The following is a 72,089-nucleotide window of genomic DNA, read 5'->3' as shown; positions in this document are numbered from 1 at the left end:
AGGTACATGCCTCGGAGCCCCGTCGTTTTCCCTACCACCCGGCCTTTACGTCCGCCGGTGTTGTCTGGTCCCTCGCTCACCAACCCTTGGAGGACGCTGGACAATCGCCCAATTTGCTTTGCCTGTGGGGCTCCTGAACACGTGGCACGCTATTGCCGCGGCGCCACGGTGACAGGACGCAAACCTGCCGCAGCTTCTGCCTACGCCCATTCCCCACTCATGCAGGAGGCCACCGCGTACTCGCCGATGACATTTATGCCGCCCTATAGTCGTGACTTCGGAAGCCGTCGGTCTTCATCACCGCGACGCCGCTCACTATCTCCCATGCGTCGTCGTCCTGTTCCAACGGAAGGGAAAACCTAGGCGCCGCAGTTCCGGAGGCAACAACTGCGCCGTCGTCGATCTGCCCAAGGCCTCCTCTCTCTCCCGCAAACGTCATTGGTATTACCATAGATGGCGCTTAAATCTTTGCCGTTGTCGATACTGGAGCCGCTGTTTCTGTCATGCACGCCAAACTTTGCCGCCGCTTGAAGAAGGTTAGGACGCCGCATCTTGGATTCTCATTACGGACTGCTATGGCTCACCCCATTGATTCAACTGGCGTGTGCACTGCCCGTGTGGTTATTCGGGACGTCATGTATGCTGTTCAGTTCGTTGTCCTGCCTTCCTGTTCCCACGATGTCATACTGGGGTGGGACTTCTTTTCTGAACATGGAGCTGTGATTGACTGTGGCCGTGCCGAAGTAGAGCTCTTCCCGTTCATGGATCATACCGCTGATGAACCGCCCGTTCCTTTTGCCATCAAACTGGTACTCACGGAAGAAGTTAGCATTCCTCCTCTTTCAGCTTCTTTATACTGCCCACTTTTGTCCAATGCGACAGTACTCTTTACGCCTTCTGACCTGTTTCACCAGCGACGTTGTCTTCAGCTTCCTTTCTCCCTGCTTCCCATCCGTAACAGCCAAACTACAGTTCTCCTTTCCAACTACGGCTCGTGCCCGTGCACCTTGTAACGCAGAGAGTGCATCGGCCATGTCGAGACCGTCTATTCTGTTATCGCTGTGGCTGTTCCCGACTATTCAACGCCGCTTGAAATCAGTAGACTGTGTGCTCCTTCAGCAGCAAAATCCCCCCGTCTGCAGACGTCTTCCTTCGCGCCATTGGTGCCGACCTTTCACCGTCCCAATGAGACCAGCTTCTCGCACTGCTGAACCGATTTCGGACGTCTTTTGATTCTGCCCAGACTGGTCTGGGACGTACCACTACAGTCGAACACACCATCGATACCGGTGGTCATGCACCCTTACGGCAACGTCCCTACCGTGTTTCCCCCACTGAACGCCGCGGAATCGATGAACAAGTCGAGGACATGCTCCAACGCGGTGTGATTCAACCCTCCACCAGTCCATGGGCATCGCCGGTAGTGCGTGTCAAGAAGGAGGGCTCTATTCGGTTTTGCGTCGATTAACGACGGCTCAACAAGATAACTTGCAAGGACGTATATCCTTTGCCGCGAATTGATGACGCTTTCGATTGTCTACAAGACGCAGAGTTCTTTTCCTGTATTTATTTACGCTGGGGTTATTGGCAGGTCCCCATGGCAGAGGCTGATCTTGCAAAAACGGCCTTTATTACTCCTGACGGCCTGTGCGAGTTTAACGTTATTCCGTTTGGCCTCTGCAATGCGCCTGCAACCTTCGAGCGGATGATGGATAATATTCTCCGTGGACTCAAATGGCAGACGTGCGTTTGTTACCTCGATGATATTGTGATCTTCTGTCCCGATTTTTCGACGCATCTGATTCGACTTGAGCAAATTTTGACGTGCTTGACGACCGAAGGCCTTAAGCTCAACCTGAAGAAGTGCCGTTTTGCTGCCCGAGAGCTTACTATCCTTGGCCACGTTGTCTCCAAAGCTGGTGTCCTGCCGGAGCCTGCCAAGTCACTTGCTGTGGCGGAATTCCCCAAGCCGACAACAGTGAAGGCCCTCCGCAGCTTCTTTGGGCTGTGTTCATACTTTCGCCGATTCGTTCGCAACTTTGCATCTCTCATGGCGCCTTTCTCAAAGCTTCTCAACAAAGAAGGCGGCATCTGTGAGTGGTCCACAGCCTGCGACGACGCATTTACTAAACTGCGCCATCTCCTCACATCTCCGCCAATCCTGCGCCATTTCGATCCTGAGGCCCCTACCGAGATTCACACGGACACGAGCGAAGTTGGTTTGGGGGCAGTTCTCGCTCAGCGCAAGGCAGGATATGACGGGTATGTCGTTGGTTATGCAAGTCGCACGCTAACAAAGGCCGAGACAAATTATTCTGTTACCGATAGAGAATGCCTGGCCGTTATTTGGGCGCTTGCGAAGTTTCGCCCGTACCTCTACGGGCGCCATGTCCATGTTGTCACAGATCACCACGCGCTTTGTTGGTTGTCCTCGCTCAAAGATCCTTCTGGTTGGCTAGCGCGCTGGGCTTTGCGGCTACAGGAGTATGACTTTCGCGTCACGTATTCCTCAGGTCGGCGGTACAATGATGCTGAAGCCCTTTCGCGCTCCCCGCTGCCTCAAGACAGCGACCGGGTCTCGAGCTCCGGCGGCTACGTGTCGCCATGGGAGATCCACTCTATGCCATCCGAGCAAAAGAAAGACCCTTGGATTTCCTCCATGTTGGACTTTCTGTCTGGCTCATCAACGAACGCTACATCTCGGACACTATGCCGGCAAGCGTCGCACTTTGCCCTTCGCGACGGACTGCTTTTCCGTCGCAACCACCAACCCCAAGGTCGCAAGTGGCTCTTAGTACTTCCGGGCCACCTACGCTCTGAAATGTGTGCCTATTTTCACGGAGAGCCACATTGCGCCCACGCGGGTGTCCCCAAAACATACCAGTGTTTGCTCTTGCAATACTACTGGCGAGGCATGTACCGCTTTGTTCGTCAATACGTCCGTTCGTGTGTTCGATGCCAACGCCGAAAATATCCTCCCCGCCAAGGAACTGGGCCTTTGCAGCCCTTACCGTGTCCAGCAAGACCATTAAACCGTGTAGGAATCGACCTTTATGGACCTCTTCCTTGCTCTGCAGATGGCTACCGATGGGTCATTGTTGCTGTCGACTACATGACCCGGTACGCCGAGGCTGCTGCTACCTGCTGCTACCGAACGCGAAGTAGCCTCCTTCCTACTTCGGCACTTCATTTTACGGCATGGGGCGCCCCGTGAACTCCTCAGTGATCGAGGAAGGGTTGTTTTATCTGAAGATATTGAGGCCCTTCTTAAATCCGGCCGCACGATCCATCGCACCACCACGGCGTATCACCCTCAGACCAATGGACTCACCGAACGTTTCAACCGCACTCTGAGTGACATGCTTGCTATGTACGTCGCGGCGGACCATTCTGACTGGGACGCAGTACTACCATTCGTGACCTACGCATACAACACCGCCACCCAGGCCACGACCGGATTGTCTCCGTTTTTTCTTTTGTATGGACGTGAGCCTTCATGCACACTGGACACCATACTTCACTATCGGCCCGATGAGTCAGAGTGCACGCCCATATCCCACGTTGCCAAGCACGCCGAAGAGTGTCGTCAGTTGGCCCGATCGTTAACTACGGAAGATCAGCAGCGTCAGAAGTGGCACCATGACCAAACGACTGCCGCTCTACCTACTCACCAGGGTCGCTTGTCTGGCTGTGGGTCCCAGTGTCTTCGCGAGGCTTGAGCAGTAAAGTGCTTTCGCGCTACCAGGCTACTACCGCATCGTCACGCGGAAGTCTCCCGTAAATTATGTGGTTGAGCCTCTCACTCCTTCACCCGATCAGCGTTGCCGCGGCAAAGATATAATCCATGTTCAGCTCCTCAAGCCTTACATTGACCCCGTCGTAGTTTCATCTCCCTGAGTCGCCAGGATGGCTCTTTCGTTCCCGGGGGCAATTGTAAGGAAGACCGTCGCCAACACCATACTCGTTTAAATAATGTAGGAGCGTGGACAGCACTGGTCATTCGCAATGAGTGGGTATGTGACACAGAAGCCACACAGGGAAGAGGAACGAACTCGTGGATGTCGCATCGCCATCGCTGGGACGAAGAAGAAGTCTCGCCTCGTTGGCTCTCCGTATCGACTTGCTGGACAGCGCGACTTGGTGCTTCGGTGCTACTGCTGCTGCTGGTGTGGCGGAAGAATAGAGCCTGAAAACCCTCTTATAATATATATATTTAGGACAGATAATAAGGGTTGGCAGTCAAGAAAACCTCGGAAAGCAAAGGGGATGATATGCTAGGTCATTGAAACAGATAAAATTTTAGAAAGAAAGAAAGTGGAGAAAAAATGTCCTCCAGGTGGAACCCGAACCCACAAACTTGAGAATACCGGTCCGGTGCGATAACCACTACTCTACCAGCGGGGCTATTTTTCCCTTCCACTTTCTGGGGTATATATGTCAATGTAATTTTTCCTGTGCTTGGGAGTGGTAGCCAGCGCCAGTCCAACTTTTCGGGGTGAAGGGGACCTTCTTTTTACCCCCGGGCCATGACTCGAGTGTCTATGAAATGTCGAAAGTGGTCGACCAGCGGTGAACCCTCTTATGCTCCCTATGGTACCAAGACTGCCAGAACAGAGGCCCTCGCTAGGCATGTAGCGAATTAGAATAGGAAATGAGGGGCTCGTTGAAATAACACAGAAAATAATTGTGGGCAGTCAAGAAAATCTCGGAAAGCAAAGGGGGGGATATTGTAGGTCATTGAAACCGATAAACAATTTAGAGAGACAGAAAGTGGAGAAAAAATGCCGGCGAGGTGGGATCCGAACCCACGACCTTCAGAATACCGATCTGGTGCGATAGCCACTACGCTACCGGTGGGGCTATTTTTCCCCTCCACTTTTTGGGGTATATATGTGAATGGAATTTTTTGCTGTGCTTGGGGGGTGGTAGCCAGCGCCTTTACAACTTCTCGGGGTGAAGGGGACCTTCTTTTTAACCCCCGGGCCATATGTATGTATATATATATATACATATATATATATATAGGTCAAAACTTGGGTGCGCACGCTTGGAAAACACTGAACAAGGGTTTTATTGTTCCCAACAGTTTCGAAAGGAGAACGTTTCTTCTTCAGGGGTTATTTTAGAATAGACAGAAAAACGCTTATACACACTTTGCCTCCGCGGGCTTCCATTTCTCCTCACCGTCGTCAATGAGAGCTCTCGGGGAGAGTAAAAAAGAGGGAGAGTAAGAATAACATGTTGTAACTATACTACAGAAGGTGGGAAAAAGCAAGAAGATTGGAAGGCAAAGAGGAAAGTTGTAACCGGGAAGGAGGCACAGGTGCGGCATTGATAGAAAACAGACGCACAAAGTTCAACCAATGTGTGTCTACAGAGAAAACGGCGTGCTGCGTAGGCGTGCGGAAAGATAGAGAGAGAGATACATCAAATTTGGAGAGTCGAAGTTCGAAAGCCTGAACGAAAAGTCTGTGGATAGCAGAGAAGCATGCTAACCTCTGCCTACCGGTGATCAATGGTAAAAAAGAACGAAAAAGAGGAATTTGTTAACGGCGGTGTGAGACCGTCGTTAGACAGAGACAAGAACAACATGGCCACAGGTGCCTGTAGGAAGCTGATCGGGAAACGAAACATTCGTGTACAGCCTTGAAAAAAAGCATCAGTGAGTCCTCAATGAGCGGGGGCTCGTACGGGTCCGTCTGAGTGAACTGGTCCGGAAAATTTGCGTAGAAAACGATTCACGCCTTGGAAAGAACCACAAACGGAGAAGTATTTATCACCTCAACTCCACCGGAGGGTCAGTCGGCACGCCAACCGTCCCGCACCGCCACACGCCCTTCTAGCCCCCCCCCCCCTCCCACCGACCCCCACGTCTCACAGATGCCGGCACAACGCGGTTCCCCTCAGGGGCGAAGGATGTGCTCTACGAACTTAAAGGGGAAAAAAGGGGAAGAACAAGAAAAAGACTATGGAATGATTATTCGTTTGGCCTTCCCTCAAAACATCTCAGAGTGGTTACGTCAGTTTCGAAAGCAACTCAATCTCCCTTTGGTCTCATTTATTCCTTGCGCAAACCTCCGAAATTTATATATACGCAAGGATTTTCTTTGTTCCCGCTCGTATGTAATGCGGAAGCCGGACTGAATTAAGACGGCCTGTATTTTTGCAAACGAGTGACCCGGGAGTCGGAGATGCCTGGACAGCGGAAGGTCTTGGAGGCCCTTCACGTGTTACTTCTGAATATTTAACCTTTTGCGGAAAGATGTTTTTGTTTGGCCGATATATTCCTCCTTACAGACAAGGCAGCGGAGTTTGTACATTACATTAGGGGTGTAATAGTTGAGGTTGTCTTTGATTTCATATTTAAATGTTGACCTGGTGGCCTGGGCCATGTTAGTGGTGTCCACGTAGGGACAAAGTATACAGCGCGGTTTGCCGCATGGCCGGCAGCCTAGAGTTCGCTCAGGTACTTCTGTTTTTGCCCTGACCAAAAGGACCTTCAAGTTTCTGGCCCGTCTTTACACAGCACGGGAGGGGCCGCTGAAAAACAGCCGACAAGCGCTCAATCTGCCTTATGATAATAAAATGTCTTCTCAGGATGTTGTTTACTTGGGAAGTTTTGGACGAGTACTTAAGGACTAAGTTAGTCTCATGGTGGGTGTCTTTTACGATTTCAGTCAGAATGTCTTCTCTTTGTAAATTGCGTGCTCGGCTAATCACATCGTCAATAATGTCTTCTGGATATTTTTGACCAATCAGGGCGGTCTTTAGTTCCTCAGCATGTTTTTCGAAATCGTCCCGTCCAGAGCATATCCTGCGGTACCGGTGTGCTTGTGAGTAGGGTATACTTGTTTTATGGCTTTTGTAGAAGGCTGGGATGGCTTTTGTAGAAGTGAAGATATCGTTGGCGGTCAGTGGGTTTCCTGTAAAATGTTGTTGAGACTCTCCCTTAGTCCAATATGAGCGTGACATCCAAAAAATGTATGGTTTCAGTTGATATCTGATAGACCAGTTTGATTAATGGATGCATAGGGTTGATTTCTGAGATAAATTCCGTGAGGCTTGTCTCATTATTATTCCAAATGAAGAAGATGTCATCGAGGAATCGTTTATAAATTATAGGTTCTGGACAGCATTTTGTAATGAACTCTGTTTTTAATGACGCCATAAAGATATTGGCGTATGTAGGTGCCATTTTGGTACCCATGGCTGTGCCGTTAATTTGTAGGTAGCGGCTATTGTCGAATTCAACGTCATTGTACTCAAGGACGAGGTAGAGGAGGGTTTTCAGTGTTCCAGGGGTTACGTCCAACCAAAAACTAGAGCCACGGTACCATGAGACTGCGGCCCGGACGCCATCAGAGTGAGGAATGTTAGTGTACGGGGACGTAACATTCATGGTGACGAGAAAACTGCCGGTTGGGACCACGAGGCCAGAAACCTCGTGGAGAAAGGGACCTGTATCCTTTACGTATGAGGGAAAAGTCTGCGGGATGTCTTTAATTAGTGGTCAATGAAACTGGATCATTTTTTCCGTAACCGTTCTATTGTTGGGTACAATTGGGCGACCAGGATTGTTTTCTTTGTGTATTTTAGGTAGGAGATAGAAACGTCCAGGCTTAGAATTTTGGGGTAGCATCACTTCATACATCGGATCGGTTATTTTCTCATCACGCAGCAAGCACTTTAGTGCATCTACAATTTCTGCTTCAAATCGCAATGTTGGGTCGTGTGTGAGCTTGCGGTGGAATGTTTCTTCGGCTAGCTGTCGCTGTCCCTCGTTTAAATAGTCAGTCTTGTTCATAATTACCACAGCCCCCCCTTTGTCTGCAGGTTTTATTACAATGGCAGTGTCCTCACTTAGGCACTTCAGTGCTTCAGGCTCGTCCCTAGCGAGGTTGCTGCGGATGGGCAACCGTTTTTCGAACTCTTTGAATATTTCTTTTTGCACGGCAGAAATGTATAGATTCAAGTGCTTATCCCGTTGCTCAATTGGTGTCCCCATTTTGTCTGAAGGGGCAGGAAGCAGTTTTTTGCTTCTGAAGGCCGGTCTGAGGCCGGTGGACGATCACTGCATGCAACGCAAGCAGATGACTCAATCGCGCTGTGCAGCAGCACAAACCCAGCATTTTGGGTCCACTGCACCCACATCAAAGTTAGCACGCGCGCAACCAGCAGCCGTCCAACCTTCAGCGCAGGCTGGCCTAATTATCAGCGTCAGTTTACACCAAAATTACTTTATTCAACAGTGCTCACAAATGGTCGTTCCTTTAATTGCTGTGCCTCTTTTACAGTCGAATACAGAAAATATTCACTTCTTAGCAGAGCTGGAATAGATGTATCGTCCAGGTCCTGATAAAATTTGTGGGGCGGCTTACCCGTAATAAAGAAGGAAGGAGGGGGGGGGGTACGGAAGGCACATACATAAGTGGGTTGAATTTCACGAAGATGAAAGTGCCGCTTAAAGACAATTTCTTTTAAGACAATGCTTTCATTATCTGACTAAATCAACTATTTTTGCAACAGCTGGTTGACCAGTTTTTTGTATATAAAACCGGTGCGACTGCCTTTACGAAGCGGTTCGGTACTCCGCAAAACACTCAGCAGCATTCAATATAATTTTCTTCACACAAAAAGTATGTCCAGTATTTCCCCATTTTTTTGCAAATAAATTTTCTACTCGATCAACTTTTCTGACGATCTTTCACCGGCCTGATCCTAGGAGAGATCGAAGAAGTACTTTCATTTTCAATATATTTTTATATTGTTTTCATGAGTTACGTGCACTCCCCTTAATAGTCCAAAAAAACTTAATTTTCCTCTAAAGTCGTACTACGTTAACAAAATCCTAGACGTGTTGCGAACGACGCCCTGCTTCAGGTGGCTGCAGTGGTATCCCTCTGTGTTCACGCAAGGAAAGGCGTTTCATATTTTGTCTCAAACAAATAACTTAGCATTGGTAGTATTCATTCAGCAAACCTTGCATACTGCAACGAATAAAGAAATAAATAATTTATTGGTTAAGTTTGAATCCGCAGGGTTCTCAATACGTCGGAGGCGAGCTTGCGGCTCCCGAAGCCTATTTATTCATTAATTTATTTATTTTTTGACACCTTCTTGCCTTTGCATACGATACATAATAGGGAGATACATAATCAGAATCAGAATCAGAAATGTTTTTTTTATTTTCGTCAGTGGAAAAACGGACTAAAGCTGCTCATTCAGCAGCTTGACGAGGCCTGAGGCCCTACACACCAGGTGGCAGTGGCAGCACACCGGACACTTGCAGGCTCGAAAAAATACGAAAGGAGTTAGGCAGAAGAAAAAAAAATGTTTCCGAAAACGGTGTGATCAAGAACAACAACAAACTAACAGAAATAATTTCATACGCACAAACGTAAATATAACACCACAGTACACTTACATAGTATAAACACATGTACACGCGAAAAAATTTCAAACCGTTATCATCTACACACCGGCATAAACGCGGATACAGGTGTATGACATGTGCACAAAAGTCCAATGCACGCATGCATACCTGCAGAGAAAACGACTATTTATTACAACTTACTTTCGGGGAAAACAAATGACAAAAAGCTTGGTACGCTTTGTAAAGAACTAATAACAACAAAGAAAACCCGAAACATCTAGACGTTCACGCAACGATGTGAACAGCGTAAAAAAAGAAAAAAAAAGTGCACGCACATATATGGAACTCAAAGGAAAATCCTACAGGTCTTTTTGGACAAATAAAAGTAAAGCGGTGTAGCACGCCACGTGAGAACTCGCTGCTATCTTCAACCCTTCAGGAATTATGCTTAAAAATTGTTCAATTAGATCAAGCCTATTTATTTTGGGACCGTCAAAAAAAGCTATATTACTGTTCAGGGTGTGGGTAGTAAATATTTTCAATTTGTTGGCCGTAGTTTGTGCGCGTTCTGGGAGCAAGCCACTTTTCTGTATTTCGAGTGTTCGCGGCCGGTATGCGTTCTTGCAATGCTGACATTTTCATTAGGAAAGTGGTGCGGAGTGAGGCATTAAAAGTGAACAATGAAACAATCATGTACTCCAGCATCATGTGAACGGGTAGACATTTGAAGCGAATGAGGAGTGGTTTAGTATGAGCACAGTACTCTTCGCCCGCAACGATGCGAATCGCTTTCTTTTGTAGGCCTACAATGCTATTCATGTTAGTGTGTGAGGCTGTACCCCAAACAAGATGACAATATGTAATATTAGATAGAAATAATGAATCGTATATCTGCTTTTTTATGTTTACCGGGAGAATACCATGACACCGAAAAAGGGCTCCTACAGCTTTTGACAAACTTATGGCTAAGTAATTAGTGTGTAGAATCCATCGAAGGTGCTCCTCAAATATAACGCCCAGTGTTTTATGGTGCCTAACCACCTCAATTTTATTGTTACCAAGGTTAATAAATAAATTTGTTTCTACTCGCCGATTTATTGGGCGGAAAAGGACAGCTTTCGACTTAATCGTATTTATTTTTAGATTGTTCATGTTAGACCAATTTAAAAGGCATTTTGGGATTTCATTTGCTTTCTTAAATATTTCTGAAGTTGTAGAACCAGAGATAAATAGAGAGGTGTCGTCAGCGTAAATTACAAATTGAGTTTCTTTAGAAATAATTACCAGGTTCTAATGTAAACATTAAAAAGAAAAGGTCCCAATATACTGCCCTGAGGAACACCGCATTTTAGGTAACGTCTGAATGAAGAAAAACCATCGATATGCACTATTTGTTGGCGATCTTTAAGGTATGAACTGAAAATTTGGAGTTTTGTGCCTCTCACTCCGTACTTGTTTATTTTATCTAAGAGAATATCATGGTTTAAACAATCAAATGCCTTACTGAAGCCCACAAAGACTCCTAATGTTCAATGTTTGTTTTCTATGTTCTGTATTAAAATTTCTTTTTGGTATAATACAGCCGATTCTGTAGAGAAACCTTTACGGAAGCCGAATTGAGATTGTGAAATTAACTGATTCGCATAAAAGAAGTTTTGGAAACGTGCAAGTACGATTTTTTCTAACACTTTAGAAAAAAGAGGCAGAATAGAGATTGGGCGGTAATTGCTCATGACGTCTTTTGAGCCTGACTTGAAAAGGACTGTAACTTTTGCTAGTTTCATTCGTGCAGGAAACACCGACGATTGTAGGGAAAGGTTAAGGGTATGACAAAGTGGCAATGACACTAGGTCTGCAACAAATTTTACGGGCTTAATTGTAACGCCTTCAACGTCAGTGCTGGAATTACTTATTAATTACATGGTGACAACGAAAACGTCCTGTGAATCGGTGGGGCCTAGGAATATTGAGCCTGTTGTTTTATTTTAAATCCTAGAACATGAATTTTGTTATAGTTTGTTCTTTTACTCTCAGTAAAAAAAGTGATTAAAGCAATCAGCCAATGGCACGCCTGATGTTCGTGACCCATCAATAATTAGTTCTTCAATATCACTTCTTACGTTGCTTTTGTTGATCACCTCATTTATTGAACGCCAAACTAGCTTAGGGTCCTTCCTACTTACTGTGAAAATGTCAGTGTAGTAATCACGCTTCGCCTTCCGAAATTTAATATTTAATTTATTCCTAAACTTCTTAAACACAACGTAGTCACTAGTATCTCTGCTTATTAGAAAGCTATGGTATACTATAGCTATACATAACAATACATAGCTATACATAACACTAAGCATCAAATATGAGACAAAATAACAAAATAATTCTACAAAGCGTGGTGAAAATCGTCATTATAAACAGTAGATACAATCATATGTGGAAGATAATTACACTCTCACATTGATCTGAAATAAAATGAATCGTGCAAGGCGTCACCTTTAAGAGAAAGTTAATATATTTGCTTCAAGCTAGCGGTCCCACTTTGGGATATGTAGAATGGCGCTCGGATATACTTCTCCCCTTCTGTTCGAGTTTTTGAATGATAGATATTACGAAAATATTTCAACCTCAGGTTTCGTCTATGACCTTTGCCGTCGTACCATTTAAGTTTACTTTTACTTTCCCTCATCCTAAGCTGACAGTGCCAATACCTAATACGAATCGCACTGCCCTATTCTGTATGTTTTCAAACGTATCCACCCGCTCTTTGCTGTAGGGATCCGAGAAAAGACACGTTGACTGCAACATTAGGCGCACATGAGTGAAATACGGTTCTTCTTTTAAGTTAATGGAGGGTTCGCTGAAATTTTATCTCGGAAAGCCAAAAACACGTGCACCGGTAACTTTTTTGTTGTGAACGTGCTTATTTCTCTAAAAAACTCGTTAAACAAACCCCTAGTTATTTATATTTCCCTGCCGTTCTTAAAGCAGTGTAATTTACTGTATACGTATTCAATTGAAATGAAGGTTTTCTTGTAAAGTTGACGTTAACACACTTTTTAAGATTCAACGAATTTTCTAAATCAGCACTCCACGATATTATTAAATTTGAATCATGCTTCAGGTATTCGGAATCATGTTCATTCGCTATAGTCCTGTAAATTGCACAGTCATTCGCAAACATTCAAACAAAAATTTGAGGCCGCTAGTAAAACTTTTATATATAACAGAAACAAAAGAGTTCCCGCAACTGAGCCTTGGGGAATTGCTGAGGTCGAGGGAATATATCCGGACGAAGCGCCATTCACAGCGACCAACTGCTGTCTTAGAGAGATATACTCGGCTATCCATGCAATAACCGATTCGTTCAATGTACTAACAAGAAGGTGATATGAAACTCCGTCAAATGCTTTTTAGCCGTACAAGAAAATAGTCAGCTACTTTGAGCTTGCTGAAGCCAAATCGTGCGTGAACTCAACAAGCTGCATTGAGCAAGAAAAACCTGACGAAAACCGTGTTTGCTAGGATGCTGGTGATTATGTTTAACCAAACGAGTCATATCGCAAGTGTAGCTAATCTCAATTTCAAACACCGCAACTAAATTAATATCCAGGCTTCGTCATTCACAAAGCTCTGTTGTTATGGCAAATTCAAAATAACACTTGTTTTTTATTAGGCAGTCATAAAATCCCATGAAGTAACACAGTGCAGGGCACGACGTTGAGCCTACCAATGCACGAGCTTACACTCTTCTACGTTTATCACCAACAATATAGTGCAACATTTTTTTTCGCAGTATTAGTGTAAGAAGAATATCCCGAAACTTGCGCTTTTGCGCGCCCTGGCCTTTCTTTGGTGGGGAGTCCTTGACATGGCGCCGGTTGAGCTCCTGCGGGGGGGCCGCTTGCTATACTCCCTTTAAGGCCACTTATTTTGGTGAACCACCGCCATCTCGGGTCGGAAATTGCTCCAGGGTCGATGTCTCCAATGGTATCCATTTCTTGAGTGGGCGAATAGCCTCCAGCTGATGCGTCGACGAAGCTGACGGGTGAGGCGTTGTAGCGGCTATGACTGGCGAGGCTTAGCTCACCCATCCGCGTGCCATAGTCTTCTTGTGGCAATAAATGGCATTTCGATGACCTAAAACTTTCCCTGGTAATGTCCAGTGAGTCCTTGCAATTTCCCGTTCACCTAGAACACTCATTACTGTTTGACAAACGTAGTTCGTTCATTGAAAACATAGAAACACCGAGCGGATGAAAAATGTGTCTGCGCCATTCGGCACTAACAGCTTTTTCTTTACCCAGGGAAATACCGGTTCTACATCGGTGAATCTTCTTCCAAGCACGTCTGTGCATGAATTCTCGGCGCCCAGACGCGCGCCGTTGTTCGCATAATGACGTATAACCTGATACCTTACGAAGGCCGGTCTCCTCTTGAACACCGGTTGCCGAAAATTCTGAGGCCGTTCGCTTGCCGTAATTCGGCTGAGGACCGCTAACCGAATGAAAAACGTACATTCTGGGGCCGTAAGTCGGCCGGTCTCCAGTATAACACCGGCGGCCGGAAGAAAACGAATATTCTGCCGCCGGACGCACGGTTCACCGTTGAAAGCGCGAATGCGTGGCAGCCGCGCTCCGGCCGGTCTCCTTTCGAACACCAACTGCCACAAGAATACGGATATTTTGTGGCCGGTCGATTGCCGTGCTTCGGCGGAACACCGCTTCCTAAAGAAAAAACGGATGTCCTAAAGCCGTACTTCGTCTGTTTTCTTTCTCAACATGGGCAGCCGAAAGGGAACTGAATATCTGCCAGCCGCGTAGGTGCCAGATATTCTGAACACAGGCTGTCGGAGAAATACCGAAGCGCTGGTTGCCGAATTTCGGCCGTTCTTCGTATGATCAGTGGCTGCCAGAATCTGGATGCTAGCCGAACATGCGAGAAAGCGGCCATAGACGGGCTGGTCTTAGGACACACTTTCTGTTCCGCCTGGGATGCCTATAACAAAAGCGAGTCATCTTTAAAAGTAGAAATTAGCCTGTCTCATTTGTCTTCTCGCCGCCACATTGCTACCCTTTGCTTGTTGCATAAATTTATTCACAGTCCACTTGCAATCGAGCCTCACATCTCCCCCCCATTTCCCAGATCACATCGCATTGGCCATGTTTCAAGTTACCCGTCAACGTTCTCGCACGGTTACTTTTGCGGCCTTATTTTTTCTTCGGGCAGCAAAAAATTGGAATGACCTCCCCACCATATTGCAGCGATCACCTGTCCATCAGCATTTATGCATAGCACCACAAGCCATTTTTCAAATTACTTCATGGCTTTTTTGTACGTTTTTTTTGTAACCTCACACCTTCACATTAAACTTGATAACACCCTTTAAGGTGCTAAAAGGGTGCACTCAACATTTTGCACCCTTTTTGCACATTTTAGGGATCAAAACATTGCTCCGGCACCTAATCATGAGGGTGCCACAAATTAAGGGGTGTAAATCCTAACATTTTTACACCCTTTAAGGTGCTAGAGGGGTGTACTGAACATTTCGCACCCTTTTTGCACCTTTCAAGCGCCCAAATATTGGTAGGGCACCCCACCTCGAGGGTGCCAAAATTCAAGGGTGTAATCAACAGTTTCAAAGGGTGCTATGACCGTTAAAGGGGTGCTAAAAAGTATTTCTTCTCGATTGGGGTGTTACCAAGGCACCCTATCGTTGTGTGAATGCAAGCATGCAAAATTGCACAAAAACAGGCTGAATGTTTAAACCGCACATTGCACTATTTCACCTCCCGTTGAGAGGTTTAAATAAGAACTCTCCACATAGACCAGTGGAAATGCTATAAAATTGCTGTTCGTAAGTTGAACAAAACGTGCTGAATGATTAAACTCCACTCTGCACTAATCTACTTCTTCGAGTGTATCACAAGCTTCGTTTCGATGTCTGGGTGCACGGGAAGGGAAGGCTACTAATGTCTCTTGTAGTCCTATAAATAAAACGTTTACGCAAGGCATCCGTGTCCTCAACGAAATCGAATTTGCCTAAGAATTTGTTCCCGTATTATTATGCCCCGGGCAAAAAGTCCAACAAGACTTTCTTGTTGGGCTCACAGCACGCCTGTGGGGCTAATACGAAGTTCTGTCGGCACTCTATCGTTCTAATAGCCTAGTCTTCCAACAGGGAGTTTAACCTTGATGGCGTTTGTGGGGCCAATAAGAAGCTATATCGGCACTCTATCGTCCAAACAGCGTAGTCTTCCAACAGGGAGTTTAACCGTGATGGCGTGTACTCGCTCGCCAACACGATCAGTGAACGCCAACAGACGCCTTGTTCGTAATCAGCGGCGCGAGCGCGCCATCAGACAGAACTGACAGACGCCCTGAAGGTGGTTTTTAGGGCCCAAACAGCAGCGTCTATGTCTGGCATAGACGCTAGACGTCAACGTTTGTGTTCTGAATTTTCCCTTCAATAAGTAACAGTCAGATGGACGATAACATAACGATGTGAAGATATGCTTTGGCTCATACCACGGCAAGCACAGTCGTTTGTGGCTGCAGCCTCGGTTGCTCTTCGTCCACAACAAACTGAATCGGCTGTACAGCTTTCTTCGAGGGCGTGTATGCAGGGGTTCTATCTTCCTTTTTTGCGCAGGCCGACGGGGGCGGTCGTGTAAAATCATTTTCGCTCGTCGCTGCCGTAGGGTTGCCACCTTCCCGGTTTTGGACCGGCCCGACCGGTTTTTTAAACAGCGGGCCGGTTGCCGGTCCATATTTAAAACTCGCCGTCATCAGCCGGTTTTTTGGCTTTTGTGACGTGATTATGTCCGTTTTGGCGTTTTATAAGCGTTATTTGAACAACTAAGACGATAAATACGTGTCGACAAACTGCGCAAAGACACGCGAGCAGAGAAAATACGCGGGCGAGCGCGCTGCCTCAGATGGAGGAAGAAGAACAAAAGGGAAGAACAAAATAACGAAATTCTACCGCCGCGGTCAGCAATTGCGGTTACTTTTCAGTGAAGCACGAGCGATTAACCAAGCTCTTAATCACTTTCGGTACAAACGTTATGTTGATTTCTCTCTAAGAAAACACTACAATAAATGGCACTTCATGTTAAAAAACATGGCGTCTTTTTCAACACATATCCCCCCTTGCCCCCCTCCCCCGGAAGGCCCGTTTTTTTTTTTTTCGGGGAAAGGTGGTAACCCTACGCTGCTGTTCTGCCTACCTGCTTGCTGTACCTATTACGTCGCCGCGAGCGCATGCTTCGGTCGCTTTCCAATAACCCCCACTTGTTACAAACTCACAGGTTTTCGCACTGTTAGCAGTCGTTTTACACGATGGGTTTGATGTGCCTGACATGCCAGGAGTGACATAGCTTGTAGTATTAGAGCGACGTTGTTTGTCTGCAAGACGGTGCCGGTCAAATAAGCGTTATCAACGCCATAATTCTAACGGCACATTCCATTTATTTCGTGGCTACCGTGGCTTGTGCAGAAAAGGTCGGGTTGACTGCGATAGCTTTTCTTGAGTCAAATAATGGAGCTTTGGCTCAATCGCTTGCAGCGCTAGTCATGCGGCCTCGTCTGCAAGACCGGTGCGTGAGAAACAAGCGTTAGGACAGCCAGAATTTCAAAAATGCAGCATAAACTAGACACAAGCTACAATATTCGTTGACAACTTGCGTAAGTATAGAGTTGTTTTAGGCGCCCCGCACACGGCCCGCCGCGATAGCTGATTGTTAAAGCGTCCGTTAACTGCTTTGTAGGTCAATGGTTCGATTCCTCGTTGAACGTGTTTTTTTTTAGGTGAGGGTTTTATTAGCTCATTTTTTTACGAGCAGGGTAAGCGCCTGTTCCTTGCTTTCTATCACGCCGACATTTACCGCCCTCTTCCTAAGCCCAAAGTAGCTCGTTTTCTCGCACGTTCTCTCTTGAGAAGCCCGCCGTGAAAACAAAACCAAAACAAACGGCAAAACCTCTTCACAATATCAGTATATATGTCAATTACTTTCTGTGTATTCACTTTTTGTGTTTATAAACCTTAAATTTAGGTTACAAACACATTTCAGACTTTGAAAGCAGAAAGATAATTACCAACATTACAGTACTAACACAATTTTTGTCAAACATAGAGGTGCTGCATTTGAAGTCTGGCAACTATCTCTCACTTTTAGTGTGTTTTTTCATGGCGTTTTGTGCCGAGTGGTTGGTGGCGTGATTTAATCTGTTTTATCTATTTCAAGCTTAAATCATAGTTATAAAAGCTTTATGGGTGATCTCTACCCTCCCAACCTACGCGTGTGTTGAACATGGGGACCCCGGAAGAACGATCATCGCCGGATAAAATACTGCGCGTCAAAAGTGGATGACATTGCATCAGAACAAAGCGTGTTCGTGTGTCCGCGAGATGAAGACGACAGTGAAGGAGAATTGTACGTTGCAAACATCGTTTTTGCTCGGGTGAGTACCCATTTTTTTATTATACTGTATTTGGTTGGAACGAGTTCTGGTGTTTATGGGTCAGTAAGTCGCTAGACCCCCATCTCGTTTGCTCTGAGAGCATACGTGAGTTAGTATACTTGTTTGGCGCCCAGTCCACCGTTTCCGCAGAAGTCAGCATCAATTTACGCTGAAGCTAGACCTTGGCTACGATGCTCGCGCTGTGGTACACGGCTGCTAATAATTTCACATCACGCAAGGCTCTTTAACACCGGGGCGTTTGTTTATGTGTCTCTCAAACAGTGCCTTTGCGGTTGCAGATCGCAGTCGCAATTTCGCATAAGTGGCACAACGCGGTGGTTAGTCCTCCCTCGTGAATACCCGCGGTATATCAAGAAAAAATTCCCCGCATTTCCCCGAGGGGAAGAATGTGAAAGTGCGAATGCACGAGTTGAATTTGCGCGGTTCGGTAATGTTCGCGAAAGAGAGATCACACACACACACACAACTACAAAAAAGAAAGATGCATTTATTCACAGACACCTATTTGTGTTGTCGTTGTACTTGATTGCTAGAGCGAATCTCAGCTTTGAAATTTCGTGTCAGTACTCCTTTAAGCAGGTGCATTAGCCCTTCTCACGCCCGATTCTTGGCCAATCCCCCACGTGGGTATGTGCCATGTCAGCGGCCAGGCAGCGCGCGCCCATCTCCCCCCGTTGCCAAGGAAGACGAGGAGATTCCTGGCCAATCCCCCACGTGGGTATGTGGCATGCATTCGCACGAGCGCGGACATAGCCGGTGGACGCAGGTTCAGGGTCGCTTATGAAGTGCATTCGCACTTAATAACATGAACAGGAGGTTCCCTGGAAGTGCATGTGAAAAAGCGCGCACTTGATTCCATGGCTGGCGTCTCGTAGGTGTTGTGAAATCTCTCCCCCCCACCTTTACACGAATTCCGTGCAGTGCGCTTCGGAGCTATTGCGCTCGCGAGACCGGCGACCGTACGCCTCGCGGTCTTCGGGCCGCGATATGTGTCCTTTTCTCATGAAGCTCGACAACAGCGTCGTGAAATTGCCGTACTCGCTCGCCAACGCGCCCCGACAGCATACGCGTCGACCGGGTGCTGACGGAGTTGTGCTGGAAGAAAAGCAGGCAAGAGATGAGGGCGCACGAGGTGTAGTTAAACAGATGAGAATTTACAAAGTGCAAGGTGGAGAAAATAGTGTGCAAGGGCCGGAAACGGTGAGAGAGTTAAGGGCCGCGTTAAACAGATGAGAATTTACAAAGTGCAAGGGGGAGAAAATAGTATGCTAGGGCAGGAAACGGTGAGAGGGTTCGGGCCGCGCGCCAGCGAGCGAGTACGGTAATTTACGTTGCCGAGCTTCACGAGTCTGGCACGAATATGCCGACGCCCGTCTGAGAGTTCATAGAGGTATAGAATTCACATACGTGCAAATTGAAGGTGAAATGCGCGCATGTGGCCTCGCAGGGAGTTAGCATAGTCTCGGGGTAGTGGGGGAGATTTCACAACGCCTACGAGGCGCCTGCCGATTCCGTCAGAGTAGCTCTCGGGAAGTCTGGGGCTTGATATCAGAGGCATTTGTATTGTTTAAATTAGTGCAGAAAATTGAGCCAATTCGCAAGTTCTCATTTTCGCAAAATCGCAGGCCATACAGAGACTAACAAAAAAGCTGTAGGCACTCACTCAACTCGATTTATATTGGAGAATTGAACGTGCAGATACAAGTCAGACATTGAAATGGAGGAGCCTCAACACACCAGTTCCGATTGAAAGCAAGGGATACAGATGAGCTGCCAGTATGCCTTCTATAAAAATTAGCTCAGTAGCTAGCTTTGCATATATCATGCATACCCCACTTACAGTACCTGCGGGTGTAATAAATACTTTCTTACTGTGACCTAAATTTCACTTGGGGTGTTCCGGGAATGTTCTTATTAGTGCCTTGGAGGTTACTGTCTTTAAGCGATTAAAAATCTACTTGATGTAAGCATTCGTGCTTTGTGTGTGCTCTTCTTGTATTTCAACAAGTGTCAGCACACTCAGAGATTATGCACCTGCAGGTGCTGCTGCTGGCTGTCCTGGGTCAGCTGCCTTCCAGTCCAGTTTCAAAGGCTTTGCCAGGGCCTCCCTTGGCCAACCGACACTGCACCGGCTGTACCCAAGTACTGCCTGGCCTTTCGTTGATGCTCCGTACGCTTTGCCGCCAGGAATGGTCATTCATCCATTAACTGGCCGTTTGGACCACCCGTTCAGAATTCAGCGCATTTGCTCGACACATCGGTCCAGGCACTGATGCCATATCGGTGCACCCACCGATTATGTACTTTCAGGTTAGTTATTGCATGTTGTGGAACCTGCCATGATGTATACCTGTTAGCAGTGCTGTGGCCTCTGATTATTTGAAACATTTTCATGAAGCAGTGCTGTGCGTATGGAGCGTGTCACTGCTTAGCAGAGATATTGAAGAGAATCTGGGGCCGACGACTAAAGGGCAAGAAGAGAAATTGAACCGACTTTGAAGCAAGTATTCGTATGTAATCAAGCCAAGCAAACATTTAGGATCTTTCGATATGGTTTTAAACTTGGAATAAAAACTGGTGTACTTCAGATCATACTGGTATTAATCATACTATACCGGAAAGTACATCCCGCATTCTGTAGAATTCTGACAGCGCTTTTTTCGCAGTCTCTCGTGACAGGCACTATTCTCAATGGTTGGAAGATAGCCGAGGTAGCACCAATCAGGAGACGGTACTTCACCATTAAATTTCCCTAACAAGCACCATATGCAAGGTCGGGAAACATTTCATCCACTCTCAGGTCGCTAATTATTTATAAAATGACAATATCACATTCGAGTATCACCACGGTTTTCACAAGGGTTACTTGAGAAACAAAACTTTCAGGATTTGTTCACGATCTACATTGATCCATTGACGCAGGCTTACAAACTGCGGTAGTTTTTCTCGATTTTTCCAAAGCATTCAATCGCATTGCACACCACAGACTACTTCTCAGACTTCACCCTAATGTCCTCACTTGAGCGAAAGATTTTCATTCTTCTCAAATGCAGTTTACTTCAAATAACTATATACTTGTTTTGCTCGTGCCACTTTGTTGTCCCCCCAGGCAGGTTGCTTGGTCTATCTTCCATGTTGCATATCCTGCCATGTAGGTCTATTTGCAGATGATGTTGTAATTTATCACACAATTTCTTTCAACTACTACCGTCAATGCTTTCAATCTGATCTTAACACAATTAACTCCTGGTGCTGGAAATGGCTAATGTCGCTTATCTCTAAAACAAAGTGCATGACTTTAGCGGTGGCAAGTGTCGAATTGTAAATACTTACTTCATTAACAACAGCCTGATTACCTCTTGAGACAAAGGTGTTTTGGCAGGCCGGTAGGGGAGGGGGGATTGCAGGGTGGATTTCAAAAGGTACTTCGATTGGGGAAAATAAAACGTGTGATTATTATTTTCATTTGCACTCCAAAACTCGCTCTACTCGCTCTTTTCAGATGGAGGCAACACGTAAAGACGCCCGTGTTTTGAGATTTCGATGCGCACAAAAATACCCAGGTGGTCAAAATTAATGCGAAGCCTTCCCCTTCAGTGCTCCCCATATCCCAAGTGTAGCTTTGGCGTTTTAAACCACCGTTTTTTTCATGTGTCTGGTATATTAGCAGCTGCTGTAGCAGGTGCAACTTAAACGTAAAATTATACATAATGTTTCCAAGAGCTAAATATAAAGGCCATATTGAAGTGCGTTTATGGGTCTATCTCATAGCAGTAGTGAAAGGTTATATACTCTGGTGCAGGTTAAGAACGGCAATGGTTCATGTGGTGTAGTCCAGTGTTTGACGGAATGCCGTGTAGGCAGGTAAAAGCATTTTTGCAGTGATGAAACGTAGGTCACTGACCAAGTCAAGAAAGCCATTTAACGGTTTGTTGCTTGTTCACGGTGAGCATGTGTCGTGGAAAACGAAGCTATATATTGGGCATTACGCGGCGCAATGAGTTTGCATAGATATGGTGCAGATTGCCATCCATTATGATGATAATATTGGGCGCCGTCTGAACGATGAGGGACTCGAACAGTAATCGAGAAGATAGATTGCACTCAGTTGTCAGTAATTTTGTCTTGTTCCAGTCGACCACGTGTCCCGTCCGGTCACGGTGCTCTGCCAGTGGACTTGTTTTTGCATGGCCCTTGTTCACTTCGTTCCAGTGCTGCATCTTCTGTGCAGATTGCCCGTTTCGCCAATGTACACTGATTTGCATTCAGCGCATGGAATCTAATAAACAATACCCGGAAGCTTGGAGCGTGAGAGGGGGTCTTTCACGCTGACAATGTCAGAACATAGCTTGCTATTGTGCACATGCACGATGTATGCACTGCGTTTCTTGAAAATGTGTGCGAGAGTTTCACCGATGTGTGGGACGTAGGTAATTGCTGCACATTTTGATGCAGTCCTTGTGGCTGCCTAAAGCATTATATTCAAAAGAAGCGAAGAGGGCGACTAGCAGGAATCCGCATTGACATTAGCAGGCAGAAGCGTCTACAAGGCCTGTGTCAAAACTTGCTGCAATTCTCGTCCTACACATCAATCAAGCTTTTGCACGCATTTTCAAGAAACACATTGTGCACATCATCCACGTGCCCACTAGCAAGCTATGTTCTGACATTGTCAGCGTGAAAGACCCCCTCTCATGCTTCAAGCTTCCAGGTGTTATTTATGTTTTGAATGAAAAAAGGGGCATTTAAAGGTGACACCTCCTTCCTTGCCGATTTATGATGCCCGATTGTTCAGTTTGTGGGGATAAGTTTAGCAGATTGCTCACATGTCTAACCTGTATTTGTGCTTGAGCAGTCAAACGCTGATGTTAGCAGTGAAGTAGGTGAAAATTGTACTTTCATTGTAGTTGTGTGCAGATTACTTACATTGTGTTAATTCGTAGAAAAGCAAAATTGAGGTAACCCTGCTAACTGTTCCACATTGCAGCATTTTATTATGCAAACGTTAAGGAGTTCAGCTGCTTGTTAAAGGTGAAATAAACAGTGGTACAAAAAGAAGAGCATCTACTAAACATAAATATCTTCACAATCGCAGGATGCCAACGGTCCGCCTACCAACATGTGCCCTGCATCGTTTCTTCTGGCTGGAGCGGCTCATGGAACATTTTCCAGCTTCTCAAAGTTTGTGGTCAAGCTTTCCTCCAAGTGAAAGATGCCGCAGAGGGATCTTTTGTTTTAATGCCACAATTTCATGTGCTCAGCAGCTAATTTACTCGTCAGGCTTTTTATATATTCATCACCCAAGAGGGCATGTTACCTTCGTCTTCGGTAGAATGTGTCTGCACTGGGGTTATTTGTGACAGAAACAAGTGAACCGCGTCGTGAGAGTCATTGAGGCCTTGTTGATTGTGCATGCTTCTGAAATGACATTTTCATTCGGATAATACTTTCCAAATATTACGATTTGTGAACAAATTATGGTAAAAGTCATGATTAGTTGTACTACAGTGCAGGAAGGAAATGCCAACATACGTTTTAAGCGCCTCTGATATTTCAGATCGTTGGCTGGTGAGCAATAAAACAAAAATGAAATTTTAAAGTAAAATCAAATATTTGTTGTCACCAGTGCATGACCATAGTAAAAGCTATCTAGTCACCAAATTTAGAATTAGACACGAAATGCCAAGAAAAAAAGGGAAATAAACTAGACAGCTCGCTACAATAAACCAATTCGTAAAATTCCTCAATGTCTATAAAGTGATGATTGAGGTTAGTTGAGGTGTCAGTGGGTTTACACACCCAACTTGCAGGGAAGCACATGCACTCTCAATATTAGCATGTTTTTAGTAAAGACCGTCTTCCTTCATTAAGCTGCTTTGCACATTGATTCCAGTCTGATAAATGTAGTCCTGAATTTTTGTTATGATGAATCTTTGTATGTGAACCATATATTTTATATGATGTTGCTGTGTCTTTCCGAAACTGTATCTAGTCACGAATTCCAATTTGTTGTGGTCAGGTTTTTTCAACTAATTCGTAGCTTTTTTAACAAATATGGTATATTTTGTGTGCCTAAAGGAATGCCTCATTGCATGTTTAGCCTATGTAGTGTTGAAAGCGGACATTTTGCTTCAAAGTGGAATGTCGGGCTACCAACATGGTACTTTGCATGCTGCTCACTTTCATTCATGCCATTATTTTTTATATTATCATTTAAAATTAAAAGCCAACCATTTTGCTGTCGTTTTAATTTTGTCACCTACTTTATACTTTTTTTAAGAGAACGACGGGACAAACTTGTGCCGTCATTTTGTTTTAACTGTTTCCTGTGTTTATCACTGGTTTTTTATGCATTCAAACATTTTTTATGAGTTTGTTGAACAGTGATTAGTTCAGGTGCTCAAACAATTTTTGGCTGCGAAGGCTCCCTGTAGCACTTATATAAGTGCTCTCTGCTCTATTTTTGAGCCAATACGCCATCACCAGTCTTCATGAGGTGGTCTTGTAGAAATGAAGTTGAAATAAATATTTGTTTGCATTGCTTTACATGTTTTGAAAGAATTTCTTGTTCATTCTTGTTTTTTTTTCAACCTTTTTTCAGAATCCTGCTTAAGGAATTTCCTCTGTTATTTTTTTTCAGAACCAGGAAGGGTGCTCATCCTCGGTTTTTGCTGAAGCAGCAGTATCCATACTTCACACGTGAGCTCTGAACACACAGTAATTATGGTATGAAACATAATACCAGCATAAGCTTGCTTTGTAGAGGTAATTGTACATGTCAAAGCTCTTGATAGTGTAGCCCAATGTCTGGTGTAACGCGCAATGTCTACAACTTGTAAAAATTAATTTTGTGGCTATAATGTTTGAGATTATTTTACAATGCACGTCAACTACTATTAAGAATCACTGTCTAAATTGGCAGCCATTTTCCTGGTGCATACAGAAAGTGAAAAAGCGCATGTGTAGAGATTTCAGTGCACCTTAAATGTCCCAAATTTGCTAAAGCTAATCCAGAGCCCTCCCTGTGGTGCACTTCATATCTCATGTACAGTTTTGCGTAAAAACAGCTAAAAATTTATGATCAATTTAAACTTATTTTAATGTTTTTAAATGCAAATATCCCCAGTTTAAGCTGCCATATTTAGAGTAAAATATTTTGTAACAATTATATGGCTACGAAAGGTTTAGAGAAAAGCTTTTTGCTTTTGTTTATGCACCTTCTTATCAAAAGAAAAATGTTGTAAAGAAAGGCAGAAGATACCCAAATATGGAAATTAGCAAACCCTAAAGCTGCGGATAGACTGAATGTTTTGTAGGGAATCTTTTGCTGATTTCAGTTCTAGTCAACTCTAAAAAAGTCTATAGACGTAGAATGCTTGCCGTAATACTAGCCAAAACTAATGGGCCCTGGGTGTTGGCTTTTCATTTGCAACAGTGACAAATGACCCCACATCCACCGGCAGGGACATAATGCAAGGCACCATGTACAAGCTAGCCTCATAATAAAATAATGTTTTATGAACCAGGACATTACATTTCAACCATGGGCTTCACCAGGGAACTTGTATGCATTGTTCTGTGATGTTTGCAGTTCTTGTTATTGCTATGTGGGGTCATTTAGTCTAACTGTATGGTTATAAAACTCCATATACCACCAAACCTTGCACATGCTGTACCATATGAATATTTTTTCGTAAAGCAAAAAGAATAATGCAAACGAAAATAAATGGTTTGGGTACCCAACTTTTATAAGTAGATTATAAGCCGCAGTAAGGAGGGAACTATATTATGAGCCACAGTAAGAAAGGAAACAATACATTTTGCATTTGGTCTTCCTTCATATTGAACCTTCCTGCTCAGCTCAAGAATAAGCCACTAAACATTGCAGGTAGCTACCATGATTGGAAGTTTGATGCAATACTAAGAAACCAAGGGTTTTAAGGTTCAACGAAGTTTTGTGTGGTTGAAGTGTTGCACACCAAATTGCTTTCACTGCATAGCATGGTTATGCTGTGCATTGAAGCTCGAAGGATGTGTACTGCAGTTGCATGTGTTCTGCAAAGTGTACTGCAAAGTGTGCTCCAAAGAACGATGTGTACTGCAAAGTGAACATACAATTTGTTTTTTACGAAGTTTTGGATAAGTAACTACCTCTAAAGTTATAACTCTGTACTGAGATGTGGCTCCTGACTCTTTAAATATATGTTTTAACAACCGGTGACACAAGTTCAAGGAAATTATCAGGTGACGTTGAGCTTCAATAGAATGTCTCACACAGAACCGAGCTTGGAAAGCACGAATGTTTCATACCATAATCGTGTGTCATATTGTGCAATATGTGGTCTCACACCTGCTGCACCATTTGTGAACCGAGGATGACGCACCCTTTTTGTACCCCTTTAGGTGGGTGCTTTTGCAGAAGATGCTCCTACAGATTGGGGTGCTATGTAGCACCCTAGGATACTTTTAGGTTGAAAAGGGTGTTATAAGGCACCTGTCTTCTGGGGTGCTTCACAAAGGGTGCTCCTGCGGCGACAGAATGCAAGCACCCTAAAGGGTGCAAAATTCTCAGTTTTTAGGGTGCTCCTGCGGCGACAAGCTGAAGCACCCTTTTGGGCGTAAAAATTTTAGTGTGTTGTGTATGTCACCCAGGGGATCTTTAAGGTAATACAATAAAATTAAATGAAATGGAACATGGGTATTCAGGAAACTACACAGATGACACCGTTCGAGCTTGCCTACGGAAGACGGCCACTACGATGCTTACTGTCATTTTTTCGCATGTTGAAGATGACTACCTCCTCGCCGATGTTCAAAGATACCTTCAGCGTGCGGAGGAGGCTCGGCAGCTCGACCGAGTTCTTAAAATAGACCAGCAGTTCGTGGTTGCTGGACGAAACAAACTCCGACTCCTAGACGCCGAGTACTACCCCGTGGGACCATGTGTGGTTTGGACTACCATGCAACAACGCAGACTGAGTGAGAAGCTTCTGCAGTGGTATTTGGGACACTACCAGATTTTTCGACGTGTCGGCCTAGTTACCTATGAGGAGATAGCCGACAGTGATTCTGAAACGTCAGGACGACGCACGTGGCCCGACTTCGTCCACTTGGATTGCTAAAACCTTAGTACGCAAGATGCTGGACTTTTCTTTTTTTTGTTCAGACTGTCATTTTATTTTAGCATCGGATCGATGCACTCCTATACAGGTGGGTAGTGTCACGTACCATGCATTGGTTTTTTGTGTTGTTTTATGGCCCGTCGGCGGAGGTCGGCGTTGTCTGTGCGCAAAGTAAAGCGCGTGTCTCCTTTTAAATGGAGCGCCTCTCGAACTAAAGGCACTAGCCCTGAATATTCTTCTTGGATCTACACTGTTCCGGATGTAATTTTACTGTTCGAGAAACACTCGCGTCGAAAAATAAATGCCCAGATTGAAGCCCCGCGGAATTCGTTTAACTGACACTCGCCTGCGCACGTCACTTGGTTGGCTGCTGCTTCACCCCCTCTGTATTTTTAGGCTTTTGGGAGATCGCATGTTTGCTTCCTTATTCCTTTTTTTCTTTCAAAGCAACTGGGTCATCTTTGGCTTTGTGAAAATATCACAGCGAGAGTGCTGGATTTGGGCACAGCTCAAAACTGCAGTGACGCATCTTAATTTTACCAGTGTAAAATTGGACCATTTTTGCGTTTTTAGGAGTCGTTTTTCTGAGACATTTTATACGGTTTGCGGGTAAACGTAATTGCTTTGAACCTTGCAGTTAGAAAATTTATTACATCTGCCCAAATAAACTGCTTTTCTGAGACCATTAAGCTTTATGCTTACGCAACGATACACTTGTAGAACGCAGCCTTTGCAAATGCTTTAAACTACCGCGCGTGCTCCTTCCCTTGAAGTCTTACACTGGCAGCAAGAATTCGCAACGAAAGAAAACCGTAGCAAAAACTTTAAAAAAAGACACTGTCGGAAAGTACGTAAAAACGACCTGTTCAGTTTGAACACCGGCCACAGCGTGCATAAATCTGTACACAGTAAGGAACAGTTTTTGAAACTTAGCATCACGATAAAAAAGACAGCACAAAAACAAGATAGTGCATAAGTTTCTTCAGGCCATTTCACTCTGCAAATTTGGTTCACAAGCCAAACTCTAATGCCGACAAAACAGCATGATTGAATTTACATCATATTTTATAGCAATGTTTCTAGCGCCATCATTGTCGATGTCTCTACGTCGTCACTAAAGTCCGGGTCATGAACCCTCTCTTTCTCTGCAGCCATGGGTGCAGCCAGGTGAGTACGGGTAAAATTTGCAGCGGGGTCGGATGATGGACTGCAACGGTCCCCTCCTGCTTTTTAATACTCAGCAACTACGGAAGAAACACGTGGACAAGGCAGATGTTACTAAGAGGCACCCGTAGGTTCACGTTGTCTTTGTAGCTTGGTCCTCCTGACACTCCGGTTTTTCACGCACAAGCACACCTTGGTTCGGAGGTTTTTCTTGTATTAGTTCCTATTAGGGCCCAGAAGTATATACCTCATTCTGCACGACATTTGTTTTCGCCTTAAAGTGCATGGCTTGCTCTCTAATGAAAACTGAGTGGTTGTTACATTCTCTATTACACCATGGAAACCGTCCTTGTAATGTCTTCGCAATGGCCACGTTGGTTCCTTTTCGCTATTTCCAGCTACACTGGTGAGAGCACGCGGGATTTTCTTGAGACTGAAGGCATGATCAGCAAACCTGCGCTCCCAACGGAGGCGGCTAGCGGCATGCCATGTATGGACTAAGAGAGCAAATTTGGTTGATGTTGCTATGCTCGGAAGGCTGGTACGGGGCCCGTAAGTAATTTTTGCGTATTAAGCCTTCTCACACCAGACAGTACCCCTATAGTAATGGTATCAAATAATCAAAAGTCAAACTATAATCGCTAGCATATTTATTTGGGGCTGCCGAAAGTTTCTGGAAAACAATTTGTAGTATTTCTTCATCAATCAGTGGAAAACCTTCATACCAAAAAAGGTAGAGGTCAGACAGGTGCTGCAAAAAGGCAGAAACGATGTATTCATCACGGCCATACAACATAGCGTTGGGGAGACCATTGCCTAGGGTAAAGTGCCCTTCCGCCAATCCCGAGGCGGAAGGGCTGTGCCAAAATTTGGACCTTCCAGGGGAATGACATCTTTAAAAGCGTTTCTATGGTTTGCGTGTTTATTAAAAAAAGAGTTAGCGGCTGAACTCAAACCTCGCAACATAACTATGCATAATGGGCTTCATGAGGATAGCTAGTCCCAGCGAAAAAAGTGAACAGCGGGAGATCAAGAATTGGATAGCGCCGAATACATTTGTCTGGCAGTAATAAGTTGGAAATAAGCTTCTACGAAATATTTGAGCATTTATGCCAATAGTGAGGGGAGCTTGGGCCTAGCTGCATTTCGAAATGTTTCTGCAGAACGAGACGTCCGGAGAAACAAAGACAGAGCTACGGTGTGTAATTAAAGGAGGATGGGGCTTCCGTGCATGTCGTGCACGCTGATGTGGAGGGTGAGTGTACGCAGAGACGCGCGAAGCGTGTTTATTCAGTGTAAGGATTACAGGAATCCAAATGCGTGCGGAATTACCAGCAACCTGCTTGCGCAGACCGGGTACGTACGACAAGGCACACATGCAAATTAGGTATTGGCTTGATTTACCGCAAGAATAATTGCAGTGTGTGCGTTAGCTGAAGGGCTTCGCAGCCCTTGTAGGTAGTTACTTTATACGCGAGAATAAGAATGCGTAGATGCGGAAGGTTGGTGATTTGAGAACAATTTGTGAGGGCTGGAAGGATGCGGAGGCACTCTGCTAACAGGAAACACTCTTTAAAAGCTTTAGAGGGAAAGGGCCGTCTTGGTCCAGTGGACAGGATTATTTTAATATTAATAATTTTATTAGTATTCTACCAATACCATTAATATTTAAATATAATACATTAGAATATAATAACAATTTTATATATAGTAATATTGTTATGGTGATGGTGAGACGTTCTGGGGTGAGCTGCCCGCGATGAACCACGAATGCTTCCAGCAGCCTCCATCGTCGGCACCAACCGTCACCTGCTCGGCAGCACTACGCCAGCCGGATCCACCCAAGTTCAACTGCACCGAAGAAAATGATGCACCAAATAAAATGAAAATAAAATAGAAATGATGCACCGAATAATATGATTCCATGTGTGAACGTGTCAGTAACCACAAGCAAAGGGATGACAAGCACAAAAAGCTCAATGTTCCCTTCTCTCGCACCGGCCTCGCGGGGTACAATATTAACCAATCCCGCCATAAGACGTGCTATTTCTTCCGCTAAAACTGATTCGAAGCCTTCGGGCGCCCAACGGTGAAGAATCTTCGTGCCGAGCAGTGCTTACGTGTGCGAGGACAGCAGGCTTGGGAGACGTTCACTAGCTACATAGAGGACGTCATCGACCTGTGCATGTGCTTCGACTCCTCCATGATAGAAACACAGAAGGTCCGACACAACTTGTAGGGAGTTGATGACGACGCTTTCCAGCTGTTACTAGCCAAGGACCCCCGAACTTTCGCTGACGTCATCCACCTTTGCGAGAGCTTCGGCGAGCAGGGCAAGCAGCAAGACATCACTCGGCAAACTTGTGTTCGGGAGCAGCCCTTGTCAAGTGTGGGGGCAGTGTATGAAGGAGACCCTACGCTGTTTGCGCAAGTCGAAGATTTCATTCGCGAAGAGGTGGCCCGCCAAATCTGCATGGTCCCTTGCATCTCAGACCCTCCTTCCATGCTGGCGCCTTCGCTTGAGAATGAGATCAAGGAAGAGGTCACTTAGGCACTACCATCGTCTCAGCATAACCCACCCGTAGCTGCGCCCCTCACTGCGTTCGCCAAAAGGACATCTATGGCGCAAACCTGCTTCCTTCGCTCGCCGAACTTTTGTATGCCCAAGGGCTGTGTCCTTTCCTCCAGTGCCCCTTTCCCCGGCCTCGTTACCAGCTCGACCGCATTAGTTCGGTGAGCAGTCCACAGAAAACGGGTGCGTAGCTTACGGTAGACACTATTCTGATTTGTTTTGCTCGTGGAACGCGAGGACATGTCACTCGCGACTGTCTCCGACACATATTTCCGCAGGCCGCCAACTATCACCAGGTGCCTTTTTACGCTACCCCATACTTTACGCCGTATGGCCCTCCATTAGTGCCGTACAATTTGCCCTCTGCGCCGACTCACCATCGAACTTTCACTGGCATCCGTTCAGCTTCTCCACGTTGGCGTTTGGTGGCACCCATATGTCAATGCCAAAGACAAAAACTGAAAGGCGCAGTTCCGCAGGCAAGAACAACGTCACCATCGAATACTAGAAGTCCTGTTTCCTCGACTAAAAATGTAATCGACGAAATCGTCAGATGTGTCCCTACAATTGCTCTCATCGACACTGGAGCCGCTCTTTCTGTCATCCACGCCGACGTCGGCCGTTCTCTTTGAAGTCATGACGCCCCTTTCTAGACTCTTGTCACGCACTTCCAGTTCACAGCCTATTAAGCCGATAGCCACCTGCACTGCTCGTGTCGTTATCCAGAACAATTCGTCTTGCTCTGTCATCTTGCTCTCACAATTCATGCTCGGGTGGAACTTTTTTTCAAACAATAATGCAATCAATAATTGTTCACGTGCTTAAGTCGAGCCTTGTTCTGTTCTTTTCGACGATTTCTGCAATGCCCCTACGAAAGTACTCGTCACTGCAGAAACCGACGTCCCTCCGAGCTCTTTCGTGATTGTTCCCCTTTCCTGTGCCCCTGTCTCTGGCGCCACTGTTTTGTTTACGCTTTCTAAATTTTTCTTCCACCGCAAATGCCTTCCGTTCCTTTTGCCGCTGAAACTGTTCGTGATGGCGCCATTATTATGTCGGTGACCAAGCTGTCACCGACCCTGTGCGCTCTTCTACAGAAAGAAACACTTCGTTCACAAAGCTTGTAGACAGAGCCTAGTTGTTGACGTACCAGGTGATCTTTCCTAGCTTGCGACACAGTGATCTCAGTGCTTCTCCATGTTCCCTCGGGCTATTGCCATCTGATGCCTTTGCCCACTACATCGAAGCCGATCTCGATGGAACCAAACGAGAACGTATTACTTTATTGCTTTCGAAGTTTCGTTTTTGCTTTGGTTGCACGCAAACATCGCTGGGCCTTACGTGTACTGTTACGCACTTAGTCGACACCGGGTCGCATGCTCTACTTCATTTCATTTATTTACTCTCAATGCACAAGTCGTTACAGGGAGCAGTGGGGGAAAAACAAATAACAATCTGTACAAACAAACGAAGCATGTTTAAAAAGGGTATGCGTTTATGGTGCAATCGCTGTGGGTTGAAATTTAGACGGCGGCAAAAAAAAGCGAGTTACTCTGTGAGTGCATGGTATGGTAAAAGTTGTGGAAGAGGCACAGGAGCGAGCTTTTGCGGCGAAGTGATAGGCTAGGTAGATTTAAAGTTGACTTTATATGAGTTACGCGTGCTGTACGGGAATCGGTGGACAAAATGAAGCGAGCTGCGCGATTTTGAATTGCTTCGAGCCTACTGATATGAAGTTTACGCGTGGATCCCATACAGATGATGAATATTCGAGCTTAGGTCGCGCTAATGTTTTATAGAGAAGAAGTTTCAGTTGCATCGGGGCAAGGGAGAAGTTACGGCGAAAATAACCAAGAGTGCGGTTAGCATTGTTTTTAATAAGGTCAATGTGAATCTGCCAGGAAAGGTTGTCAGAAATTGTAACGCCAAGGTACTGGTAAGAGCTAACTTTAGTAAGCGAAGAAATATTAGGTACGTAGTTAGTAGAAATATTACATGTTCGATGGGAAACTCTCATTATCTTGCATTTAGTAACAATAAGCTTTATTAGCCAAGTATCAGACCAAGGTGAAACATTGTCTAAGTCACACTAAAGGGCAAGGTGGTCAGAAGGGGTTTTAATTTCGCGGTAAATAACACAATCATCGGCGAAAAGCTTTATGGAAGAAGAGGTGTTATGTGGCAAGTCGTTAATGTAAATTAGGAAGAGTTGTGGGCCAAGAACGGATCCTTGGGGGACGCCAGAGGTTACGGATGAGAGGGGGAGTTTGATTCATTAGCAGTTACAAATTTGGAGCGGTATGTTAGAAAGCATTCCATTCATTTTATTATGTTAGCATCAATATTAACTTTGCTTAGTTTTAGCAGTAGCAGTTTATAACATACAGTGTCCAAAGCTTTAGCAAACTCGACGAAAATACAGTCACCCAAGGAAAGAAGGATCAATGGCAAGAAATAGGTCATTAGTAAAGCAGAGAAGTTGGGTTTCACACGAGTACTTTTTCCAGAATCCATGCTGGTAATTCATAAAGAAGGAGTTGTTTTCTAAAAAAGGAGATTATGTGGGAATAGATGACGTGTTCCATGAGCTTACACAGTATACTTGTTAACAATATGGGCCCGTAATTGCGGGGGTTATGAACGTCACCCGATTTCTGAAGAGGAACCATCTTTCCCGCTTTCCAGTGGCCCGGAAGGCAATGACATTCCAAAGACTACGTGAAAACCTTACATAAAATACAGATGAGTAAACAGAGGTATTAAAATTTCCCCGCATTTCCCCGAGGGGAAGAATGTGAAAGTCGAATGCACGAGTTGAATTTGCGCGGTTCGGTAATGTTCGCGAAAGAGATATCACACATACACACACAACTACAAAGAAAGAAAGATGCATTTATTCACAGACACCTATTTGTGTTGTCGTTGTACTTGATTGCTAGAGCGGATCTCAGCTTTGAAATTTCGTGTCAGTACTCCTTTAAGCGGGTGCATTAGCCCTTCTCACGCCCGATTCCTGGCCAATCCCCCACGTGGGTATGTGCCATGCACAGACACCTATTTGTTTTGTCGTTGTACTTGATTGCTAGAGCGGATCTCAGCTTTGAAATTTCGTGTCAGTACTCTAGCCCTTCTCACGCCCGATTCCTGGCCAATCCCCCACGTGGGTATGCGCCATGTCAGCGGCCAGGCAGCGCGCGCCCATCTCCCCCCGTTGCCAAGGAAGACGAGGAGATTCCTGGCCAATCCCCCACGTGGGTATGTGCCATGTCAGCGGCCAAGCAGCGCGCGCCCATCTCCCCCCGTTGCCAAGGAAGACGAGGAGCGCGCGCACCCGCAGCTGTTGCTATGTGGACGGACGGCGGTCGCCGGAATTCGGGGTCGCTTATAAAGTGCATTCGCACTTAATAGAAAAACTTTGCACAGATGCCGTCTTCACCTGGAGCAGTGGCTAATTTCATGTTTAGATCAATTTTTGTAGGCCAACAGTCAAATATAAGTGGTTCCATCGAAACAAAGTTGTGGGTGGGGGTGTCGGGAAAAGAAAGTGCTGCAGATTTAACAAAGCACGACGAAAACACACAGATTAAAATGACACAACACGCATCTTTTGGTACACGGCTGTTATCATCATGGATTAATTCTATCGCCTTTTTTTTCATTTCCATAAATCATCTGCCAAAATGTCTGTGGGTTAGTTGGAAGCAGGTAGGGAAACGTTTGTTGATAATAATTTTTTTCTCCAACGGATAATGCACGAGCGCACTCGTCAGCTGCGTGAAGATAAGCGGACCACCTTTCCGCGTTGTTACTTACCTTTCCCCTTCGAAAAATTTGTTTCTTTTTATGCAGGAGCCATTTTAGTGTAAGCATGAACCGAGGAAACTTTGCGTTTTGCCTAATTCTGCGGAGTGGAATATATCGATTCGTAAGTTCTGCAACCTTCTGCTTAAACAAATTCCAGTTGTTTTGAACGGATCTTTTCAGAATAATGTGAAAGGATCGTTTAGGAAAACCTGAAGGTCATTATTAATTGAAACATAGTCGGCTCTCTTGTAGTCCCTAAAAACGTTTGAGCTCTCACTTCTTCTAGTTGTTTTAGTCATGGTAAAATGAATAGCTAGATGATCGCTTACACCCGGAATAACTGATAGGGATTTAATTAGGTCGGGATGCGTGCTCAGCACAGTCTAGAACTGTGGAGGTAGACAAGGTAATGCAGGTCGGAGCATTAACCAGCTGGGTAAGGTTAAAGTCTGAACACACGTCAAGAAAGGCAGCACTGTCAGCAGAAGATGGCGATATTGTTGGGAAATGGGGAGACCACGAAACATTAGGGTAGTTAAAATCACCTAGGAGAAACATAGGTGCAGCCGTAAACCTTACTCGCAACTTATTTAGGACATCGTGTAATTCATTTGCGAAGCCGGTAGTTAGGTTAGGAGGCCGGTAACAGCCACAAACAATGATGTCTTTGTGGTTAATGCGAACACACGCGACAACAATTTCAAGCGGTGAAACAACAGGCACATTGAACGAGCTGATCTCGTCGCTAATAGCAATCAATACGCCGCCACCGCACCTCGTACCCCGGTCACAGCGGTAGAACCTAAACTTTTTTGAACAGTTAAATAATTCGTGATTTTCTGTTTTCGCGGACAGCTAGGTTTCAGTTACTATGACGACATCAGCTAGACATGTATCTATTAGTGCAGATAGGGCATCACGCTTATTAGTAACACTTCGAGAATTACCTAGAAAAAAAGAAAATTCATGCGCTCGAAAATGCTTATCTAGATATCGTGGTGAAGGAGGAGCACTGGCCCCTGCGCTTTCGGCATTGATTGCTTGGGGGGCAACGTTTAGGGGGTTATCGTAAATAGGCCAAGAATCAGAATCAGAAACAGAAAAGGATTTGATTAGGCAATAGATAGAGTACAAAATTTTTCTATACAGAGGGAGGTCCCATAGTCAGGGACTGAAACGGGCCGCCTATATTAGTGAACATAATAAATATATTTGAAGCAGCAATCAGTAGTAGCGAAAAAAAATAAAATACATCCCAGGCAACACAAGATATTCCACAACAGAAAAGCAAAAAAAAGAAAAAAAAGCAAGCATTATGCCCGAAAAAAAAACAGGGTAAATAAACATTTCTAATTGTGAGATCGATACACACAATAGAACAGAAAAAAAAGAAAAGAAAGAAATAAAAAATTATACAGCTAAGAAAACAAGAGTAATTCTACATTCCTTTTTGGGAGAGCGACATAAGTTGGAAAATAGCAAAAATGATAGCGCAAAAAGAAACCACATTTATTCGCAGCGATATACAACAACCACCAATGAGGTGATTCATCGGCAGAAGGTTATTGACAGGCTGCCATCAAAAAGAGAGATACATTAAGTAGAAAGGTAAAGAAAACGAAGAAAATAAAAACAATTTAAAATTATGTTGACTGTGGCGTGGACGTGAGGAATGGTTTAAAATATTTTTTGAATTTTTCAATTGATAGGGAAATTTTATTTGTAGTGGTATGGTGTTCCATAGCCGGATACCGGTGAAAAGAGCTGTTTGTTTGCCATAGTTGAAATGAACCAGAGGTAAAATGAAATTGTGATTACGTGCAAACCTTGTGAAGTTAGTATTTAATAGATTGCAATCGGGGATTATGAACAAATGAAGCTGATTGTTGATTTGTTTAAACAATAAGATACCTAGCTTGTATTTGAAACTGTTTTCTACATTTAGAATGTTGTTCTCAAGAAGGAGTGTTTTGGCGTCACTGCGGTAAGGACTGCGGGTAAGTATTCTAATACATTGGTTGTGCGTTGTTTGTAGGTAGGAAAGGTGGGTGCTGTAGGTATTGGCCCAAGGTGAAATAAAGTAATTAATATGGGAATGAACAAAAGCGTAGTATAATGAAAGTAATGTAGGCTGAGAGAATACATCATGGGCCTTAATCAAAACACGTATGCCGTACGCTATCTTCCTTCTCAGATAACAAACGTGAGAGTGAAATTTTAAGTTACGGTTCAACTGAACCCCTAACAAAACGGCCTATTCTTCTGCTTTAAGTGCGAATATATCCAGAAATACTCGTCGGATATAATTTATTACACGTTGGTGAGAGTGAAAGACAACGAACCGGGTTTTAGAAGGATTGATCTGTAGTTTATTATTAGAGCACCAAGCTGCCACGCTTGCCAGGTCATTGTTTAGTTTTTCTCTAAGGGATTGGAGGCATTTATCAGTGTTAACAATTGTTGTGTCATCTGCATAAAGTAAGCAATCTGGAGTATTAAGATAGTTCGCTAGATCATTTATGTAAATTAAGAAAAGAAGAGGGCCGAGAATAGAACCTTTAGGTACGCCTATATTTGTTATTTTGGGCCTAGAGGTAATTCCTGACACACTAGCAACCTGACTTCTGCTGAGTAAGTAATTTTTAATTATAATAGTGTGGGACCAGTTACTCCTACTACTTCAATCTTCATAAAATGAATGTGGTGGTTGATAGAGTCGAACGCTTTGTTGAAGTCTAAAAATACAGAGCCTGCGTAGTACCCTCCATCAATTGCTTTCTTCAGCCTATCGGTTGGAGATAACAAAGCGAGGTCAGTGGAATATGCCACGCGAAAACCAAATTGAGAAGGTATTAGAATCCTAAAGTTATTGATGTATTTCGCGAGGTTAATTTCGCGAGGTTAATTTCAAGTAATTTTTCAAGCACTTTACTAAGAAATGGTAGTATGCATATGGGGCGATAGTTAGATATTATTGCACAGTACCCGTTTTTAAGCACGGGAACGATTTTACCCCTTTTCAGTTCAATAGGAAAGCCGACAGTTTTGAAAGAGAGGTTGATTTTGTTTGTCAAAATATCTGAAACAGCGTGCGCAATCATGTTTATGTAGGTGGGGTGAATACCATCGAGACCAGGACTTGTTGTTTTGAGTCTACGGATGACATCATGCACTTCGTGAGATGTGGTCGACAATAAAAAGAAAAACTGGGGCAGCCGAGGTAGGGATAGATTGTAATTAGTACTGTGGATGTCCTCAGTATAAAAAAATAATTGCTGAAGGCCTCAGCAGTTTCTAGTGGGCTGTCATACGTGTCGTTATTATACTGAACAGTAGTTATTCCAGAGTGCCTTTCATTCCTGTTCAAGAAAGAGTGTACTGTGTACTAGCTCCTATTTCTTCTTTACATTAGACCCAGCATCTTCCATTTTCCGTTCATAATACAGCCTTTTTGGATTTTTGAGCCGTATTCTAAGAGCATTACAGGATCTTCTGTATCGGTCAAGTAACTTCAGATTAAAAGGCTTACGTTTTGTTTTTTATAAAGGTTCTCTTTTGCTCTTAGTTCTTTCAATAATTTTTCAGTTATCCAACGGCTCTGAGGACTTGCGTATATTTTTTTTACATTTACGGTTTTGTGTATGAAATTGAATATTAGAAAAGCAAATAGAAGAAATCTCTGAAAATGAAATTTGGGGATCGTCTAAGGGTATCATTGAGGGCCAATCAGTGCGCTCAACAGCATCAATGAACGATTCCTTGCCGAAAACATCTCGGATGAAGGATTTGCTGATTGGAATGGTGTTGCTCGTGAAGCGCAGGAAAATCGAGTAATGATCAGTAATGTCGACATTAAGAACGCCTCCTACGGGTGCAGGAGACAGATTGGAAAGAGCATGATCAATAAGTGTGCTTAAACCACTAATGCACCGAGTGGGAAGGGAAATAAACATTCATATCCAAAACTCCAAAAAGCGCTGGAGTAATTTAAAGAGCTAGGAGAACAAAGATCAAGTAGGTTTATATTGAAATGGCCCATAATCACTACATTTGTGTCATCAAGAGATAATGTATGGAAAACTTCATGAAGGGGTTCACAGAAAATATTGACTGACGAGGACAGAAATCGGTAGACACATCCAAAGATTAAATTCTTATTGTCAAGTTTGAGGAAATTATGGTTTAGTTGCACCCAGACACTTTCGCAGTCCGTTACATTTACCTCTAAGTCATGTCGACGTTTATACTTATTGGCAGAGTTGATGTACACGGCTGCACCTCCATGATTACTATGTGCACGATTCGAGTACTCTGATTTGTAATAAGGAAACAGAAGAGCTTTTTGTCATTGTCGGAAAGCCAGGTTTCAGAGATACTGATAAGAGAAAAAGGATTTTCAAAAGAGGAAAGAAGATACTGTATGTCGTCAAAATGTTTACGGATGCTTCTTGCATTTATGTGAATGGCAGAGGAGAAGATAGGCGAGAGCAAGCAATTGAGTTGGTTAGTTGAGAAATAAATAGCCATTGATGTATATAAGTCCAAAAGGAAGAATTTCGGATTAGATGAGGTTCCCTAGCAGATTTTAGATAGGTCAGCTTCACAAGTGATTCGGAGTACCTTGCTTTCTGTGGTTTTCCTGGCTTTAATTTGACAGTTTTCTGTCCATAGGAACTTCGAGCTATTTGCCTTTTTCAGAGAAAGCGCCTGATAAAAGAGTGCCTTGTTTTCGGGGGTCATGTGGTCGTTTATATAGACAGGGCTCAGTATATACGCCTCGAGCTTTGCGATCGCTGCGCCGCCTGCCGCCGCTTCTCCGCGGAGTTGACGCGATTAGCGCTGCGCGGCCCATAGGGGTTCGTGCAGTGTTTTGGTTCTCTTTCGCTTCTTTCTGCCCTTCTAAGTGGTAAAAAATTTGTTATGGTGACGTCTGTAAGTAAACAGTACGTTTAGGTCACTTCAAAAGCCGCTGCGTCTTGGTAGGGTTCTCAAACCCCTACAATAGCTATCCGGAACGCGGCTCTGCGTCCTTCTCGGCTGCTGTTACGGGCGTAGGCGACGGCAGCAGCATACCATCACTGTCATCTCCGAATACGTCTGGCACAAGTGAATTTTATTGTCGCCTCGTTTAAACCTGATACTGGCACAGTGAGAGGTGTGTTTTGTTTTGTAGCGCGGACAACGAATGCGGCCTCATTACGAATATATGCGTCGTAGCAAAATATATTTCGGGGATGCGATTACCCAATACCTGATAATAACTTGTGCCCTTTATAAGAATATAAGCCAGGCGAAAATGTTAAGTATATTCCAAGGCTCTGCGTCGTGATAGGTGTGCACTCATGCCTTATAGCAAGGACCAAGAAAAGTGAATTAAACCACTGAAAAATTAATGGTCTGCAAGTCCGGAAGAAACAAAATAGCTCGTACAGAAATGAAAAAAAAACTCAGTGCAGCTTCTGAAATGCTGTAGAGACGTTCGTATAAACTTAAGCCGGGTAGGACTTACGAGACCAACTAGTGTGCGGAATGCACTGCTATTTCGCGAGACATGGGGAGGGGCAGGGGGACGCTTAGGTCGCTTACGTATTGTTGTGTACGATTGCGGAGCGAAATCAAGGAAAGAACGTTTTAGTAATCACACACACAAGCTACTGGTTCATGTCACTCTAGTTTTTAGACTTCAACTAACAGCGGATCCCTCGGCGAACGCATTTTTTCAGGTATACAAGTTCAAAACTGATAAAAGGTGTGGTTAGAAAAGTGGGATATCTAAAAAGGCCTTCTGATTTCCGTTTGTGCTAGATTCTGCAGGCTCCCTGCGTCATATGACTATGCTTCGAAGAAACGTTTAGTCGCGAATGGGCATTACTGTAGAAGCCCTTTTCCGCCCTGCTCGCGGAGGATATATGTAACATATATGAATGTTTGCGGGCGCTCAGCTCACGACAAGACGCCCCAGCAATATTTTTTTTTTGTCGTGCGCTGATGCCGGGTATAATTTTGGATTATCCATCGTACTTAATTCGTAGAATGTTCATACAATTTATCTCCAGGGTAGTGATAAATATCTGAGGTATGATATTGGCAAGCATAACTGGCGTGCTGCCAGGTATGAGCGCTCCACTAGGTTATATAAGCGCAGAAAACTGATTTACATCGTAGTGTATAGCCATGGCATGACCATCTGGGGAAATTATGCTCACGGAGACACTGTTAGTAAATTTAAGGGCAGTGCAATCACAATCATCTCCATATGCATATCCCTGTTTCGCGACGCCGACCTGTGCCGCACACCTGGCGCTTGTACAGACGTATGTTCCAGACTAAGATCGCGTCACACACACACTCTCGTAAACACACCACATTTGCAAACAGAGTGACTGCTCCACATAAATTTGTATTTCCAACGCCTACAAACGGTAAATCCCCGTCGTGAACGGGCCCAGAAAGCAACGGTGACAGTTGGGAGCGGGCCGACGACTCCCGCGGCTGCTTTCGAAACGGGCCGCTAGGGGGATTTCAGTGGCGCCCCTACAGGCCGCGCTCGAGGCGTATAGACAAGCCTCAGTTACACGATAGGTGACCGGACAATAAACGTAGGCTTTCTTGTTAATTAGTATCTTGTTATACTTGAGGTAATATGGCTGCCCAGTGGTTTTCGCAAAATTTAAAAGCTTTTCTGGATGTTTCGCGTGGCCTTGCAGAAATCTTTGCTAACTGACACGGGGGTGCTACGAAGCATCAATTTCTTAGCAAAGACACTTTCTCTTGTTTTGAAAGAACAAAAACGAACAATAACAGGTCGACATTTGTTCTGTACAAATGTTCCAAGCCTGTGCGCATGGGACATGGCTTCATTAAGAAGTTCCTGTTTAAGGGACGCAGACAGGATTTCATGGACTTTTACCTCAGACTCAGCCCAGGTTTCTGAGACAGAATCTAATAGCCCATAAAAAATTACATTTTCCCTACGAGAGCGATCCTCGAAGTCATCAAGCCGTGAACTGAGAGCCGCACTTTCGTGTCGCACGGCAGCCGTTACGAGACCTTGCATCTCTGTATCGTCTGGAACGCTCTCGCGAGAAATAACCTTCTTTTCAAGTACAGTTAGTCGAGCGGTTAAATCTGTTACTTTGGAATCAAGTAGGAACTGGTTTTCTTTAACTTCGTTAATAGACCTCTGCAAGTTGCCATGACGCTCATCCAAGTGTGCGGTTAGTTTGCTGAAGGCAGCTAATACCTCGCCATTCGGACCAGGGTTCTGTTCTATATCTCCGCAAAGAAGTAGTTCCTTGACAACGAGAAAACAATTTGCAATTATAACAAGCAACGCCTGTGGGCATGGAAGGATCAGCAGACAATAGTTACTAGATCGCTTAGCATTATAATCTAAGAAGGGACCAACCTGGATGAAAAGCAAAAAGTGGTTGGATGAGACCATTGTGGCGGCCGCTCCGTTCCACTGCCCACTAAGGTGCGCGGTGCAAGGCTGGCTATATTTGTAGCTTTCAGGGTGGCTTGACGATATCGATGCGGTTGGCTGATGGCAGCGTGAGGGGTTACCGGAACGGGAAGTTGAAGTGGCACCGGGCAACAACGGCTCGTTTCGGGCAGAAGATGGCAGATGCCGTATGGCGCGCCGGGCGCATGTGGTTCCGCGCCGTCCGCCGAGCTCGTGCTGATTACTGGGAATAACTGGACGAAAAGCAAAAAGTGGTTGGACGAGACCATTGTTGCGGCCGCTCCGTTCCACTGCCCACTCCCACTATATGGACTGGCTCTGACCGAGCGGCGAACCATTTAACACCACGTAACGAATATACTTCAACGAGGTGCTTTTGTCCCTCGAAGGGTCCGTGGGCTTCACCAGTGGTTGTGGTTAGGAAGAAAGACGGCTGTATTCTGTTTTGCGTTGATTATTGCCGCTTGAATACCATCACAAGAAAAGACGTGTACCTTCTTCGCGTATAGGCGACGCAGTCGACTGTCTGCAGAAATCGGAATTTTAAATGATGAGCATTTCTTTACCTCACGATGTCACCCGTTCTTGGCGTCCGTAGTTGTCCACATCGCTCCCCTGGACATTCCCGGCACAGACGTTTCGCTATCGGCGCGATCAAATTCGATAGCGCGCCCAGGCACGTTTCAAGGACACTCTCTCCCCTCTCTCGGACTCAACGTGCGCCGAGGCTGCCAATTTTACTGCTGACGAGCGCTCTCTCGTGAGCAGTTGCCACAAGTGCAACAACATTAACGTAACGCAAACTACTTAACGTCGTGCGCCCCAGGAAATGCTCTGCATTTGATCGTGCCCCTCGCGAGGGGGATGTTTCACTGCGTCGCCATGCGAACAGTTTGCCACGCTTTAGTTTTTTGTAGATGGCGGCGGGACTTGCTAATCTATACTACAACCTTGAGGTGACATTTGCAAACAGAATGTCGTATAGATTTTGTGACTTTAGAATGCTCCTAAGTAATATATCACATGCTTCGGCGCTGTCACGGCATGTACATCGGAAGGCAGGCACTATATAGGGCCACAAGACATGCAGGAAAATGTTAGTTATGTTCGAGACAGCTTTCTGATTTTGAAAAGCGTCGGATCTTGGAATAACATTAATCCGATACGAATAAACAACACACCGGAAAACGTCTCCTTTAATGAACTACATCAAGCTGTCCGTGTGGGCGACTGACACGCGTTAAGATTGAACCCCAACCACCCACTGGTTTTTCTCATCACTCGACTTAGCCTCGGGTACTACCAAGTTTCCGTGGCCGAGGCTGATCGTGGAAACCGGCAATTATTACCCCAGACATCCTTTACGAATTTATCCTCATGCCGTTTGGGCGTTGCAACGCCCCCGCCACTATCGAAAGAATAATAGACAGTCTCCTCTGTGGCCTGAAGTGGAAGAAGTGTATCTGTTACCTGGACGACGTAGTCGTTTTCTCTAAGGATTTTGAGACATACTTGATTCGCCTTGAACGAGTCCTCATTTGCCTTGCGAATGCTGGGCTGCAGCTCAATGTAAAAAAATCCCACTTCACCGCGCGCAACCTTATCATACTCGGCCATGTCATTGCATAAGATGGCATCAGCCCCGACGTGACAAAGCTTCTAGTTGTTGCGGACTTCCCGAAGCCGACCACACTGAAGGGGCTTCGGAGCTTCATTGGGCTGTACTCTTATTTTCCACGATTTTTTCGCAACCTTGCGACCATCATTTCGCCTGGTACCAAGGTTGTTGGTGACGACTGTAGAATGTGTGCTTGGTCACCATTCTGCATTCTGAGACGAGTCGTTTGCGACACTGCGTCGTTTGTTGACATCCGCGCTTATATTACGGCATTTAGACCAGTCGGCACGAAATAAAAGTGCACACTGACGCCAGTGGGATTGGCCTTGGTGCCGTGACCAACCAGCGCAATTCCGGCTGTGATGAATATGTTGCGGCGTACGCGAGTCGCGCACTCATGAAAGCAGAAACAAATTACTCCGTCACTGAGAAGGATTCTTTGCCCGTAATATGGGCGCAGGGAAAGTTCCGCCCGTACTTGAATGGCCACCCATTTGACGTGATGACTGATCCAAACAGGATTTGTTGGCTCGCCTCTCTGAAGGATCCTACCAGGTTGTCTTTGGCGGTGGTCTCTTCGTGCTCAAAAATACAATACCGCGTGGTTTATCGTTCCGGCCATTACCATTCGGATGCGGACGAACTCTCTCCCTCTACAATGCCGACTGACTTGCTCACCTTACCACAACGGGTCTGTAAATTGTCGTCGCTCACTGTCACAAACATGACTGTCGAGCAGCTGAGGACCCATGGATAGCTTCCATCATCGGCGTCCTGTCTGGTCATTCAGCTACCGGTGCACCAAGAGCACTGCGGCGACAAGCCTTTCACAACCAACTGCGTGAAGAGCTTCTTTATCGTCGAAACTACAACTCGTACGGTCGCAAGTGGCTTTTAGTTTTCCCACGGCATCTGCTGGCATACATATGCGCTGCCTTTTATGCCGGCCCGAGGTGCGCGCTTGCTCTCCTCCTCAAAACGTTCGAGCTACTCCGCGTACGTTACTATTGGACGTTACGTGCGCTCATGTGCGGAATGCCAACGCCGCTAATCATCGCCTACTCGCTCTACGGCACCGTTTGACCACTACCTTGCCCCGTGAAACATCTGATCATGTTAGCATCGATCTGTACGGACCACTGTCTTTAACGGCCGCCGGTAACTGGTGGATAATTGTTGGGATAGACCACGTTACAAGAAACGCCGAAACAGCTGCCTTCCGGGCATCCACGGCTCATGACGTCGCCACTTTTCTGTTACGTCACTTTGTCATTTGCGCCGCCTCGGGAACTTCTGAGTGATCGAGTCCGCGTTTTTCTAATAACGCATTTGAAAGCTGCGGGTGGGAGGAGCACCTCATACCACCCGCCAACCAATGGGCTGACAGAGCGGTTCAACCGCACCCTTGGGGATATGCTTTCAATGTACGTGTCGTCGGATCACTCAAATTGGGACCTTTGTACATGGGTAAACATTTTATGCATATAACACTGCTACACAAAAAACGACATGATTTTCTCCGTTTTTGCAACTTTATAGACGCAAGCCGACCCGTACAGTGGACACCATCCTGCCTTACAACCGTGACGCCGCAGAATTTAAACCGGTTTCGCAACTAGCGCAGCACGCCGTAGAATGTTGCCAAGTCGCTCGTTTTTTTAGAGCTGTAAAACAACAACGCCTGAAGCATCGCCGTGACGATTTTACCGACACTCCCACATTTAACTCCGGATCGGATGTCTGGCTTTAGGTGCCCTGCCCAACACCGTGCCTCCTCTCAAAACCTGAAGCCAAATATCACAGCCCTTACAAAGTCATCGCAGCACTTCGGCCGTAACTACATTGCGGAACCCGTCCCCCCCGTCTCTGACCTTCGCCGCCAAATGCGTGTAACAGGCCACCTTCAACTACTGAAGCCCTACTACGAAGCTCTGGTGTCGTCCTCAACCTACTTTGCCAAGTGGGCTCCTTTTGACGGGGGGCGATGGTAGAAAGGGTAATGAGCAGCTCTTTTAACGCCATCAGCTTATTGGCGTAAGCGCCACATCAAGCACGAGGGTCATGCGATCGTTGGCAATCTATGAACGAAGATAAGTCTGGGTACTGGTAGCAGCGGAAGAAGTACGGCAGAAGGTGCTCGGCGCGCGAGTTCGGCCATCGTCTGCACCTGGTACTTGCACCATCATCTCCACCTAAAACTTGCGCTCGCATCGGTTCTTCTCCTGCCAATAAACGGAATTCGGTCTACTACCGGAGGGACAACACTGACCCCCCTCACAATATATATATATGTATATATTGTGAGCGTTTATTGGTGCCTTCACTCATGAAGAAGACTCATGGAATGGATTATTTGCCATTCGCTAGTGGGACCAATCTCTCACCTGTACATACCCATTATAATCATCATTTGTGGATTACCATCATCGTCTGGGTTCGTTCGGCCGAGTCACCAAGTTCCCTGCGGGCTGAGTAAAGAGACCCGCCTCGGGATTACCGTCTCCTTGTTCCAGTCTGCTTCCCTCTTACAAGTGGTAGAGGTGCGGGGTAGCACACGACGTCCTGAACGAAGCTCCAGGGGTGCGACCGGTTGAGGTAGAGGTCGGGGTCGAACGCAACCTCCACACTGAAGCAACGCAGCAGGAACGAAAAGCTCATTATGATGCCCAGCACCGCAACATCGAGTTTCATCCCGGTGAAATAGTGCTTTTGTGGACCCCGATACGATCGCCGGGCCTGTGCGAGAAGTTTCTGAGCCGCTATATTGGTCCATACACCGTCATTGAGCAAACTTCACCTGTCAACTATAGAGTGTCTCCTGCAGTTGCCTCCAACGACCGTCGCAGACGTGGAAGTTAAGTCGTCCATGTTTCTCGTATGAAGCGTTTTACCCAGCGTGCGCCTTAGCTACAAGCGTCCAGGAGGCCGCTTCCTAGCGAGGGGGGGAAAGTGTGAGCGTTTATTGGTGCCTTCACTCATGAAGAAGACTCATGGAATGAATTATTTGCCATTCGCTAGTGGGACCAATCTCTCACCTGTACATACCCATTATAATCATCATTTGGTTCGTTCGGACGAGTCACCAAGATCCCTGCGGTCTGAGTAAAGAGACCCGTCTCGGGATTACCGTCTCCTTGTTCCAGTCTGCTTCCCTCTTACAAAATATATATATATATATATATCTATATATATATAGATATATATAAAAAGAAGGTCCCCTTCACCCCGAGTAGTCCGAGTGGCGCTGGACCACCCCCAAGAGGGTTCAACGCTGGTCGACCACTCTCGACATGTCGTAGACACTCGAGTCACGGCCCGGGGGTTAAAAAGAAGGTCCCCTTCACCCCGAGTAGTCCGAGTGGCGCTGGACCACCCCCAAGAGGGTTCAACGCTGGTCGACCACTCTCGACATGTCGTAGACACTCGAGTCACGGCCCGGGGGTTAAAAAGAAGGTCCCCTTCACCCCGAGTAGTCCGAGTGGCGCTGGACCACCCCCAAGAGGGTTCAACGCTGGTCGACCACTCTCGACATGTCGTAGACACTCGAGTCACGGCCCGGGGGTTAAAAAGAAGGTCCCCTTCACCCCGAGTAGTCCGAGTGGCGCTGGACCACCCCCAAGAGGGTTCAACGCTGGTCGACCACTCTCGACATGTCGTAGACACTCGAGTCACGGCCCGGGGGTTAAAAAGAAGGTCCCCTTCACCCCGAGTAGTCCGAGTGGCGCTGGACCACCCCCAAGTGCAGGAAACAAAAAAGACCTTAACATAAATACCCGAGAAAGTGCTGGGGAAACAGCCCCGCCGGTAGCGTAGTGGTTATCGCACCAGACCGGTATTCTGGAGGTCGTGGGTTCGGATCCCACCCGGCGGGCATTTTTTCACCACTTTCTTTTCGACTCAAAAAATTCTTCATCTCTTTCTATGACCCACCACAACCTCCCCTTTGCTTTCCGAGGTTTTCTTGACTGCCAACCCTTATTTTCTGTCTTATTTCACGGAGCCCCTCATTTCCCATTTTCTGATTCGCTACATGCTTAGCGAGGGCCTCTGTTCTGGCAGTCTTGGTGCCAAAGGGAGCTTAAGAGGGTTCAACGCTGGTCGACCACTCTCGACATGTCGTAGACACTCGAGTCACGGCCCGGGGGTTAAAAAGAAGGTCCCCTTCACCCCGAGTAGTCCGAGTGGCGCTGGACCACCCCCAAGTGCAGGAAACAAAAAAGACCTTAACATAAATACCCGAGAAAGTGCTGGGGAAACAGCCCCGCCGGTAGCGTAGTGGTTATCGCACCAGACCGGTATTCTGGAGGTCGTGGGTTCGGATCCCACCCGGCGGGCATTTTTTCACCACTTTCTTTTCGACTCAAAAAATTCTTCATCTCTTTCTATGACCCACCACAACCTCCCCTTTGCTTTCCGAGGTTTTCTTGACTGCCAACCCTTATTTTCTGTCTTATTTCACGGAGCCCCTCATTTCCCATTTTCTGATTCGCTACATGCTTAGCGAGGGCCTCTGTTCTGGCAGTCTTGGTGCCAAAGGGAGCTTAAGAGGGTTCAACGCTGGTCGACCACTCTCGACATGTCGTAGACACTCGAGTCACGGCCCGGGGGTTAAAAAGAAGGTCCCCTTCACCCCGAGTAGTCCGAGTGGCGCTGGCTACCACCCCCAAGTGCAGGAAACAAAAAAGACCTTAACATAAATACCCGAGAAAGTGCTGGGGAAACAGCCCCGCCGGTAGCGTAGTGGTTATCGCACCAGACCGGTATTCTGGAGGTCGTGGGTTCGGATCCCACCCGGCGGGCATTTTTTCACCACTTTCTTTTCGACTCAAAAAATTCTTCATCTCTTTCTATGACCCACCACAACCTCCCCTTTGCTTTCCGAGGTTTTCTTGACTGCCAACCCTTATTTTCTGTCTTATTTCACGGAGCCCCTCATTTCCCATTTTCTGATTCGCTACATGCTTAGCGAGGGCCTCTGTTCTGGCAGTCTTGGTGCCAAAGGGAGCTTAAGAGGGTTCAACGCTGGTCGACCACTTTCGACATGTCGTAGACACTCGAGTCACGGCCCGGGGGTTAAAAAGAAGGTCCCCTTCACCCCGAGTAGTCCGAGTGGCGCTGGCTACCACCCCCAAGTGCAGGAAACAAAAAAGACCTTAACATAAATACCCGAGAAAGTGCTGGGGAAACAGCCCCGCCGGTAGCGTAGTGGTTATCGCACCAGACCGGTATTCTGGAGGTCGTGGGTTCGGATCCCACCCGGCGGAGATTTTTTCACCACTTTCTTTTCGACTCAAAAAATTCTTCATCTCTTTCTATGACCTTCATCTCTATGACCTTTCTTGATGACCTTTCATCTCTATGACCTTTCATCTCTATGACCTTTCTTCATCTCTTTCTACGCACCAGACCGGTATTCTGGAGGTCGTGGGTTCGGATCCCACCCGGCGGGCATTTTTTCACCACTTTCTTTTCGACTCAAAAAATTCTTCATCTCTTTCTATGACCCACCACTACCTCCCCTTTGCTTTCCGAGGTTTTCTTGACTGCCAACCCTTATTTTCTGTCTTATTTCACGGAGCCCCTCATTTCCCATTTTCTGATTCGCTACATGCTTAGCGAGGGCCTCTGTTCTGGCAGTCTTGGTGCCAAAGGGAGCTTAAGAGGGTTCAACGCTGGTCGACCACTCTCGACATGTCGTAGACACTCGAGTCACGGCCCGGGGGTTAAAAAGAAGGTCCCCTTCACCCCGAGTAGTCCGAGTGGCGCTGGCTACCACCCCCAAGTGCAGGAAACAAAAAAGACCTTAACATAAATACCCGAGAAAGTGCTGGGGAAACAGCCCCGCCGGTAGCGTAGTGGTTATCGCACCAGACCGGTATTCTGGAGGTCGTGGGTTCGGATCCCACCCGGCGGGCATTTTTTCACCACTTTCTTTTCGACTCAAAAAATTCTTCATCTCTTTCTATGACCCACCACAACCTCCCCTTTGCTTTCCGAGGTTTTCTTGACTGCCAACCCTTATTTTCTGTCTTATTTCACGGAGCCCCTCATTTCCCATTTTCTGATTCGCTACATGCTTAGCGAGGGCCTCTGTTCTGGCAGTCTTGGTGCCAAAGGGAGCTTAAGAGGGTTCAACGCTGGTCGACCACTCTCGACATGTCGTAGACACTCGAGTCACGGCCCGGGGGTTAAAAAGAAGGTCCCCTTCACCCCGAGTAGTCCGAGTGGCGCTGGCTACCACCCCCAAGTGCAGGAAACAAAAAAGACCTTAACATAAATACCCGAGAAAGTGCTGGGGAAACAGCCCCGCCGGTAGCGTAGTGGTTATCGCACCAGACCGGTATTCTGGAGGTCGTGGGTTCGGATCCCACCCGGCGGGCATTTTTTCACCACTTTCTTTTCGACTCAAAAAATTCTTCATCTCTTTCTATGACCTTCATCTCTATGACCTTTCTTGATGACCTTTCATCTCTATGACCTTTCATCTCTATGACCTTTCTTCATCTCTTTCTACGCACCAGACCGGTATTCTGGAGGTCGTGGGTTCGGATCCCACCCGGCGGGCATTTTTTCACCACTTTCTTTTCGACTCAAAAAATTCTTCATCTCTTTCTATGACCCACCACAACCTCCCCTTTGCTTTCCGAGGTTTTCTTGACTGCCAACCCTTATTTTCTGTCTTATTTCACGGAGCCCCTCATTTCCCATTTTCTGATTCGCTACATGCTTAGCGAGGGCCTCTGTTCTGGCAGTCTTGGTGCCAAAGGGAGCTTAAGAGGGTTCAACGCTGGTCGACCACTCTCGACATGTCGTAGACACTCGAGTCACGGCCCGGGGGTTAAAAAGAAGGTCCCCTTCACCCCGAGTAGTCCGAGTGGCGCTGGCTACCACCCCCAAGTGCAGGAAACAAAAAAGACGTTAACATAAATACCCGAGAAAGTGCTGGGGAAACAGCCCCGCCGGTAGCGTAGTGGTTATCGCACCAGACCGGTATTCTGGAGGTCGTGGGTTCGGATCCCACCCGGCGGGCATTTTTTCACCACTTTCTTTTCGACTCAAAAAATTCTTCATCTCTTTCTATGACCCACCACAACCTCCCCTTTGCTTTCCGAGGTTTTCTTGACTGCCAACCCTTATTTTCTGTCTTATTTCACGGAGCCCCTCATTTCCCATTTTCTGATTCGCTACATGCTTAGCGAGGGCCTCTGTTCTGGCAGTCTTGGTGCCAAAGGGAGCTTAAGAGGGTTCAACGCTGGTCGACCACTCTCGACATGTCGTAGACACTCGAGTCACGGCCCGGGGGTTAAAAAGAAGGTCCCCTTCACCCCGAGTAGTCCGAGTGGCGCTGGCTACCACCCCCAAGTGCAGGAAACAAAAAAGACCTTAACATAAATACCCGAGAAAGTGCTGGGGAAACAGCCCCGCCGGTAGCGTAGTGGTTATCGCACCAGACCGGTATTCTGGAGGTCGTGGGTTCGGATCCCACCCGGCGGGCATTTTTTCACCACTTTCTTTTCGACTCAAAAAATTCTTCATCTCTTTCTATGACCCACCACAACCTCCCCTTTGCTTTCCGAGGTTTTCTTGACTGCCAACCCTTATTTTCTGTCTTATTTCACGGAGCCCCTCATTTCCCATTTTCTGATTCGCTACATGCTTAGCGAGGGCCTCTGTTCTGGCAGTCTTGGTGCCAAAGGGAGCTTAAGAGGGTTCAACGCTGGTCGACCACTCTCGACATGTCGTAGACACTCGAGTCACGGCCCGGGGGTTAAAAAGAAGGTCCCCTTCACCCCGAGTAGTCCGAGTGGCGCTGGCTACCACCCCCAAGTGCAGGAAACAAAAAAGACCTTAACATAAATACCCGAGAAAGTGCTGGGGAAACAGCCCCGCCGGTAGCGTAGTGGTTATCGCACCAGACCGGTATTCTGGAGGTCGTGGGTTCGGATCCCACCCGGCGGGCATTTTTTCACCACTTTCTTTTCGACTCAAAAAATTCTTCATCTCTTTCTATGACCCACCACAACCTCCCCTTTGCTTTCCGAGGTTTTCTTGACTGCCAACCCTTATTTTCTGTCTTATTTCACGGAGCCCCTCATTTCCCATTTTCTGATTCGCTACATGCTTAGCGAGGGCCTCTGTTCTGGCAGTCTTGGTGCCAAAGGGAGCTTAAGAGGGTTCAACGCTGGTCGACCACTCTCGACATGTCGTAGACACTCGAGTCACGGCCCGGGGGTTAAAAAGAAGGTCCCCTTCACCCCGAGTAGTCCGAGTGGCGCTGGCTACCACCCCCAAGTGCAGGAAACAAAAAAGACCTTAACATAAATACCCGAGAAAGTGCTGGGGAAACAGCCCCGCCGGTAGCGTAGTGGTTATCGCACCAGACCGGTATTCTGGAGGTCGTGGGTTCGGATCCCACCCGGCGGGCATTTTTTCACCACTTTCTTTTCGACTCAAAAAATTCTTCATCTCTTTCTATGACCCACCACTACCTCCCCTTTGCTTTCCGAGGTTTTCTTGACTGCCAACCCTTATTTTCTGTCTTATTTCACGGAGCCCCTCATTTCCCATTTTCTGATTCGCTACATGCTTAGCGAGGGCCTCTGTTCTGGCAGTCTTGGTGCCAAAGGGAGCTTAAGAGGGTTCAACGCTGGTCGACCACTCTCGACATGTCGTAGACACTCGAGTCACGGCCCGGGGGTTAAAAAGAAGGTCCCCTTCACCCCGAGTAGTCCGAGTGGCGCTGGCTACCACCCCCAAGTGCAGGAAACAAAAAAGACCTTAACATAAATACCCGAGAAAGTGCTGGGGAAACAGCCCCGCCGGTAGCGTAGTGGTTATCGCACCAGACCGGTATTCTGGAGGTCGTGGGTTCGGATCCCACCCGGCGGGCATTTTTTCACCACTTTCTTTTCGACTCAAAAAATTCTTCATCTCTTTCTATGACCCACCACAACCTCCCCTTTGCTTTCCGAGGTTTTCTTGACTGCCAACCCTTATTTTCTGTCTTATTTCACGGAGCCCCTCATTTCCCATTTTCTGATTCGCTACATGCTTAGCGAGGGCCTCTGTTCTGGCAGTCTTGGTGCCAAAGGGAGCTTAAGAGGGTTCAACGCTGGTCGACCACTCTCGACATGTCGTAGACACTCGAGTCACGGCCCGGGGGTTAAAAAGAAGGTCCCCTTCACCCCGAGTAGTCCGAGTGACGCTGGCTACCACCCCCAAGTGCAGGAAACAAAAAAGACCTTAACATAAATACCCGAGAAAGTGCTGGGGAAACAGCCCCGCCGGTAGCGTAGTGGTTATCCCACCAGACCGGTATTCTGGAGGTCGTGGGTTCGGATCCCACCCGGCGGCATTTTTTCACCACTTTCTTTTCGACTCAAAAAATTCTTCATCTCTTTCTATGACCCACCACAACCTCCCCTTTGCTTTCCGAGGTTTTCTTGACTGCCAACCCTTATTTTCTGTCTTATTTCACGGAGCCCCTCATTTCCATTTTCTGATTCGCTATATATATATATATATATATATACAACCTACCAAGTCCTCCCCTTTCCCTTCCGGTGTTTTCTTGACTGCCAACCCTTATTTCTGTCTTATTTTCAACGAGCCCATCATTTCCCATTTTGATTCGCTACATGCAAAGCGAGGGCCTCTGCTCTGGCAGTCTTGATGCCATAGGAAGCTTAAGAGGATTCAACGCTGGTCAACCACTCTTGACATGTCGTAAACACTTGAGTCACGGCCCGGGGGTTATAAAGAAGATCCCCTTCACCCCGAGTAGTCCGAGTAGCGCTGGCTACCACCCTCAAGCACGGGAAACAAAAATACCTTAACATAAATACCCCAGAAAGTGGAGGGGGAAATCGCCACATCCGGTAGCGTAGTGGGTATCGCACCAGACTGCTATTCTGGAGGGCATGAGTTCGGATCAAACCAGGTAGGCGTTTTTTTCTCCACTTTCTTTCTTTCCTTTGTTGTATTCTTTATCTGTTTCAATCACCTACCGCATCAACCCCTTTGCTTTCCGAGGTTTTCTTGACTGCCAACTCTTATATATATATATATATATATATAAGAGTTGGCAGTTATATATATATATATTATATATATATATATATATATATATATATATATATATATATATAGTTATATATATATAAGAGTTTTATATATATATATATAATATATATATATATATATATATATAAATATGGCAGAATATGTCCATCCGATTCAAAAGAGTATGTTCCAACCCTCAAGACTTTGCCGCCAACTCGACCAACTACGCAATGATTTAACCCGCCAACAATACCCTCTTCCCGTAATAAACGATACCATTGAAAAATCGAAAACACTGGACAGACTTGAAATAATAAACAGCAGCAGCAACGATGAAATTTCATTTTGAAACGACCACACTTATATACAATAACATGGTGCTAGCGAAGCACAAGGGACATTATATGGAGCCTAACAGATAGCCTTAATACTATACATTATCACAAGAAAACACAAAGACATTTTACGCCAGTTCGCCACGAGCCTATATATATTGCACATTATTTTCCTGACAGTGAAACGGACGGAACGCTGATGCAGTCGTCACCTAATCTAAGAATTTCCACGGCTTCGATAATTTCTTGGGTAGTCTGCTCTCTGAGTTCGCCTATTACCTTGCAATCTTGAAACACCGGCCTGCAGCCACACAGGAGGCAATGCGAGCTCTGATGGCCACTGGCAGTATTAAATAGGGTGTTTCTGTGTTCGCGCAGCCTTTCATTAAGGCATCGGCCTGTTTGACCCACGTACCGCTTTTTGCATGGGTGGAGCGGAAGCGAATACACAAATCCTTTTTGACAAGGTACAAACTTTGCTCTGTGCTGCTTATCGCACCTCTTCCCATGGGAAGCCTCATTGTTGATTTTTCTGCAAAGTCGTGAAACCTTGTCGGGGGCAGAACAAATCACTGTCACTCCTGACTCCTGCGGGATCTTCTCTAGCATGTGCGAGTAACCAAGCATGTGCGGAATTATTGTTAACCAATCTTTCTTAATTCTGGAATCTCTTCCTTGGAGTTCGAGTGAGCCGCACTTTCCTAGTTCCTTGAACAGCCCCAGGGAAAGGAAGGACAAAAGATGCCTCGGGCATCCCGCTTCCTCGAGGGGTTGTGTTCGGCTTCGGAAGCTCTCGTGGGCTGTATGATGGCAAGGTTTACGAAAGGCATTGTTGTAGCAAGCCTTAATGACAGCTCTCTTTACCAGGCTAAAGTGAGCAGTATCAAACGGTAAAAGAAGGATTGCTGCCCCTCAGCTCATATGTCCCATAGGTGTGCTCTGGGGAACAAGAAATCTTGATGTCCAGGAACTTCAGTTGGCCTTGAAATGGTGCTTCACTTGTGACACACAGCGGTGTTATGCACGATGTAAACAGGTCAAACACATCGCCACCATTCTCATCCAGTGACTCCTTGATAATGTTTCCGAAAACAATGTTTCGCTCAAACAAGTCAAAAAGCATGCAAAAAGGTTCTGCAAAGAATTCTACCTGGAGCATCTCAGAAAAACCTCGACGGTAATGTGTCCCTATGGCTGCAAATATTCTTTAGTGCCAAAACTCACAAGATTGATTGCCCACTACGTGTTATGGTGTCAGAATGTGGTACATTGCAAAAGAAGGTAGCCATGTTTCTGATAAAGGCCGAAAACAGCTTTTTGTGTTCACCATTTTTTTGTAAAGAATTAGGGTTACTTTACTGAATTTTTGAAACAGAACAGTTCCCGAGGCTTGCTGTCTCGTTCGATGTAGAGGACTTGTAATACTCTTTGCTACATAATATTGCCGCGAACCATCTATGGGTTGGTTTTTACTGCCGGGCACGCCCGGCTGTGTTATCTGCGTTCCAAGCAAAGCGCGTCTTGTATTCTTTATTTTTATGCCGCACGGGCTATCATATTCAGATAAGCAGACTGTTTCGCCCTAACGTCGCTATCCCAGAATAATCTTCTGTGATCTACAATGTTCTGGATGTGAATCGACGGTTCTAGAAACACTCGCACTGAAAGATAAAAGCCTGCAGAGCAGACGCCGCGGCATTCGGTTCGACGACACTCGCCTGCGCAAGTCACTTTGTTGACCACTGCTTCGCCGCCTCTGTAAACTTTTGAGTTGTTAGGGGAGCACAAGTTCGCTCCAATAAACTTGTTTCTCCTGCAAGAAAACTGCGTCGTTCTTGCCTTCGTGACATCTGGTGGAGGTTCTGGGTAAATGCACCCTAAGCCCTCGTCAAGCCGAGAAGCAAGCCCGACTCGTGCCAGCCGCCGACACCAAGGTCTCACACCAGAATTTGGACTGCTTCCTGATAAAGTGAAAAAAGAAGACGTCGTGAAAACCACTATGACCAATGCAGGCCCCATGACCATCGCTCCCAGTCCTGCCCTCGTTCTTCAGCAACCTAGGGAGCCCCCATCATTCCATGGGTCACCTTCCGAGGACCCCGAAGACTGGTTGGAGCCAGTCGAACGGGTCAGGCTGTTCAATCGATGGGACGACGCGGAGACACTGAGGCAAGTGTTCTTCTACCTTGAGGACTCAGCAAGGATCTGTTTCGAAAACCATGAGAGCTCGCTTGAGTCTTGGAACAATTATCGAACGCAATTTTTAACGACGTTCACCACGGTTGTGCGAAAAGAGCGGGCCGAAGTCTTGCTGCAGACGCGAACACAACACCCTAACGAAAGTGTTGTTGTGTTCATCGAAGAGATGAAGCGGCTCTTCAGGCATGCTGATCCCTCAATGGCGGAAGAAAAAAAGTTGCGCTTCTTAATGCGCGGTGTGAAGCAGGAATTTTTTGCTGGACTTTGCCCAAAACTGTCGCCAAATTTGTGACCGAAGCCAGCACAATTGAGAAGGCTCTTTAAATGCGTACTAATCACTGTGACCGCAACTTTGTTGGCACGGCCAATGCGAACTACGTCGACAGCATACGTATTCCGGCAGACAGCCTACGTGAGACTATCCGCGCCATAGTGGGGGAGGAGCTAAGGACACTACTCCCCACGTCGCCGCAGCCGCAAGTCGCTTCCCTTACCGATGTGATTAGGGAAGAAATGCAGCAAGCGCTGGGTACCTCAACGACGTCAGAAGCACCTCGCGAGCCGCACGTCATGGCCTACGCGGCTGCTGTTTGCGAGCCTCGCAAACCTGCGCCCTACCGTCACGAGGCTCCGTACAGTCGCCCCCTGTCACCGGCCCGACCACCTGCGGTGCAAACCCCCGCCCCAATTAAGACCGAGGTGTGGCAAACGCCCTATAATCGTCCGCTGTTCTACCACTGCGGAGAGGCTTACCCCATCTACCATCGCTGCCCCTACAAGAGGCTCGGTTTCCGAGGCTTCTCCGTCGACGCACCACGACCCCGACCCTTCACTGGTCTTCACTGCCTCTTCACTGCCCACCGGGGGAGCGTAAGCAGCGGTGAGCGCGCAAAGCTGCGATGGCACGAGCGTAATGGTGAGCGGAGAGCATTGGGGGCCCCCACTACAGCGCGCAGTGCCGGATGGCCGGACGGCCATGCCGGCCCGGCGGTCATAGGTTGATGATAAGCTTCTGTGATTCAAAGAAGTGCCACTTGTGGTTGTGGCCGATGTCCACGAGCAGGTGAGTGTACAGGGGCAGCACCTGCTTCCTCACGAGCCTGTACTTGGCGGTGCTGAGTCCGTCCCGGTTCATGCGGTACCACGCCATCTGCACGAGCGCCATCCTTATGTTGTTCGGCGACTCTGGGCGCTGGTTATGCTTGATCATGGTGTACAGGGCGACAGATGCTGGTGGGCGAATGATCTTTAGGTTTTTGTGCTTGATCCTGTAGGCCATGTCCTCGTCTTCAATTCCCCAGCCCCAGTAGAGGTTGGAGAAGCCCTTCACCCGGAGGAAACGCTCCCTCTTGATGGCGAACACACCGCCTACCAGCATCTGGTACGGCAGTGTGTAGTTGAACTTCTCTATGGCAACGGACATGTGCCGAGGACTGGGTGGACAGCTGAAGAGCCGGCTGAAACAGAGCCGGCTGGAATAGTGGACAGCTGTAGAGCTGCAAAACCGGCTGAAATAGAGCCGGTTTTGACCGTGATAGCCTTCCTGCATGGAAATGATACAGACCCCTTAATCCCAAGACCGAACACCGTACCCACAGCCCGACGACCCGATCTAACTCGGACGTGACTCCCGAACAGACGACAACGACACGACGCGACGCGTACCCGAAATGACAGAGCCTGCCGCTGAGAAGAAAACGACAATGACGACGCATAGTGCCCGACAGTCAACACGCACAAGCCCAGATAAAACGCCCCGACGCACCCGAAACTCGAGGAAAGCGGCGTCCGACGGCCAGTTGTCCATCGACTGCTTTGACGTAGTCGTCATCGACACGGGAGCCGACTACTCGGTAATGAGCGGCTGATTTGCGTCTAAGCTGAAGAGAGTTTTGATCAGATGGGACGGTCCGCACATACGCACAGCAGGAGGCCACCTCGTGACGCCAAGTGGAACGTGCACATCGCGCGTCACCATAGACGGCACAACGTACCGTGCGGCGTTCGTCGTTCTGCCTAATTGCTCCCGCGACGTAATTCTCGTAATGACCTTTTTGACGAACAACGGTGCAATAATTGATCTACAGACCAAGTACATAACTTTTTCCTCCGATCACTCCATGACGCCGCATCCGAACCCCGAACACCGTGCTGCTTTAACGATCGCCGATGATCATGTCACACTGCCACCCCGCGCAAGCTTGATGATCACCGTCTTGTGTAAAAATGCTGTTCCTGACGTCGACGCTATCGTGGAGAGGGACCAAAGGTTGCTCCTCGACCGCGGTGTCTCCGTTGCAAGAGACATTGCGCGCTTTACGCAACGCCAACCCCGGGTTTTGGTCACTAGTTTCAGCGAGTAATACCAGCATTTAGGCAGGGGCTCTGCAGTTAAGTACCTCGAAGAAACGCAAGAAGCAAGAGAAGTGATCGCGGTTGCCGACTTTGAACGCGCACACGTAGAGACCTTCAAGCTTCCGAGTCCCTTCGACGTGAGTCCGGCGTTACAGCAAAAAGAACGGATGCAATTATAGGATTTGCTGCAAGGCTCCAGAGAGTTTTTTTTGTCGAACTCAAAACTACGTCAGACACCTCTGGCGAAGCACCGAATAATAACCGAAGATGGAGCCCGACCTACCCTACAGTCACCTTACCGCGTCTCATCACAACAGCGGGTAGCCATCCGTACTGAAATGGACGACATGCTCAGCGACGATATTATACAGCCGTCGAAAAGCCCCTGGGCTGCCACGGTCGTACTCGTGAAGAAAAAAGATGGCACATTAAGGTTTTGCGTTGATGACAGGCGACTGAACAAAATCACCATAAAGGACGCGTACCCCCTCCCCCGAATCGACGACGCCATCGACCACCTCTGCCACGCGAAGTACTTCTCATCGATGGACCTGAAGACCGGCTACTGGCAAATTGAAGCCGACGAGAGAGACCGAGAGAAGACTGCATTTCTAACCCCAGACGGCCTATACGAGTTCAAGGTGATGCCGTTCGGGTAGTGCACGGCGCCAGCAACGTTTCAACGAGTCATGGACACGGTGCTAGCTGGACTGAGGTGGCGCACCTGCCTCGTATACCTCGACGATGCTCTGGTAGTCTCCCGGACTTTCGACGAACACCTTGCAAGGTGGAAGTCTGTACTCGAGGCCATCCGTACGTCGGGGCTAACGCTCAAGCCTGAAAAGTGCCGCTTTGCGTATGAGGAACTCAAGTTTTTGGGCCATATTGTCAACGCCGCGGGAGTCCGGCCTGGCCCGGCGAAAACTTTCCCACATAGCGATCTTCCCAAGACCCAAGATAAGAAGCGCGTGCGGAGATTTCTCGGACTATGCGCATACTACAGGCGCTTCGTCACAAATTTCGCCCGCATTGGAGAGCCACTCACCCGCTTGACTAAAGATAGCACCCCTTTCAGCTGGGAAAATACCCAAGAAACAGCATTCTGCGAGCTGCAAAAATGCGTGCAAAGCCCGCCTGTGCTCACGCATTTCGACGAAAACGCCGAAACGGAAATGCACACGGACGCCAGTGATATAGGCTTGGGTGCCGTCCTTGTACGAAAGCAAAGCGGGTGTGAAAAGGTAATCGCCTATGCCAGCCGTGGTCTGTAGAAGGAGGAGAAAAACTACTCTGCCTATGGGAAAGAGTGCATGGCTATTATATGGGCCATTTCGAAATTTCGCCCATATACGTGTATGGAAGACTCTTCAAGGTTGATACAGACTCCATGCGCTGCGTTGGCTCGCCAATTTGAAGCACCCCTCTGGTCGTCTTGGTAGGTGGAGCTTGCGCCTGTAAGAATTCGACGTTACAGTAGTCTATAAATCAGGGAGGAAACACTCCCATGCCGACTGTCTGTCCCGCTCCCCCGTCGACCCACCACCACAACACTCCCATGAAGACAGCGCGTTTTTCGGAGTCGTGACTGGGAGCGATCTAGCCGCCTAACAGCGTGCCGACCCCGAGTTGCGCGTCATGACCGACTACCTGGAAGGATGCAACGTCACCGTGCCCAGGTCCTTTAAATGCAACTTAACTGCATTTAGCCTGAAAAACTCTGTGAAGAAGAATTTAAGCCCCGGAACGAGAGCGAATTCCCTTCTGGTCATCCCGGCAGATCTTTGTGACGAAATTTTGGAAGCGTGCCACGACGACCCATCGTCCGGACATCTCGGCATAGCTCGCACAACCACTACGTCCGAAGCTGCCGTGACTGCCAGCGTCAAAAAACACGGCCGACAAAACCCGCCGGCTTTCTGCAACCGATCGCCGTCCCGTCGACGCCCTGTCAATAGATTAGAATAGACCTTCTGGGACCGTTCCCTACGTCACAATCACATAACAACTAGATTGTTGTAGCGACAGAGTACATGACGCGCTACGCAGAGACCCCCGTCCTTCCGATGGGGACTGCACAAGAAGTCCCGAAGTTCTTCATAAACCGAGTTGTGCTGCGACTTCGAGCCCCTGAAGTCGTAATCACGGACCGCGGAACGGCCTTCACTGCGGAGCTTATGCAATGAATGTTACGCTACAGCAACACGGGTCACCGAAGAACGACGGCAGTACCATCCCCAAACAAACGGACTAACGGAACGTCTGAACAAGACGATCGCGGATATGCTGTCAATGTACGTTGACGTTGAACATAAGACTTGGGAGGAAGTGCTCCCGTATGTCAAGTTTGCGTACAACACGGTTAAACATGAAACTACGCAAATGACGCCGTTCGAGCTTGTCTACGGAAGACTGCCGACTACGCTGCTTGACGCCATGCTTCCGCATGTAGAAGACGACGACATAGTCCCGACGTCCAAGGATACCTTCAGCGTGCCGAGGAGGCCCGCCAGCTCGCTCGAGTTCGTACAACAGACCAGCAGCTGGTGGATGCCGGGCGCTACAACCTCCTACGCCGAGACGTCGAGTACCACCCAGGGGACGGTATTTGGGTTTGGACTCCCATCCGACGACGCGGACTCAGTGAGAAGCTTCTACGACGGTATTTCGGACCCTACCAGATTCTACGACGTGTCGGCCAACTAACTTACGAGGTGATCCCAGATGGTGATTCCGGAACATCACGCTGACGCACCCGGCCCGAAGTCATCCCCGTGGTGTCGCTTGAAACCTTACTTCGCAAGATGGCGGACTTTTTTTGTTGTTTGTTCGGACTGTCTCTTATTTTAGCATCGGGCCGATGCACTCTTAGAGGGGGGGTAATGCCGCGAACCATGTATGGGTTTGTTTTTACTGCCGGGCCACGCCCGGCAGTGTTATTTGCGTTCCAAACAAAGCACGTCTTGCATTCTTTATTTTTATGCCGCACGGGCTATCACATTCAGATAAGCAGACTGTTTCGCCCTAACTTCGCTAGCCCAGAATATTCTTCTGTGATCTACAATGTCCTGGATGTGAATCGACGTTTCTAGAAACCCTCGCACCGAAAGATAAACGCATGCAGAGCAGACGCCGCGGCATTCGGTTCGACGGCACTCGCCTGCGCAAGTCACTTTGTTGACCGCTGCTTCGCCGCCTTAGTATACTTTTGAGTTAGGGGAGCACAAGTTCTCTACAATAAACTTGTTTCTCCTGCAAGACAACTGCGTCATCCCTGGCTTCGCGACAATATGGTCACTGCGTGTGTTTAGGAGGCACTAGATGATGATGGTGCAGTGGGTTTTCAAAATGACTTTGCTTTAAGTATGTGACGGTTCCTTGACCTACTGAGCATGTACCTGAACTCCACTTACGCTTATTTTGAAGATGAAGTGTACGGCCAGAAAACCGGGGTGTGCATCGGATCTTGCGTTGCGCCGATTATCAGTGACTTAGATCTAGCAAAAATTGACACAGTGTTACATCAGAAAATGCAAGACGGGCATATCGCAAAAATATTTCGATACGTGGATGACCACTATGCGCTTCTGGAGGCAAGACAAGATGCTTTGTAAAGGGTACTGGCCGATGTGTTTGACCTGTTTACATCGTCCATGACACCGCTGCGTGTCACAAGTGAAGCACCAGTTCAAGACCACCTGAAGTTCCCGGATATCAAGCTTTCTTGTTCCCCAGAGCACACCTGTTGGACATATCAGCCGAGGGGCAGCAAGCCTTCATTACCGTTTGATTCTGCTCACTCTAAGCTTGTAAAGAGAGCTGTCATAAAGGCTTGCTACAACAATGCCCTTCGAAAATCCTGCAACCATACATACCCCGCGAGAGCTTCCGAAGCAGAATACAACGCCTCGAGGAAGCGGGACGCTAGAGGCATCTTTTGTGCTCCATTTCCCTGGAGCTGTTCAAGAAACTAAGAAAGTGCGGCTCACTCGAGTTCCAAGGAAGAGAATGCAGAATTAAGATAGATAAGTTAACACTAACTCCGTACATGCATGGGCTCGCGCACAGTTAAAAAAATTGTGAAGCATTCAGGAGGGACAGTGGTTTGTTCTGCCCCCGACAAGCTTTCACGACTTTGCAGATAAGTCAACAGTGAGTTTTGAAAGGGGAAGATGTGCAATACGCAGTATAAAGCAAAGTTTGTGCCTTGTCAAAAAGGAGTTGTGTATTCGCTTCCTTTTCACCCATGCAAAAAGTGGTACGTGGGTAGAACAGGGCGATGCCTTAATGAAAAGCTGCGCGAACACCGAAACACCCTATTTAATACTGCCAGTGGCCATCTGGGCTCGCATTTCCTTCGGAGGGCTGCAGGTCGATGTTTCACGATTGCAAGGTAATAGGCCGAGAGAGAGAGTAGACTACCCGAGAAATTATCGAAGCCGCGGAAATTCTTAGATTAGGTGACGACTGCATCAGCGTTCCGTCCGTTTCACTGTCAGGAAAATAATGTGCAATATATATAGGTTCGTGGCGAACTGGCGTAAAATGTCTTTGTGTTTTCTAGTGACAATATATAGTTTTAAAGGGACCCCGAAAAGCTTTGTGAAGGTGGCAATCAAATGCATTCAGGTGGTAGAACACATAACGGGGGATTTTTGAGCCAAGTTTTAGCCCCATACGTTGTACAGATAATTTGTAAACAATTTTTGAAGATCGCCTTTCTCAGCCGATGAGCGCGACGCCGCTGCGAGCCGGCCGCGGCTGACGCAATGGCGATTGCTGGTGACGCAACGGCGAAGGCGCCCCCTGATTCGCCCAATCGCCGGCAAGATCGGCCGCCGGCGGCGTCACTGCCATTGGCTTCCGGCTGCTCTTCCTCCTTCCTGCGCGATCCCGAGGCAAAGGCGGCAAAGGCGGGTCCGCAGTGATTGACGCGAGCCTAGGCGAAGGAATGTAGCTAGCTGCTTTGAAGGAGGCAGAGATGGAGGAGGAGTCGATCGGCAAGTGGGGAAAGGTGCATTTAGTTGCTTCTGGCGCAGCTAATACTGAATGTAGATCTATAATTCCAACGGCATTGCATCGCTATATAGGGGCTACGTGACAATACAGGCCTTTTGTAACTTTTACAGAAGGCTTTTCTGGGTCCCTTTAAGGCTATCTTTTAGGCTCCATGATATGTCCCGTGTGCTTCAGTAACACCATGTTATTATATATAAGTGTCATTTCAAAATAATATTTCCGTTTATATTAGCGCTTCGTGTTGTGTATGTTGTTCTCTTCTCTGTCCTTTTGGTAATTTGCGCTTCCCACCAATGCAATGAATTACGAACTCGCCCAAGCTTCCACTCTTGAAATATTCTTCTATGATGCCAGCTATGCTTTTATTGGCTAGAAATCCTACACCCAGTTCCCTTCTGTCCACTAGACCACGGTAATATACGACGCGTCCATCTTGTAGCACCGTAAAGGCTTCACCTGTCCTCCTAACCCGTATTACGTCCCCTGAAATGTCTTCTAATTCCTCGAAGAGCACTTCTACACTCGCTTCGCTTGGTAAAGTTCTCGTGTAAATGTTGCCAGATTCAGATACCAATGGCGGCCTGTCCGGTCCAGTGATTTATAGCTACACTGCCCCTTTTTTCATCAACGAGCACGGACCGTGGAATAATCACGAATACGTTACTCGCAACACAAGGCCCACGAGTAGTACCATGGAGGAAAAAAACTCAGGAGAGGCCACGCTAACCACACGTTAATGGGGAGGAGTGTGGAAGAAGTGACGTCATTTTTTCAGGGCCATAGTAGGCCGACGGCCACAGCGTCCTAGCAACAGCGCCGAGGTCGGCCCACCGAGGCACAACGTCACTGCGCGGTCCAGCCGGTAGCCAATGAGAAGCGGGCAAAGATGAAGCAGACGAGAATAGGCGACCGGTAAAAAGCGTGAAGGCTTATGGGTACGTTGTCTGCTCCCTACACTTCCCATTCGAGATCTCGCCTGCCCTCCCATACGCCGGCGACTTTCACGAGCGTGTGTGCGTGTTGTTTGTTTGTCGCAGAGTGCTTACTTTCTGAAAAGCCCTAGTATGATTCATCGCTGTTATTCATTGAATGCGGAATGCATGAGCATTTTTTTTTCGGTGGAAACAGATAAACAACAAGCAGGCGCGCACGTGAAATCCGCCGGCATTTGTCACAGAGTCCTTACCTTTAAGAAAAGCCCCTGGTAGGATTCATCGCTGTTATTCATTGAATCCGGGATGAATGAGCGTTTTTTGTTCGGTGAAAACAGATAAACAACAAGCTCGCGCGCGCGTGAAAGCCACCGCCCTACGGGAGGCCAGGAGAGCTCTTGACCCGGAAGTGACGGGCCTCCGTGGGAGCAGACAATGTACCCATGAGCCTTTTGCGCTTTTTACCCGTGAGATATGGACCGAGCGACGGCGGATGAGGGAGCGCTTGCGCACAAAATACGACCAAAAAGGGCGGCTGACCAATATGGCTGTAGTAGTGACGTCAGGGCGTCCATGCGTCAGGGCCTCTCCTAAGCTTTTCTTTCCACTAGGAGTAGTGCCGCTTCGCCGGCTTTTTCCACGTGCTTGGCAGATCTGGCTTGTGCTCTTTACTAAAAGAGCGACGGAGGCAAATAAGCGGTATTATTCAAACATAAGCGCAGTACTCTTTCTCCACGCGTGCTTTTTTGTTGTTTGAGCTATTCTGTTGCTTCTTACGAAAGTTAAGACTAATACAATATTGCAGTGACTGCCAGGAGGCTGTAGTATTTGGACTACAAGTATTTCAGCGAAGCGTGTGGATACGCGGCCATTTGTTTTCAACCAAAAAAAAAAATACCCGCGTTTTGTTCTTGGGAACGGTAGGACGTCTGGCCTTTGGCGCGCATGGAAAAACCACTAACGAAGCAGTTCAGGGAGATATGGGCTGGGCGTCGTTTGAAGTTAGAGAAGCTCAGAGTAAAATATGCTTTGAGATGAGGTTGAGGGCAATGGATCAACGAAGGTGGGCAGCTAAGGTTTTTAGGTACCTATATTTGAAAAGCGTGGACACGCAGTGGTTAAGAAAGACTAGAAGGCTAACGATGAAATACGGAAAGAACAGTGGGGAATCCAAAACAGCCAAGGTAACCAAAAAAGAGGCAAGGCAGATTGAAACGAATAAATGGAGGGAAAAAATGGAAGCCAAAACGTCGTTAGAGATGTACAGGGCTGAGAAGATGAACATCAGAAAGGAAAATTTCTACGATAATTCCCAGGGCAGTGCTTTGCTTTTTGAGGCTAGAGCAGGTTGCCTGCGAACTAAGAGTTTTGTGGGGAAGTATTCACAAAATGATGGGGTATCCGTCGTCTGCGGAAAAGAAACAGAAACTATGCGGCACATCGTGCTAGAATGTGAGGGTATCCACCCAAATCTACATGAAGGGAATATTGAGCTGTCAGAAGCCCTAGGATTTAAAGGTATCACAGAGGAAGTTAACTTCAAGGCTGTCGAGGGGACGAAAAGAAGATTAGAATGCTGGTGGACGAAAAGCAGAGAGGGGAATATTGCCTAGGACAGTTACCACTTGTAACAGGAAAAAAAAAGTATTTTGTGCCTAATAAGCTTTTTGTGCCTGCCCTAAGCAGCGCTAGTATTGAACCAAAAGTGTAAAACATAGGTATATTAGTCTTTTTTGGTAAGATGACATGTCATCACCCCGATACAAAGGGGAAACCAATAGAAATCATCATCATCATCATCATGGAGAAACATTCACTTTACACAATTGTTTTGTAGAGCTTGTATCGACAATAAAGGCTTATTTTAAAGAGACAGAGAGAGACAAAATTGTGTTTTCAACCAATGTTTGGTTGTCGTTGTTTTAATTGTAGGCCTCCTCTTTTGACTCAGCGCTTTAGTTACAGTTTTCTTGCTGAGAGAGAATTATATAGTTCGTATTATTTCTTTCAGTGCGTGAATGAGCGTACATTTTGTGAAAGTAATTTCTCACAGTTTTGTTTTGTTCCAGCCATACCATTTGTGTCGGCTTTCGCATCATAGCACAATTTCTTTTTTTTTTCTTGGCAACATAATTTTACGCTAGCCAGCATTGCTCCACGCCATAGGCTCTCACCGGGGCTAGCAGGGTGTCACGGTTCCCTCCGTCATTATTTTTTTCTTTAGCCATGCTGCCCAAGAAGAAACTTTCAGACGATTCCCTTGAGTGAAAGCGTATTTAATTGAGTGGAAAACGGTATGATAAAGGTACGAGTTCAAATCAAACGATATATAAAGACGGCAAGCATGATACACAAAAGGGGGACAAGGCGGGTACAGGAGAATTGTGGTAAACACTGGGCACTGCCCCAGGTGCGCACGCGCTAGCTTACGCCCGTCTCGGCGATAGCAGATATTAAAGGAGGAAATTTGCCCGAACCCCACGAACGGCATCTACTGTGAAAGTCGTCCAGGACGATATCATAAACCACCACAGGAGAGTCGCCCATTCCGACTTTGTAAGACTTCCTCATGCGTGCAGCCAACTCTTCAGGCCCTGCGAATAGCACAAGCTGAAACGACGTTAAAAAAAAATTGTTAGAAAACGTGCTTTGGCGTGCGCAGTGCTGATTATGCGAATTTGTACTTTATGCAGCTAAGCGGATTTTAAGAAACAGCAGACATTTCGGCTTGTGTCGTGTGCTTTGATGGAGACACCAAAACCAGAGCAATGTGCGGTGAGCGCGAGCACGGGCGGCGTTGCGAAGCACGCCTTTCTGAACTTGGTTTAGGGATTCTCGCATTTGTCGTCTGCTTCACTCGGGCTCGCTCTCTCCGCTGTTTCCTTGAACTCGGTTGACTTTTGATGATTGCCGGCATCAGATTTTGTTTGTGCATAAACTTTTATCATACTCAAAGATTTGAAACTGTATACAGTGGCTCAGGGCATTAGTTATAGTTTTTGATACCGCTCCGGATAAAACATTGTCGGCGTCGCCCCATTCCTGGCGAAGCCGGTACTGTGCGCAACGCAGAAAAGTCGGAGCCATGCGTCAGCTCCTGTATGCGACAATCTTTCGAACAAAGGAAACAGTCAGCTGCTAATTACGGACAACAGCGGAAATGCAAGACCAAAACAAATTCCCAGTGCTTCGGGGCTGTCGGCGTTGGCAGAAGGCATTATGATTCCAGGTAATTACATGCAAGGTAAAACAGTTTTTGCAACCTAGCCGAACGCTCGAAAGTACTGTATCACATGTCTTTACTTTGTCACGGCGTGAAAGTATGCCGACGTGCACTATGGGCCTCAAAAAATGTAGGTTCAGTTCTAAAAAACCTACTCTGTGTATAGGCGCGTGGTTGTTTTATACCAGGATTCTAACCAGTACGGATTCTTATTGAGCAAAACAAAGTCACGTATACGGGAAAAATGCAAAAACACTACATTATTCAGACCTGGAGGCATATTTCGGTACATTTCCCGCAGCCTTATATTCACATTCAGACATGCGTTACAGTAAAACTGCACACAAGCGTAGGCGTATGTGGCGGAGGGGAAAGCTTTATTTAACAGTGAAATCGAGCTGGTTAGTGGACGGGTTCTTCAGTAAAGGACTAAAGAGGGCAACAAGTTTTTTTGCAATTTATAGTACGCCATCCCAAGTAGGCCAGGATTTCTTCTTTACGCCCGAAGGGGTTTCAAAACAATAAAGAGCTGCTTGTTCGCATTCATCGGCTTCTAGTCTTGTTGCACTGTAAACCGGCGCGATACTACTCATTGCGTTCCTTAGCAAGTATATCAAGGCCTTCAACACTGTAATCATGTCGTACTGTGCGGGTGGAGTCAGTTAGTTCTTATAACGATTGTTACGATAGACATTCGAGGCACAAAAGCTACCTTGGAGTACTCGGGCAACGTTTTCTGCGCCGTTTCACAGTGGCTTAGGACGAAGCTTTTCATAGCATTTACATGTGAATAAGCAACGCACGCTGCCATAACGAAAGCCAATTTGTTAAGAAGGTACTGCAAGCTTTACAGCCTGAAGGAATTATCCACACGAACGTTGTAAGCCTCCAAAACGCCAGCAAACTGTGACGGTGCAGAAACAATAATCAGTTGGTGGCAAAAAAAAACATTCATATGATACACGTCAACACAAAAGAAATAGAAGACAGCCCTTTTTTTTCCGCCCTTTTTTTCCCGCTGTGCGATGCGCGTGTAAGGTCCCACTGCTTGGTGCGTAGCATTAAACTTTGTCTCGCAGGACGACCACGGTGTCTCGCAGGACGACCACGGGTTGGCCTTCCAGAAGTCCTTCCGACGTTGGCATCCTCTCCAGCTTGGTTGTCGGCATTCTGCTTGCTGGACACACTGGCACAGCTTGGCGTCGTCGAGACTTGCTGCATGCCTCTACTGGAGAGTTTTTGGGTCCGGTCATTGCGGAGGGAACCTGCCTCACGTTCTCTGGCAGGTTGCAGCAAGCTTCAGCCTGGTATCGGTGTCCGTGCTTGCGGCCCCTCAGGCAGAAGGCGTTCTTCTTGTTGGGCTGGCTGGAAACCTGTGACTTCGCCCAACAGTCTGACGAGCGGTGCCCTAGCTTATTGCATAAGAAGCAATGTGGCTTGGTCGTCTTGTGATCATGATAATCAGGAGCGCGAGGGAGTCCAGGGGGCTTGCCACTGTCTTTATTTTCTTCCCTTCCTCTGCCCAGGTTGACTAAGCCTTGAGCTTCGAGGTATTGATCAGCCGTCTCAGCAAGCTGGTCCAGGTTCTTGCAGCCCCTTTTTTTGAGGAAAATGGTGAGCTTCTCGTCGCACTGGCTCAGGAATTGCTCGGAAACCATTTTGTCTCGGAGCGCGGAGTACGACTGCTCCGTTTTCGCCATTTCCTGCCAGCTGTCGAAGTAGCCGAGAAGACGACCAACAAACTGACGACCTGTTTCTGAGTTCAGCGGCCTGGATTCTCTAAACTTGCACCGGTACCCTTCTTCGGTGTACCTGATCCTCTGTAAAAGGGTCTTCTTCAATTTCGTGTAGTCCAGTGCATCGTCGGACGACATGCGGCCAACAGCACTGAGCGCTTCACCTGTAAGGCACAAGTGTAATGAGAGCGCCCACTTGTCCGAAGGCCAACCTTGGCTTGTTGCCACTCTCTCGAACCGCTGTATATAAGCGTCGAGCTCGTCTCGTTCCTCATTAAAAGCGGGAATCAACTTGTGAGGGCTGTGGAAGCTTTGTGCCGCATTAGTCGCGTTGTCACTTCCCAAGGCGTCCGACGATTTGCTCTACGACGGTGTGCTCTACGAGTCGGCAGCGGGAGCCATCTTGTCTCGCATCGCAAGGCATGTGGGTGCACCCCATTTTTAGATATAACCAAGGTTCTAAAGCGCTACACGGAATCACGCACACGCGAGATTTTCGAAGCCTACTCAATAGTGAAAAAAGGAAGAAAGAAATGTGTCAGTCAGGCTTCAGTCGCACTTCTTCAAAAAGAAATAGCGTATATCGACAGATTGCGCTTGTCAGCTTTTGAAAAACTCATTGTTCGCTCACAGTGGAAATCATTTCAGCGTGTTTTGTTTCCTTTCCTAGGGTTGTGACGTCACTTTTTCCTCGTGTATAAATTGCAGAACGCAATAAAGCACCCCCAGTTGTTAGTCAGCGCTTGTACTGTCTTTTCGTGCGTTAGTCCCCGTCTTTGCGCTGTTTTTTCCCCCTGAGTTGATAGAAAAATCAGAAAGAAATGAAGACCAAAGCAGAAACATTGACGTACGCTGGCCAGCTTAAAGCACGCCGCTTATCCCTCAGTTGACACAACACGATAGAAAATCATCAAACAACGAAGAAAAAAGTACCCGCACGCCAGCCTCGATGGCTAAAGCAGGGCGCGCGCGCTCTGCTCGGTTGGCCAAATGTGATAAAAAAATGAGCAAACAGTAATTACACGACGTAGGTACCTTTCTTATAACAACCCTGGTACATTTATTGCATTCTCTACTATTTTTACACTGACAAAGAACTGTCGCTCTTCGGAGACTGACCCGCCGCACGGATTCCCGCCGCTTCCCCTGGCGAAAAAGCGCTCGGGCAGGGCTGGCGAGCGCCACCGCGTGGGGTTGACACCAAGTGCCTCACTCGGAGGCGGCCGCTTTTTCCACTACACAAGTATTCTAGTACACTCTAGTCTCCACTCTGTCAACGACGCCGAGGACTCCGTACCGCTTCCGAGAACGAGCGAAGCCGTCGCTGCCGTATCCCTGCTACAGCAACGCTGCAGTGCCAGTGTGGGCAGCGGTATTGTGCTTGTCGACTGTTTAGACGCTGTGGAGAAAGCAGTCACCAGCAAGGCGTTGCGCTCCAAGAAGCAGGCTACACTCACGCAGTTCTTCCGCCCCAATAAATTATTATTTTCTTTCCGAGAAAGTGCCGTTTAAATAGTGAACCTACAGGGTGTTAAGAGCTCAGCCTTAGCTCGTGACTCCGTCGGCAAGATTGCTCTCATACAAGTTTTTTTGCTTCACTTTCTATGTCGAATTTTTGCTATATCGAACTATTTTACAATCCTCGTGCTGGGAAATCTTACTACCAGCGTGCACCCCCCCCCCCGTGGGAGAACTGGGCTCTGTCGGTCGGTTTCGGCTGTGCTGCTTTTGTCCGTCGGAATGGCAGGAGTCAGTGCTGCGCCAGGCCCACTGTATTGTGTATTCAACGCCCATGGGAGTTTGCAGCAGCTCCCAAGGCACTTTGAGGGCAAGTGCCTTCAAAGAACACCGATGCGTGAAGCGGACGCAGGGCCAGACAGCCTGGGTGGCAACCCAGTTGGGGCTTGGAATGGTATTTCGGAAAAATTTGGCGTTGAAATTTCTGTGGTTCAACTAACACTCTCTTTGGCTAGGGGAAGTAACGAGCCCCCGTAATCCAGCGTGGGAGGAGGCCAAAGGCTAGGGGTGGTGACGCGCCCCTGTCATGCAGCGTGGGAGGAGGCCCCGGGGGTCTATGTTGTGAACCTCCGACTGCGCTCAAGCAGTACAGTTCGTCTTTGCTGGGCGCACCATTGCTGAAGCAAGGGGTATACCGGCATCGGGCTGGGGTTGTTGGGAACCTCTGTAACCGGTGCTTGGAAGGGGCCTTGAAGCGAACGGGCCTGCAGGCCGAGGGTGGTGGCCCTTGTAACCCGTCTTGGGGGCGAGAGCGCAGGAGGACGGGGAGTTCCGCAAGAAAGAGTCCTCTGAAATTCGAGGACACCGCACCTTCAGCACTGGGATCGTGCTCCTAGCTGCCACCACGGAGGTTCCTGGTCGACGAGAATCAGGTCCTTTGCAAGGGTTGTTGGCTGCGTACTAAACACTCTGTTGTTGAAGCAGTTGGGGCTGAAAGTAGTCACGGTCGATCCACTATGACTCTCTCTGGCCAGGGGAAGTAACGAGCCCCGATAATCCAACGTGAGAGGAAGCCAAGTCCTGGGGTGGTAACGCGCCCCTGTAATCCAGCGTGGCAGGAGACCAGAGGGTCAACGTTGCTAACTGTTGCGCTCACGTGTACAGTTCGCCTACAGGCCGG

General features: G+C 47.1%; 1 protein-coding gene, 1 non-coding gene and 3 pseudogenes across 2 annotated transcripts in view; 3 read left to right on the top strand and 2 right to left on the bottom strand.

The window, feature by feature from the left end:
• The window catches only part of LOC144163783 (uncharacterized), a 9,473-nt gene extending 6,357 nt beyond the window's left edge, over positions 1-3,116 (top strand). Inside the window, exon 4 of the mRNA XM_077694503.1 lies at positions 3,078-3,116. Coding sequence (XP_077550629.1) covers positions 3,078-3,116 — 39 coding nt within the window. The remainder of the gene's footprint in view (positions 1-3,077) is intronic.
• Positions 3,117-31,096: 27,980 nt separating this feature from the next.
• Positions 31,097-42,313, bottom strand: LOC144163782 (uncharacterized; annotated as a pseudogene).
• Positions 42,314-48,784: 6,471 nt separating this feature from the next.
• On the top strand, positions 48,785-48,857 carry Trnat-ggu (transfer RNA threonine (anticodon GGU)). The gene has a single exon. It is a non-coding gene; the product is annotated as a tRNA-Thr (tRNA).
• A 7,003-nt stretch (positions 48,858-55,860) lies between these two features.
• LOC144163781 (uncharacterized) lies at positions 55,861-57,063 on the top strand (annotated as a pseudogene).
• A 117-nt stretch (positions 57,064-57,180) lies between these two features.
• On the bottom strand, positions 57,181-57,612 carry LOC144163780 (beta-1,4-N-acetylgalactosaminyltransferase bre-4 pseudogene; annotated as a pseudogene).
• Between the last annotated feature and the right edge of the window lie 14,477 nt (positions 57,613-72,089).

The sequence above is a fragment of the Haemaphysalis longicornis genome, unplaced genomic scaffold (genome assembly GCF_048455015.1).
Source record: "Haemaphysalis longicornis isolate Haplotype H1 unplaced genomic scaffold, Haemaphysalis longicornis Haplotype H1 scaffold_13, whole genome shotgun sequence".
NCBI lineage: Eukaryota > Metazoa > Arthropoda > Arachnida > Ixodida > Ixodidae > Haemaphysalis > Haemaphysalis longicornis.
This window is presented reverse-complemented; position numbering and strand designations above follow the sequence as displayed.